The sequence below is a fragment of the Lytechinus variegatus genome, chromosome 12 (assembly GCF_018143015.1).
Source record: "Lytechinus variegatus isolate NC3 chromosome 12, Lvar_3.0, whole genome shotgun sequence".
Taxonomy (NCBI): Eukaryota; Metazoa; Echinodermata; class Echinoidea; order Temnopleuroida; family Toxopneustidae; genus Lytechinus; species Lytechinus variegatus.
In genome coordinates this window covers 31,209,443-31,281,531 of record NC_054751.1, presented here as the reverse complement: position 1 = coordinate 31,281,531, position 72,089 = coordinate 31,209,443, and the positions used below count along the sequence as shown (strand labels likewise).

Below are 72,089 nucleotides of genomic sequence, written 5' to 3'. Positions count from 1 at the left end.
GGCATATAGTTAACTAAAGTGGGAGAGCAGTTTATGAACCATTGCCATATGAAAAGTTAACTCGGAGTAAGAATTTCCTAAAAGTCCAAAGTATGGATATCGAAAATGTTCCTTAGGATATTTAAGGCTAAGAACCTTCTTTAAAGAATGATGACCTGGGCGAGTTACACGGAGCTTTGATTTTACCTAAATGTTGGATTTTACGGATTATTGTAAATAACAGCCATGATAATAGTGCAATGTATCATTGAAACCTTGAGTCTATAATGATTAAACATTTAACCTCGTTTTAGAGAGGCAATGTCAAATTAGTTCATATCTACTTGTGATTAGCCTTTAATCTCGGCTGAGGCTGCAGTTATTGTCTTTGCTGTTATGACGAACGCAAGCGATACATCTGATGTGGCAAAGACTAAGAATATTGGATGGTTTTCGCATCCACAATTCGTAGTCTTTGCCACATCAGACGCTTCGCATCCATAAATCGCAGTCTTTGCCACATCAGACGTATGGCTTGCGTTCACCATAACAGCAAAGACAATAAATGCAGCCTCCGCCTTGATTATAGGCTAACTTGTGATCGGCAATTAATGTTTCGTGCGGTCTCCATCGCAAAATTTTGTGCGGTTTATCTGTTCTAATTCAGAAAATCGCTATAAAAAATCCGCGATGATCCACTACCAGTGTAAATGGTCCTACTATCTCTGATGATTTCCAAAAGTATTGTAATAGACCAGGGCTCCGTTACACAAAGATTAGCGATTAATCGCTAAATTAATTGACCAATCAAGATCAATGTTACACGCGCATTTGTCGCAAAGTACTAACCAGGAACCAATCAGAAGTGTTTTTTTTTTATATTTGCTATTCATAGCAAGGAAGAAAGTTCGAAGAGTAAATGATAGAAGTACATTAAATGAAGTTATAATAGTAGCAGAAGAGAGTAGGAAGAGTAGGAGGAATAGAAGAAGAAAAGGGAAAAAGAAGACAAGAAGGAAGAAGAAGAAGACGAAAAAGAAGAAAAAAAGACGATGATGATGAAGAAGAAAAAAATTAATGAAGGGAAAAAAGAAGATGAAGACAATGTGTAGAAAAGAATAAGAAAAAGACAAAGAGAACAAGAAAGAAAAGAAGAAGAAGGAGAAGAAGAAAAAGAATATGAAGATGATGAAGAATAATAAAACAAGAAGTAGAAGAGAAGAAGCAGAAGAAAACATGCATGGAGAAGGGGAAGTGGAATAAGAATGAGAAGAACCGGGAGAATATAAGATCAGTGGATTATAGAATCTTATGAACAAATAATTGAAATGGAGGAAAATGTGATTTTATACCCCCACACTTAAGGCCTGGTCACACCACCCGAGCGTTGTTGGAGCGGAGAGAAAAAAAATCATCACCGCTCGCCACCGTTCACCATTTTCGAATTTGATTGTTTTCTTTTGTTTTCGATGTTTGTTTTCATTTTTTCCCCAAATTTTGTGAGCGAAATTCGACCCCCTCTCCCTACCGCTCCACGACCGCTCCAACAACGCTCGGGCGGTGTGACCAGGCCTTTAAATCTTTTAACTATTTTTACATCTTTTAACTATTAGAAGTATTTATTAGTCTACAAAATTTGTAATAAAGAATTTCTGAGATAAAATGGTTAGGCATTGTTTCACAATGCATGGCTATATTTGTCATCTATAATACAACTACTAATTCATCTTATTTACATGTGTGCCATTTCGAGTAATCTTGTCGATTACCATCCTAATATTTGATTATTTTGGGATCATATTGTGACAGATGTATTACCCCCACACTTAAGGCTTGGTCACACCACCCGAGCGTTGTTGGAGCGGAGAGAAAAAAAATCATCACCGCTCGCCACCGTTCACCATTTTCGATTTTGATTGTTTTCTTTTGTTTTCGATGTTTGTTTTCATTTTTTCCCCAAATTTTGTGAGCGAAATTCGACCCCCTCTCCCTACCGCTCCACGACCGCTCCAACAACGCTCGGGCGGTGTGACCAGGCCTTTAAATCTTTTAACTATTTTTACATCTTTTAACTATTAGAAGTATTTATTAGTCTACAAAATTTGTAATAAAGAATTTCTGAGATAAAATGGTTAGGCATTGTTTCACAATGCATGGCTATATTTGTCATCTATAATACAACTACTAATTCATCTTATTTACATGTGTGCCATTTCGAGTAATCTTGTCGATTACCATCCTAATATTTGATTATTTTGGGATCATATTGTGACAGATGTATTACTAAAGGATTAATAGAAGCCATTTAATTCATTACTATGAGGGCATGTAAAGATGAAGAGAAACGATAAAAGGTAGAGTGGCTTTGAATATTCATGACTGTAATAGCTTGCGGGAAGGATATTCCATAATCTCGAAAAAAGGTTGAATCCTTTATTTTTCTCCGATCTGTCGCGACCCACATGGAGCTTACAATTTAATCATACATCGATTGTAATCTACCCCAGGGTTCTGGGTCTCTCAATATCTCGAATATCTACTCGAAAAAGAATAAAAACGATACAATTACGTTTTTGAAAAGAATTCAGTACAAGTCACGTGATTGGTTGGAGGTGAAATTAACATGGAGGAGCCCCGATAGACGTCTTTGGTAACGTGGATAATGACATTTGGTATCACCCAGAACCTTTTATCTGACCCATTTTGAACATGATGTGAGTTGTTATAGAAAAAAAGGAATGGAATATGATATAAATCGTTACGAAATGGCTTGCTTAAAGATGGGTTTATACCCTCATCTATGTTTTTGTATCTCTCCTTTTTTCTCATCTTGTCCTTTGCCTGTATATTCGTTATTGTGGTCTCTCTCTCTCTCTCTTTCTGAGTCCATTTGTCAAAAAGTTTGAAAATTAGTCTTGTTGATTACCATTGGCAAGGCTATATCAATGTGTGTGTGGGTGTGAGTTGGGGAGCGGTAAATCATATTTGTCGTCTTCTTCCCCTCTCTGCATAGGGCTCCTTTAAACCCTCCTCCACCTGATCTTCCCACCTTTACGTTCATTGTTCTCTCTCCTTCCCTCCTCTTCTTTTTTCTTAATTATTCTTCATCATCTTCTTCATTATCTAATACTCCTTCTCTTTTCATATTCCTCCTTTTTCTCATTTTCCACTGTAACTTCTTCTTCTTTGATTTCTACTATTTTCTATCCCTCCCCTTACCTTCTATCTATCATATCAAGTCTCCACTCCTAGACTTCATGCTTGCAGGTGTAAAATGAGTGTGCTGGCGAGCCGAAACCACCTGCTACCCATGTCACAAACCGCCAAAGCTTTCCCGATGAGTTGCCGCCAAGGTTAGCTAACCATGACGGTACGTCATACCAGAAATCAGATGCACGCACGGTGAGCCCTTGTGAGACGGATCTATTTCATTTCATTAATGCTTCAGGAATTTTCCTCCAAGGCAAAGCTAAAGAACGTGGGTAGAAAATTAACAAAGGTCTATAACAGAGAATATGACATTGTATACTTTCAGAATTGTTCACATCGCATCAAAGGTGCTCTGACTTTGTTTGGTTGCCTGGCAGAAACGTTTTGTCATTAATTTTATCTTCCTTATATTGGCTGAAAGATTGATAAGGGTTTATTGGCATTTTGCAGCTTTTCCTGCAACATTTACTACAAAATTTCCTAGCTTTTATTCTTGCAATATCTTGCGTTAAAAATAATACCCGTGTATTTAAAGAGGAAAAAATCACATTCCATGTATAAAACACACTATTCGATATTCGAAATCGCCTAATTATCATTAATCAAGCTTGACTGTCAGGATTGTTTCCAATTGTCATACTTACTTTTATGTACATCCCATTTATTCTGATCCATATCGTGATTTCTTGTCCATTCTTACTTGCTGTTTTTATTCTTCCTTGCATGTACATTAATGTCTAAGTTCTTTTCACTCTTATTTTTTTGTTTTTGTTCAGATGCCCCCGCTCTTCATTCTTACTCATGTCATCAAATGTTGTTCTTATCACTTTTATTTTTATTTTGATACCACTTTCTTCTTTCTGTAAACATATCATTTTATTCTCTTTCACAAACACTTTTTTAAGGAATCCGATTTTAGTTTCGATTTCCATTTATTATTATTAAAATCGTCATACATTTTTCTCCCCCTTTCTATTCACGATTTGAAAATTTTAGGGGTGGACGGCGGCCCCTTTTCATCTGGAGCTCTATGTATAGCTTATATCTGTCCATGTTCATTGATTTCCATTCCATTCTAGATCCATACAACATGTTCCTTTTTAGAAGATCTTTACATGTCCTCATTCCTCGGTCCTATTTCATGACTGTTGGTAAGTAAATAAGACGACAGCTGTTTGGTCGGTCATCCATTGATCAAGAACAGAATTTGATTCCCGATTTGAAAGATAAATATGGAGTGACGGCAAAACTACAGGTGATGGCCGTAGGGGAGAAATATGTAACCCTTAATAGGAGACACAAACTCTAAGCATTCCATCTGAGTCTGAGTGCATCGCCATCCATTCAGGGGCGGAGCGTGCACCCTTCCCATAGTAGGAGGTAGTGGTATGGGGGGTATTCTGTTTTATTAATAACAAGCAATCAGATAAAAGTGGATTAAGGGAAAACATTCGATTTATGAATTCTTTTGTTTTAAAAATCTATCATTATTTACCCTGATATTAATTTTTTTGAACCAACAGTAGATTCATATCTTCCGAAGATAGCAGGACACAAGAAAGAGTATAGGGAACGCCGATTGGAAAAGCAAGAGAGAGAGATAGTGTAGAAAATGATAGCTAGAGCGAGAGAGAGAGTTAGATAGAGGTAGTTACATCGTAATGATAAAACAGACAGATATTGAATCATGGTAAAAAGAAAGAGAGAATGAATGAATGGGCAGGAGGGGAGGAGTCAGAATAGAGATACACACCCTCACTCTCCTCCTACCCCCTCTCTTACGCTCTCCCAATCTCTCTCACTCACTTACTCGCCCTATAATTAAATTTTCCTTGTAAACATTATGATATCCGAATTTCTTGACCTATATTATTGTCCCGTAAATTCTTTATGTTTCTACTAGTTTCACATCTAAGCAAGATAGCGAGATAAAACCATATAGAGGGAAAGAGAGAGAGGGGGGGGGGGGGGGGTTAGAAGGGTGGGACAGAGGGGTTGGGTGGGAGGGAAATAAAGGCAAATGAAAATGATAAAAGTGAAATGAACGAAACGAAAGATATCGGGGAGAGAGAGGGAGAGAAAGAGAGTATGTATCGAGTGTTTCGTATCGGTTGCAGAACGAGTTTAAACTAAAAATACTGCTCTGAAAAAAAAATCCCAGCATAGTTTTAAGTCAATCAGAATTTCGCAAATGGAACTTGAACTTAATTTGTTGAGATGTTATTTTTTGCAACTCTTTCTGTAACTTGGACCTCACTACCATGTTTTTATTCAACCGGTAGTTTAACATCTACTGAAGATAGTACAATTTTACAAGACGAAGGGGGGGGAGAGGAAAAGGACAGTCAAATAGATGGACAATGAGGCAAAGAAAGATAATTATGCAAACCGAGATATATAGATTCGGACGCGGAGGGGGAAGGGGGGGGGGGGGCTATAATCACAGTTTACTTGAGGGAAGGAGAAATATGTCTAGTAGTGTGTTACCATGACTTGTTTAGGGATTTTCATCACTAATCAAACTAAATATTAGTTAATTTTCGTTTGTTTTGTATGCGCATTTGCCTATATCATTTTAGTTTTATATTGATTTAGAATAAGATAATCTTTTTTCAGTTATATATACTGTTGCACATGCTGTTATTGGTGTTCTCATGTTTATTTTTGAGCAATGGTAGCTGAGGAGTCGTACCAATCTGATAAATCTATCGATTCGAAAAGATGTGGTAGAAATCTTGAATTTCGGTGTTTTATCACAAAGCATTTCCAGCTTTGCTTCGGCACTGTCCTTACCTCCTTTTATATCGTAATATCATCATTTTTGTATGTTTTCTCTTTTTGGTTAAATCAATAAAACTTTATTCATGGATTCTGAATCTTCTTGACAAAAAAAAATTTAACTAGCTCTTTTTAATGTTTCATCTATTTTTATTAATAGATTATCTGTATCTCCAACTCCCCCACCAATGACAGATAGAGGAATTCTGTTTGTGTCTGATCGCGCGCTCCTGTTTTTGTCTACTTCGTCTCGCTTCCCTGGTTTGATATACTCTTTATAAGTGAGGAATACAAAGGAAATGAGGGAAAACTGGGCAAGACGGGTTCCATTTCAAGAAATCGATGATAGAGGCTAAAAGAGGTCGATTCAAATGGAGTGGAGATGGAGATATAGGGCTAGTGAACAACTGTGAATGCAGGACTGAACATGATATGGCCGGATCAGTTCGGGTTGAAATCGGGATAATTGGTGGCGAAAGCACTGTTTGCCGAGTTCACGCAGGACAATGTCTAGGGTGATGGAGGTGGGGATGTGTGTGTGTGGGGGGGCTGGGGAGTGGGTTAGAAAATATCGCTGCTATATTAATTCACAAATCAGAATCGTCAAAAATTCGAGGAAAATACGAATGTAATAATTAATGACAATAAGTTATTTCAATTTGTATAATGACTTGTGTTTATTATGTGTTTGAAAAGGTGTTTTGATGTTTGGGATTCTTAGGTGTTTTATAGTGCAGTGCATTTGAAGTGTTCTGGTGTATGAGATAATTTTGTGTCTCTAGTACACTGTCAAAAATGTTTGGTAAAATTTTTACCACCACGAGGGTAATTATGAATCCAACCAATTTGGGGCAGTATTTTACCCGATGCGGGAAAGCAAAATGTCCAGTAAGGTTAAAAATAAGCAGCAATTACTTTAGAATGGGCAAAATTTTCATCAAGCTGGATAAATAAAAATGCCTAAAAGAGGTATGTTGGTTGGACTTATAATTACCCTCATGGAGCACTTTTACCCAATATTTTTTGGAGTGTAGTGACTGTGTGGGGTTTGTGTGTTTGGTCTTATTTTGTGTTTTGGGGTTGTTTTGAAACGATCCTTAAAACGTGGACTTCCAATCTGCTTCGTTATCCTATAGGGCTTTAATATCCCCTTCCTCCCCACCATTCAACTTCCCTCATTCCACCCCTCTAGGGGATTCTTACCTACTTATCTCTCCCTTTTCCCTTTCCTAGTGTTCTATTTTTTACTCAATCTTATTCACCTTTATCATCTGCCATCCTTATTCACTTTCCAAAGCCCTCCACAAAACCATTCAACAGTTCAGTGGATTTTCATACGTAATAATACACGAGCTTCAATATTCCTACCCTCATGACCCAAATGCCTCGTAGCACTGCAATACGATATTCCATTCATTCACAATAATGTAATATTAAACCTAACATTCCCGATCAAGAAGAAAACTTATTGTGCTTTATCTAGATAGTGGACTCGGGATCTTACATTAAACAAGATAAGATTTGATAAATAGAAAGAGAGAAATCAATGTCACCAAAGGCCGGTGGGGCCGATATGTCTTGTTTGTCATGCTTTGTTGGTTTAGCTGTGTTTGTTTTTGTCCTGTTTGATTATAGAAATTATTGATTCCCGCCTACCAGTCAGAGTGAGTGAAAATATTTTGACTGTGAGTGCAGAAGTTATTGACAGACGAGAGCTAAGCTAATAATGTACTGGACATGTTTTTCTTTTCTTTGAAGGTTTTTATTGTACGTAAAATCTGCCAGTATATTGTAATTTGACTTGATATTGGAGTAGATCCTCTAAAATAAACCTGAGAATGAAACACATGTTGTTTTATGTAACATGTCTAATCCACGCAATAACCCCCCCCCCATCCTTGATGCAAGATGGTGTTCATTGCACATATAAGTAACCATGGTAACATTTTAGACATAAGCAACTTTTACAAGCTAATATTGGCATAAGGAAAGAAATTTATTTTTATTTCTGGTACTAAAACTTCGGGTATTGACGCCCCCAACTCTTTTTGAAAAAAAGAAGAAAAAAAGTTCTTGATACGCCATTCACTGTCCGCCCACGCTTTTGGACAGTGGTTAAATGCCCACGTGTGTGGGCGACTGGCCAGGGGACAACAGACTTCAACCAACCCCTACCTTGTATCAAATATCTCTTTTAAATCAATGTTCAATCCCTAGCCTTTCACACCCCTCTCTCGTATCCTGAAACCCGATGTCTGAGTTGTACTTTAAGAAAGTGGACTGCAATAAACATTCGAGTTTTGTTCGGTTTTTAGCTCGAACTAGATTATCAAGTGGTAATTTAATAGACATCTAAATGTAAACGTGTGGTCGATGATAGTGAAAGAATCGTGAATGAAGGGCAATCGTTGTGGTTATGTTTATTTTTGGTATGGTTTTTGGTGTTGGCGGTGGTGGTGGTGAAGAATGATGGAGGAGAGGATGGTGATGGCTATACTAACAACAAAGAAAATAAAGCCAAGTGAAATTCATATTTCCGGTAAATGAACGTTTTTGTCAATTATACCAAATATAAATCGTTTTATTTAGGAACTATATCGTGGTCGATAGGAATTCTACGTCTAATAATCGAGGTTAAAATTACCCGAATAATGGATCCCGATAATCTCAGTATAAAGAAATACAGTCAAACCTGACCTTCGGCCACCTGTCTATAGTGAAATCTTGATTGCTGGCCACCTGCATGTCTCCAGTGGCCGCTTTTTCTGTTTTCATTAGGTGGCCTTAATAAGCAGATTTCACTTTACCGCATTAAAATGATATATTATTTTGGGAGAAGGTAATCTTCTAAAACATTCATGACGGGTTTTTACAGGAAATTGAGGTGTTACCTTTTTACTCACTCGGCATCGGACCCATTTCTATCACCTTGTCTTAATTTCCTTCCTCCATCTCTTTACCATTTTACCATTTTGTTTTCAATGACCAATCTCTCAGTCTCTCATCTTGCGCTCATCACTTCATCATTCTAATTTCCCCCGATCTGGCGACCACAATGATCCTGTTTTCATCCTCATCTCTCACCCCGCGACTGCCACTTCTCCCGCGTTTCATTATTCATGGTAACCCTAGACCCCTGCTAGAATCCGATGGCCACCATCATTACCACCACCACTACCAACGTCCGATCATAGATTCCTTGATCCTCTATCCTCCAGGAAGAATCCAGGACAAGCCTCAGGAGTTCGGAGCCTTGTATGCATAATGACATTTGGTTGGAACCTCAAGGGGTCATTCACGGTATCGAGTAACCAGTTCTTCTCCTCGCTGCCCGACCTCGTCAACCATTTCGTCCCAGGCCCACGAGATACAGACCTGGAGAACAGGAATTCATTATCCAGTTCATCATCGCTGTTAGGGTGTTGATATAATTGAAAACAGTGACCTGACTGCGTACTGTCAATTCTACATGCACGAGTTGGCGTTCCTGAATATAGTGATACTCAGTTTTACCTTTAAAAATTAGCACAATGTAGAGGAGGAGAAAGATAGACGGGTGGGGAAAGAGAGAGAGAAAAAAAAACGGGGAAAGGGAGATGGAGGGAAGGGGAGACTGAGCAAGGTCAATGACCACTTTTGATGTGACTTCCTGTTCCGACGATTTGCAAAAAGCTACTCCGATAAGTAAATTAAGCCATTAGTCTGGTTAAAATCCCTCTATATTAACACTTTCATGATCTCCATGACAATAAAACATTCAATATTAGAATGTTTGATATTATTAAAGAAAAACGATTATAGGACCATTTTTTAAGTTCGTCATTATTGTTAACATAACTCGTCGTAACTAGGAAGGTAGTGGCTAAGGCACGTCAGGAAATTGGTACTGTGATGTATTATTACCAAAAATGAACTATTACCATCACCACCACTACAAACACCACCACCATCATCACCACTAAGACCACGAGTATCACAACCACCAGTACAGCAGCGGATCCAGGATTGACTGGGGGTATGGACTTACAAGGGACCCCCCAGAATAATATGAAAAGAACGTGCCTGGAAGAATGTGTTTTTCCAATCACACTCTCATCCCTTGCCGCAAGAGAGCCAAAAAGATCTTTACCCAATGAAATGTGGGCGATCGGGTCCCTTGTCCACCCCCTGGATTTAACACTAACACGACTTTTACCAGCGAGGTCGCTATGGCCACCCGCCTCCATCATCATTAACATAACTATAATCACCAACTAAACCCATAACCGTCACTGTTAGTATCAACGCTAACATGATCGTCATCACTATCGCCATCAATATCATAAAAATTATCGCATGCAACAACTAACATTATCGTAACGCTTTCATCGTCGCCACAGTGGCAGCCACCACCAGCAAAAAATCGTCACCACCACCATCATCATCATCATCATGAGTGGCGGACCGCGACCCGGAGGAGACAATTGATTGGAGGGGCAATGTATTGTTTGTGAACAATGCTGTGCCCCTCCAATGCTTTGTCTCCTCCGGGTCACGGTCCGCCACTGATATTCCTCCTCCTCATCATCACCATCAACACCACCATCAACACCACCACCATCATCATCATCAACATCATCATCCTCATCATCCTCATCAACCTCATCATCAGCATCACCATCATCATCATTATCATCACTATTATCATCGTCACCACCACCATCATCATCATCAACAACAACTACAAAAACATCATCCTCATCCTCCTCTTCCTCATCATCATCATCATCATTTCCCATCATTTTTACTATCCTTTCCATCGTCATCTTCATCATCATCAATCATCGTCACCATCATCGCCCGCAGGGACCGGTATAACGTTCATTATCTTTCTATGACTATATACTCGTAACACATTCGCAGATATCTTAGCTTTATCCGTGTTTCCTATAAATAGTCTTCATACTCGGTGATACCGATTTATCTATTCAATAGTCTGCTCATAACGCTTCCTTCCTCTTCTTCTTTCATTGATTTTTCTCGACCCAATGGCTTCCGCGGCCGGAATACGTTCACGTATCCACAAGCCGCTGCCGGCTAGGCGTCAAAACATCAAAAACCTGCAGCACTTCGGCATGTTGTGTGCTTCGGAATAAATGACTGGCCGGTGATTTGCAGATGTCCCCTATTCCAACTTTTAGACTTTTCTTTCCCAAGTAAAAATAACCAAAATACATGAATATGATCATTTCGCTGGATATGATTAGTTCAAAGAAGTTTAAGCTTAAGGAACAACATTTTTGTAAGATTAAAATCGTTATCAACCATCGCCATGGTGATAATACAAAGCTAGTTGGCCAATATCATGAAAATGATTTTGAGGTTTGTGGATAAGCTACGTGACACAGAAAAATTGCCGCTTTTCTAACTTGTGTTTTATTTTAGGACAGTGATAAAGTTTCTTGCAAACGGAACCCTTTCTTTACAAATTTCATTTCCAGGCAAATAGACGTTTTGAGGACCTCCATGTCACAATTCATGAAATCCTTGAAGCGACCCTTCGTTGACTTAAAGGTCACTGTAACTTTCTGCTTTTACTAATCTCACCTTTATTTCTTTAATTTTCCACTTTGTGTATTTTACACTGTAAAAACTGCGGTGTTAAAACTGACACCAATTGGTGTTAATAGAGGACCACACCCTGAGGTGTTAAAATTACACCCTAGAGATTAAACATAACACCTAAGAGTGTAAATGTAACAACAAAAGGTGTTGTAATAACACCTATAGGTGTAAAACTAACACAACCAATTTAACACCAGTGTAAAATAACTGGTGTGGTCCTCTATGTACACCGGTTAACACCACAGTTTTTGCTGTGTATTAAATACCTTCATCGTCCTTTTCGTCAAATATTCATATCAATTATATCGCCTCTCCTTTCTAATAACAAACATATTAGCGATTAAAATTAATCATACAGAATTGTAAAATAGATTTTCGTTAAAAAAACAAGCAATCAAACATGACAAGGCAAAGACGGAAATATTACAGAATGTTTTAAACGTGATATAATGATAATAAATAAGGGCGGGGGCTCGACCGAAACAAAAATCATATTGGCTTAGTTGGATAAAAAATTAAAATGAGAGAGTTACCTTTTATTTCATATCTTAATGTTCTCACTCTCTCTCTCTCTTTCTTAATTCTTTTCCCTTTTTTTCTCTTTTTTTTATAGATGGGGGAATTATACTGGTAAATGTGAGCTTATTTCAATAATTCATTTTCTACTTGACCCTGTCTTCAGCACTGCGAGAGATGAAACCAAAATCGAATCCCAGCAAAGAATCGTATGCTCCATTTCAATTTTCGTTTGAAAACACTTCCAATTTCGATGATATTTGATGAAAAAATACTCATTGACTCATCGACAGAAGATGGAAAGTAAGCCTGACATTGGAGAGTTGATCGTGCAAGCACTCGAATTGATCATTGTCGTGCCAAATTAAAATCTATGGATGATATAATTGGTCATCGATCTACCACTTGAAACCTCTCTGGATGTACTAGCCTGACAGATCATGCTGTCATAATACTAGGTAAGTTTCATTCCTCCAACGACGGAGAAGATAATAGATATCGAAAAGGGAGGACTTTGTTTAACTATTCCAGAATAGCATTGTAGTTCCAATATTATTAACGGATGGTGGCGCTATATCATTTTTGTGGTCTGGAACCTCGGATCACACAGTGAAGTTCCAGGGACGAAAGATGATTTTAATGAATGCAAATGCCTGTACTAGTATAGTATACTGGATGGAAGCTATAAATTCAGAATAAAGGAGAATTTAAAGTTCACATTTTTGCGAAGTGCAAGGCGCCGTCTCAGTTATTTAATATTCATAAAGATAGATATCCGAAAGAATTCACTTTTGTACACGCGTGACCCTTTTATACATCAACTGCATAAACAGCATTGCAATAATCTGTAGTACCATCCGAAAAACCGATGAATTTTCAACTTTTTACCCTTTCTTCGGAATCTCCACCCGATCCACCTTCTCAACCATACCTATCTTGATACCTTCAAGCCAGAACTTTGAATATATCATTTCCAGAATCATTGTCATTGTGATAACAATTGGAATGAAATGGGCAATCGCTGATCAGACTCTTGGCCCCAAAAGAGCATGAAGATCGGGGAGTTAGTGGTTTAAACCCCGGAACTTGTAGATACCCAGTTCAGGGACTTAGTCCTAGGTCCATAGTCATATGATGTCTCGCTTTGGGGGCATTCATTTTGTCTTTTGACTGAGGTTTTTTTTTAAACAGTGGACATGTCCTGCTTCCTTACGGATATCAGCCATTTTACAAGGGATTGTTTTGTGAGGTATAGGGGTATTGAGTTGTTCTGTCACTCTTGGTTTCGACGGACGAGAACATTAGAACTGATGTGACCCGGGGGCGTTGGAACATTTAATTAAATTAGGTCAATAAAAGGATGGAACACTTTGCATGCAATTCCCATAGCAGTCCTAACGTTTCCTGATGCGGGATTCCTGTTGATTGAGCCCCACATAAACAGACACACCCGGGACCGAGGATGTCGGCTAGTCGGAAATACACTAGGGATGATAGAGCTCAATTCATGCACACACACATTCAATATAAAGACATGAATAACACTATAAATTCTGCTTGGAAAGTTTTGCTCAAGGGGACATGTTCTGACCAAGATGACAAGGAGACAAAAAACGCCAGGTAAATCCATCCTAAGGCAACATCTCAATGTTAGAGAGTGAGAACCAGTCGCTCTCGCTTGCAAACTGACTAATCACATAGCGAAAAAAGCAAAAACAACGCACCCTTCGCCCTTCCGAACAAATTATGCAAAAATTAGTTGTTTTTCCCCAAAGATTTCGTTAGTCGACGAGGCTATGGTTGGTCTAGAATCATAAATTATCTTACATTCTTTAGGAGTGTAAAAGCTCATTACAATCTGTGATGGAATTGGAACGAAATGTCAAATCGACTTTAGGGAGGAGGTTCACAAAAGTATAGTTGCTTATATTTATGTAAGAGAAGGGCATAGATGTGCGTTTTCAAAGTTCTTGGGAGCAACTTCCCCACCCCCTTTACCTTCGGAAATACATGGAATACATTCAGGGGCACCGGCCTGGTGGTTTTACCATTCACCAATAAGGTGAAAATAAACTGTTTGGTCACCAGTCCCGTTACTTTGCAGTTTTTTTTTTTTGGGGGGGGGGAGGAGGGGGTTGGATTATTGTTTTTTTGCACCCAACTACCCCGATTGCTTTCTGTACCAATCTCACCCCCTAATGATACACCTGCCTTCTTCCCACACCCTTATCCTCTTGGCCCTGTCCGTATTCTGTCCCCCATCCGCCTATCTTTCCTCATCACATACTCCGGCACATACTGTCCCCTCTAGAACAGCATCTCGTTCAACAGGTATCCTCACATTGCTATCGATTGGGATCACGTGACCTACATCCTTAGATTAATGTTTGGCTGTTCCAGAATCATACATTCATGTCACGATCTTTATTTAATCCTATATCCTACCATACCCACTATAATGTATAAATGCGAAGTTGTGATTGGAAAGAACAAAGGGGGTTACAATTAAACATGTATTTCGATTTGTCTATGTAACAATAAAATGACTATACTGTCTTTTAGAATAAGGTGCATGAATTTAATGAATAGTTTCTACATGTCCTTCCCAGTTTGATAAAATAATAATAAAAAATTACAACAAAATTATTCGACATGGTCTATTTCCTGAGCTAACTGATCACATAATTCAGTTCCTTCTCTTTTCGAGAACTATCCTTTACAGAGAATTTGATCCCATCGGCAGTGAAATAACATGAATAAAGGATCAAAATATATGAGGGGCACAAAATGGCGTATGTTATCAAATTCTCTATATCTCGAGCGAGGAAAGCAAGCGAGCAAGTATTTTCACCTTTTAGAAATGAAAAAAAGGAAGTGAGATTTTGACATAACATTCAAAATATAACATCACTTCTCACCCTTTTCCTTTACATTTGGTGTATGTATCAAAGCTTGGAGAAAGGGGTGAAAATATAAAAAAAAATAAAAGTATGAAGGAACGAAGAGGTGAGAGGGGGGGGGGGGGCTATACAGACGCTGGAATAAAAGAAACTCTCTAAGGCTTGGGCCATGGTCCCAATCCTTCCTCATCAACACTATATCATTGAATAGTGTTGATGATGGTTAGTCGCACTGTCATAGCTGTATGCAGGCTATTGTATCCATTCAGAATGCCCTGGATATATCTATTTCATGTATTATAACAGATTGGGAAAAAGCATCAATGACAGAGTCATATAAGTCGTCCCTGGGGCAAGCGGGTATGGGCCTGCCTCTACCGAATGAATGGCTTTATTCACTATTAATATGAATTCAATAAATAATTCCTCGATAAGAGTTGTATCCAAGAAAGATATGGGGGTGGCGCCAGGGTATTTTGATTGGGGTGCAAGAAGACCCATTTTGTTTACTTCTCAATAAATTACAGGATAATAGCACGACAAATACGTCTCTTATGATAGAGTTTCTTTCATTCCAGGGTCTTCATATCCCCCTCCCCTCACCTCCTCGCTCTCTCATATTTTGATTTTCTCATATTTTCACCCCTTTCTCCAAGCTTAAATATATACACCAAATCAACATGTCAAATATTTGTTTGTACAATCATATGGATGGGAAAACTACAAGAGAATGTAAAAATTATACACATCGCTTCTTTTTAAGTGTATTACATAAAGGTCCGGCATGAGGAATCATTATGCAAAGTTGGTAATTTATTCGGACTTGCTTTATTTAATCCCTCTTCGCCTTTCATGAACAACCCCCACCCCCCAAAAAAAATTTACTTCATAGGCCTAATTATGTAACAAACTAATTCCCCGCTTTAGTCTTTTGGACGTTTGTTCGTTATCTTGATTGGTTGATAAAACCCCTATCAAAAAAAAAATGTTCTACCCTTATACCTGCACGTTCTGAGGTGAAGAATGCGTAATCCAAAGAATAAGCCAGAAAGAGAGAAATATGGGAAGAAAGAAAGAATCAAAGAAAGAAAGAAAGAAATCTTTCTGCTTTATGTTTTCTTGTCGTCCTTTGTAAAAACGAAACCATCTACCCTGGCTGTCACCCCCCCCCCCCCTCTTCATCCCTCGACGAATAATATTCGATCCCCCATTCAACAGATAAAAAGAAGACAAACGACACCGATGCACTTGACTAGATTAAAATGCCCTAAAATCTGTTTTACGTGGCATGAAACAGATTCTTTACGATTGTTAGGTTTAAATGTCATCAATTGTCGGGCTACATTCAAACTTTCTGGCCAGAAGGAAGAACGTACTGGATTACAATCACCTACCGGATTTCTTACAAATTATCGAGATTTCACAGGACATCTACCCTATTTGTAATCGTTACTTTATTTTGTTTTTCTTCAAACGCACATGTATCATTGTCATCGCGTTTGCTGTTTTACTTCCATTATTCGCTTCTGTTAAAGTGTATTGCATAAAAGTCCTGGGGAGCTGTATAAAAAGTTAGTAAGTTATTAGGACTTGCTTTATATAAATCCCTCTTCTTCTATCATAAGCAATCCCACCCGCAACCCCCCCCCACATATTCTTTTAAACTCTTACTTTATAGGCCTAATTTATAATATACGTTTGTTCATGATCATAATTTGGTTGAACAGTGGAAAGTTATTTAAAAGGATTGATTGTTATTATTTTCCCCACTTGTCTGTGTAAGCTGTAAACTCTTCATGCCAATATGTCTAAAAAATTCATAAATCATCAGGAAGTTATTGATTTTCAAACGATGTCAAGGTCTTGATCAAAACAAAGTAAACAAATCAGAGGTTTTATTCCGCATTGATCTTATATTAATCATCCATGAATATATATTACTTGTCTGGACTGCGGAAACCGGTCATACCATTAAGCAACCCAGTGACACTGAGTTTCGACGAGTACCTCCCCGACAGCCCCAGTTTTTTCCCTGAAATCCTCTGCATTTAATACTGAGGTAATTGGGCAATACTGTCCTTCCATTGCTCAAGGTCAGCTACATTATACTGAAATAGGCATATAGGTGCCAAGTGGATCCTTGATGAGAGCAAGTATGATTGGTCTATCAGGCTTGCTAAACTTGTGGACCAGGATTTGGGCGCACATCACCAGCATGCAAGAGTTAAGCGGGAACCATGCAAGTGTTAGCATTAGATGGAGTTCTTTTCAGGAAGCAAATCCTGTTGTAGATTGTCATTGACCAACAATAGTCAATAAAATGTTCACACAATAAGCCACCATTCACATAGAAATACAATGACAATGACACATTCTTCTTCTTCTTCTTGATTTCCTCCAGTCTGGAGAACTGTACGCAGTGTACAGGTAGTTAGTTTGAAGTTAATATACGTGTACATGCAAGTAGTGGAGGTAAACGTAAGGTAGGTACAAAGTGCAGACACAGGGACCAAAGATACAAGGTCAAGGGTTTAGAACCTCTAGTCGTTTGTGATGTATTTCAGTCAAGAATCGGAAAGTGAAATAATGAAAATCTGGGATGTCTAGCTTGATCTGTCCTAGGACTCCCAGCAAGAGGAGTCTAGTAATAGATACAGACTTTACTGAAGGAGGAAGTCTATCCAGATCATCTCTTACTTCCGCTGGAAAGTGGGAGAGAGCTTTACTCCTTTCCTCGGAGTACATGTCACACTCTCCAATTATATGTTCCACGGTTTCATCAGCAGATTTGCAAGCTGTGCAGAGAGCATCCTGATGATCCTTTGTGATTTTACAGAGTCTGCTTCTGGTGAGGTAGGTGTGGGTCAGAAGTTGTGCCTTGAGGGTTATTGCTTGTCTCAGCCGGGGAGGATCGATCATGGATGGGTAGAGGTTCTGGATGTGGGCTGGGCTTACACCAACAAACAGGGAGAGAGAAGACCGTTCTTGGATTTGCAGACTGGTGGAGGTAGCTACAAATTGATTTGCTGCTAGTGATATCCTCCTCTTCCACGATGAGTAAGTGGATGCCTCACTGCAGGACTCTGTCAAGTCTGGTAGGTTGTATTTTTCTAGTAAGGCTCTATATTTCATCAGAGTTGGAGCATTGGGATTGTGGCACAAGGTGTGGAAGAAGATTCTTGACTCCACTCTGGAAGGAGGCAGGGCAAGCAGTTTACCAAGGAGACGTAGATGAGAGAGGTCAACCGAGGTGGAAAGAGGAGCTAAGCCTGTGAGGAGGTAGATTGCTGCAGAGCTAGTTGTCTTGGGAAGTCCAAGCAAGGTTTTGAATACTTGACTCTGGTATTTGTCGAGGGTGGCCTTTTCTCCCTCAAGAAGGTTGATGATTTCAACACCATACAGCATGCGGGGAACACAAAAGACATCCCATAAAACGGCAAGAATAGGCGGGGAGAGACCTCTTCTCTTAGCTCCAGAGCCAGTCAAGCTATATAGGGTCTTGCTTCCAAGCTGCATAATGTTGTGGCATCTGTTGTTGATCCGCTTGGATGCCCTTTGGACACCAAGATGTGGATGACTTTCTTTCTCAGGGATACTGTCTTCCCCAAACTTCCAGACGTGTGTTTCCTGTGTGGTCTTACAGTTGTAGACTACGACAGCACTCTTCGTTGGATTTATGGAATAGTGCCACTGACTGGAGTAGGAATGCACTATCGCTAGCATCTCATTCAGCTCTTGTTGAGAGTTTGCCAGGAGAACCACATCGTCTGCCAGCACGAGAGTGCCCATAAAACGACCTAGGGTGCAGCATCCCGCTCCACTTTTCCTGAGTCTCTTAATGAGTCCATCTATAAAGACAAGGTAGAGGAGGGGAGAAAGTATACCTCCTTGTCTTACTCCTTGCTCAACAGGGAACCACTGGCTGATTTGGTTGCTCCAGTATACCGTGCTTTTCAACCCATTGTACAGTTTGAAGATGATGTACCAGGTGGTTCCAGTAACACCCAGGTGATAAAGTTTGTACATTAATCCTGTGTGCCATACCGTATCGAAGGCTTTCGCCGCATCCAGAAAGGCAGCAAAAGTAGGTCTTTTGCACTTGATGTTATTTTCCACGATGAAGTTGAGGGATATTGCTGTGAGAGAGCATGAGTGATCTTCTTGGAATCCGTGTTGCAGTTCGTCGGGAACATCAAAATCTTCAAGGCATTGAGTAATTGTAGGCTTGAGGAGCACTTCTACCAATTTGCAGAAAGTGGTGGAGAGGGTAATACCTCTGTAGTTTCCTGGATCGCATACAGATTTTCCTTTGCCTTTGTGAATAGGTATGATAATCCCTCTGAGGAATGACTCAGGTATATGCCCATGGGAGAGTAGCGAGTTGAGTAGAAACAAGAGCAGCTTTCTTAGATTGTGTCCAGAGAATATGACATGCTCTGCTGATATGTTGTCAATACCCGGAGCCTTATTTCTCTTGAGCTTTTTGATTGCTGTATTAAGTTCTTCCATGGTAAACTCCACTTTAGTTGGGGTGATTGAGTTGGCAATGTCCTCAACACTATCTACAATGCTCTGTTGGTAACATCCTTGGCTTGGAACCGCAAGATCGGAGAAGAACGCATTGAACCCCTGTATTACAGCGTTACCAGCATACTTCTTGTCTCTATATATAAGGTTGTCAGTTTCTGATACTTTCTGGCTTCGAGACTGCTTGATGAGCGTGTAAAACAGCTTAGTATCAGATTTCCTAGCTCTTTCGATTTTTCTGATGAGTGAAAGCTCACAGCTCCTTCGAGATCGTCTAAGTGCTACCCGGAAAGCGTGTTTAGATACTTTGTACTCCTTCCATAGCGTATTGGAGGGATCTCTCTTTCTTCCATTACATTTCCATCTCTTCCAAGTCCTCTTCATATCAGTGTATATAGCATCAACCTTTGAGTCCCATTCATGCTTCTGATGTTTCCTCTTGGGACATGATGAGGTGGATTCCAGGTTTGAAGTGCTGGTGTTGCACATCTCCGTAGCTAGCTGATCTAGTACTTTCTCTAGTTGGTTGGGATGCAGAGAGTCATGTTGAAGGTTCTTGAGTACTCTTTCACAGGTTTCCTCAAGAGGCTTAGTGTACATTTCCTCGATGTCTCTTTGTGAGTGGTTATTCCATTTGACCTGGATGCGTTTAAGTGACCGTCCATTAGGTCTACTAGCAGGTGGCACTTCCTTGGTGTTTTTACATTCTCCTTCCTCCAGTATCCATTCAACAAACACTTGAATAGGCAGATGATCAGAAGTGTTCATGGGATCTTCATTGAGAATGCAGAACCTTTGCACTTTGTTCATCTGACATGCGCGAGTAATGAACATGTCAATTTGGGATTTGTTTACTCCATTATCACTGCAGTAAGTATACATGTGGCTTGATGCTATTCCGTGACAGCTGCTGACATTTCCAAGATCTAGCTTTTTCGTGAATGAGTGCAATAGGCTCGTCTTAGCTTTCCACAAATTAGTTGGAAGAGATAGGTCTGCATTGAAGTCGCCACATAGTATTACAATGTTGTGATACAATGAACCAGACACGCGAATAGAAGCCATCATTGTATTACATAATAGAACACAATCACAGTCAATGCAGTCAGGCGATAACAATACATGGTTAAGGCGACTTACAGGACAGTAAAGTAATGGCTTTAGTGTCAAAAAGCAGCAAAACTTTAAAAAAACGGTTTATTTTGGACAAGTTCACCCCAACTAAAAGTTGATGTTAATAAACAGAAAAATCCAAGAAGCATAACACTGAAAATTTCATCGAAATCAGATGACATTTCAAAACTTCGCTCAATGCATATCCTGTTAGGTGTGCTAATGAACGGACTAATGTCGTCTTCCACACACTTCTTCTTTTGTATTTTATATACGAAATATTCTGATTTTCTCCTCATTGTCCTGTGAAAGAAAGTTTAATTCCTCCCTGACCATGTGGAATTATTCAGTGGTTCAGGCAAAATTTTCAGCTCGCGCTACGCGCTCGCATCATTTGGTAAGTGAACTACGTATGGTCTCCATGAATTCCTACAAACAAGCCTTAAAAATGCCCCTCTTCAGGTCTGAATTTCCTAAATTTTCAGCTTGCGCTTCGCGCTCGCAAGATTTGACTAGTGTGATAGGTATGTTAATCATGATTACAAGTGCTTTATGAGCATGTTTAAAAGTTATTCTAATAAAATCAGCTAGTGCTTATTGACACTCGCATTAGATGACTATGGTGAAATGTGCATACTCTTAATGGATTCCTAAAATGTAGTCCTTAAATCTTCCTGTTTGGAGGGTCAATATTTTCAAAAATTTCAGCTCGCGCTTTGCGCTCGCATTATTTAGCGAAACAGATACATATCATGATTACAAAAGATTGATCATAATGTCCCTTTTTAGGTCTGAATATCAAAAATTTTAAGCTCGCGCTTCGCGCTCGCATTATTTGATCAGTGAGATAATATCCGTTTAATGGCACTGTCCGTAAAATGTCTCTACTAGGTCAGTATACCTGGTAACTGGGCGCGCTTCGCGCGCTCACTTAAGTGACTCAAATTTTTTGCTGGTGCCCCCCAATGCCGTGACCCACGGTACGCCACTGCCTGTATCATCAGAAGTTAAAAACACAACAAAACAATAATGCATACAGTATTCAACAAAATGAACATAATATCAATGAGAAAAAAGTACAACAACAAAAAGAAATCAAAATCACTAATAGACTAATAACAACATAAAGTATTCATGGAAATCTTAAAACCTTATCGAATTGAGGGAAATCAATCTCCAGTGTTTTTTTTTAAATGAATCAAGTGAGTTTACTTATCGGAAAAAAAATGCATTCCAAATGACAGAGCCTCGATAGCAAAATTATCTTTTATAGTATTCGGTTCGAGGTTGATCAATGTAAAGGGGACGGTTAGTTAAATTTTATCTAGTTTGGAAATTTATTGTTCCTCAGCGCACAATATCCTTAATACATTTTGGGTTTTTAATATTAATCACTTTGTACATCCAACTTATTATATGCGACGGATTGCCATTCTAAAGAGAACAATTACTACGCTGATAATGTTACATTATGGGTAATATTCAAGCCTGGCCAAATATGATTAGTTAAAGACTTATAACGTATTGTTGGTTCATATGCCCTTAAAAAAGAGTATTTCGCAGACGACACTTGTGTGATCGATAGATATCGGGACATTTTCTGCACAGGATTTGGCGCGCATCGACTTAAGTGGCGACGCGATTCGTAGATGCCGAAGGCGCCGGGTTTAGGTAATCTGCATTTCATTTTGTTCATACACTCCCAAGTATTGATCACATTTTCATTCTTTCACTTGGATTCCCCAATCCCTTGCATTTTTTTGTCTTCTTTGAGAATTACTGCAAAATATCTGTCCAATATAATATTGTGTCACTTATTTGTTTGTTTATTTGTTTGTTTTAGTGCATTCAAAATAATACAATACGTAATAATCAAGTGTGTTTACACATACAATGTACAAAATAAATATAGTCATAATACATAATGAAAAATAATAATGTGAGCATAAACTTTACTTTTTAATAACAATAACATTATGAACGCAGGAGACCGCCATCGTGGGCGGTTAAGCTTAAAATTGATGGCGGCTTCTTTGATTTTATTAGTGTGTTCTTCTCTTTCCACATATTTTAAACACTTTTATTTACATTACAATGTGTAATGCCCTTTGTAGGCCTTAAAAAATCTTCATATATTGAATATCGGTGAATAAATGAATAAACATCAGGGTCCCGTGACACAAATGTTAGCGATTGATCGTAAGCTTGAATTTCACGATGTATTGTACATTGTGATCCATGCAATCAATCTTTAAAGAAATTCTACGATAATTACTATGTAAGCTTTGTGTAACGAGCCCCTGATACAGCAGCGTGGAGCTATCATATGCAAAAAATACAAGGGAGCAAGCATTAAAGTACCATTCAGAAAGCCAAATTTTGTAAAACCACATGACAGGTAACAAAGAAAAAAAGTTCTTCTTGTTTCAAAATATAAATGTTCGAAAAATAAAATCATGGGAAGTTATTCGCGGATTACAGAATTTTAAACAATTTACTGAAATCATTTAAGACTGTAAACAGTGGTGAGTATATTATGGTCGGTTACACTTCGTAATTCCGAAGGTTCTTTATTCCGAAGGTTCGTAATTCCGAAACACGTAAATTGCCTATACCTCGATGTTCGTTAATCCGAAAATGTAAAAGGGTTCGTTAATCCGAACATTTGTGGCGTTATTCCGAAGGTTCGATAATCCGAAAACGAATTAAGGTTCGATGTTCCGAAGGTTCGTTAATCCGAAAACGCAATAAAGTTCGTTAATCCGAAAACGAAATAAGGTTCGTTAATCATTTCGTTTTCGGACTAACGAACCTTCGGAATTACGAACCTCATTTTGTTTTCGGATTAACGAACCTTCGAAATTACGAACCTCACTTCGTTTTCGGACTAACGAACCGTCGGAATTACGAACCTCATTTCGTTTTCGGAATAACGAACCTTCGGAATTACGAACCTTCGGAAATACGAACCTTCGGAATAACGGACCTTCGGAATATCCGAAGCTTCGGAATTACGAATGTATGCGATTATGGTCAACCAGGCGATCTTTCTTAAAAGGCATTTTTCGGGGGGGGGGGGGGGGTGAAAGAGTAATGGAATAAAGATAGAATGTTATAGAAAATATATAGTACACTATATATACACACGTATATAAAAGATTTTTTATAAAGAAAAAAGAATTTCCCATTCTTGAAAACTATAATTTCAAGGATTAGATGATATTTTCTCTTTAAAAGAAAAGGCAGTAACTTAGCAGTAGCCAATATATGCCATGGCGTGCTCAAACAACTATTAGAAACCAGTCCAACCCCTATGCTCACATCCCACAGGCAATATTAATATCCGGCATTAATATTCTGACATCTTAAGAGGGATTCAAAAGAGTAGTAAATAGGAAGGGTATTTACTCCTAAGAGGAGATAATGCATCACCCTCGGGAAATACTTCCGGGGTACAACGTCAAGGAGTCAGGAGGAGTGTTCATTTAAATCAGAAAAGATTTACAGTTTTCCATATTTTCAGCGGATTGGGATTATACACTCCATAAGTAGCAGGAATTTTTGGCTGCTTAATTATGGAGAGTCGCAGAAAACAGGAATGACAGAAGAGAGAACTAAAACGGAACAAAAATAAGGGATGACAGACTTTAAGACTCACAGTAGTAGAAATCAAGAAAAAAGGATGACTTACAAAAGATGAAGAAAGGAACGAGAGATGTGACATGTAGATAGATAGATAGATAGATGGATAGATAGATAGATAGAAAGATAGATAGATGGATGGATGGATGGATGGATGGATGGATGGATGGATGGATGGATGGATGGATGGATGGATGGATAGATAGATAGATATATAGATGGATGGATAGATAGATGGATGGATGGACGGATTATAGATAGATAGATAGGTATAGATAGATAGGTAGACATATTGAGAGAGAACGATAGAAAGAATTTTGGAGAAAGCGAGACAGACAGACCGAGAAGGGGGGGGTGAAAATAAAGAGAGGGACAGTCATTGTCTAGTGCCAACCTGCTTCATTTTGCTGACCCTGTGACTTTGAACCAGCTCATCCACCTTTTGATAAATAAGGAGAAGGAAACATAAGGGCTGCATGGAGGGTGATGGGGCGATTGATCGATGACGGTCTGCTGCAAATAAATTGTTGTAAGAAAAAAATGAAGTAAAAGACTAAACCTAGCAATTCAAAAAAGTCTCAGAAAACCAATGAACAAACTCTAATATCAAAATAGCCCCTACATATATTTCCCTCTGCTCCCACCTCGTAGGGGAGGGGCGAAAGGGAGGGGGTGGGTGAGTTTGAATTGAAACATTGTATATCCATCATGTCTATGGAGCTATATCTCCATGGTTAATCAATCCCTTCATCTATATTGCTTGCAAACTCCCTCTGTTGGTAAATGTCAGGAACCTATAAATTTTGAGATTAGACGGAGAATATGAACGATATAGTCTGCTGCCCCAGGGTGGTCAAATGTGTTGATCTTTCTCTCCTTCCCCTTATCTTATCATCAAACCGTTGTTGCTACCAGGGTGGCGCTAAGGGGGGGGGGGGTGGGAGGCGACCATTCACTCTGTTTTTTAAGTAGAGGAATATAAAAAAAGAAGAAAAAGCATGAGGCCGGAGAACATAGATAGACTTTCGAATTGATATGTATACCTATGCCATAATACGTGACCTAACAGTTTTTTTTTTGTTTAAACAAAAATGACTGCCTAAAACTTTGCTTTTTAGACATTTTTAATTGCCATATAATGTTTATTGATCTATTTCATGAAATATGGACATAAGGGCAATCAAGTATCACTAATCGTCTTGCACAAGTCTTTTGGTCACACGATTAAGGTCAAGTTTCATATAGGGTCAGTGAATAGTATTTCATCATCATATGAATGGTGTTTTTTGTGAATGATTATTCAATAGTCGTTTTTCAAAGTCAGCACTGCTGCTACATTGAATCGCGTATAATGCAGGCGAGACTGCCAGAGGCGCTCCACTTAATAAAACCAACATGAAATTTTAATGCTTCCAAATAATAAACCTACATAATAATGAAACAAACCAAATCTGCATAATATATATATAGGCCTATATTATAACATATGGACTTAAAAGTATATGATCATGTTTCAAATTTGTCGAATTATTATTATTTATTTGACCAAATCATGATACAAACATAGATGACATTATACATGGTAAAAACAAACAATACAGAATGGAGCAGGGGGCCGTTTCATAAAGCTGTTCGTAAGTTAAGAGCGACTTTAAGAACGACTGATGAACCTTTCTTACGTGCTAAATAATCACCAATGAACATTAATGGTGAATATAATTTACCATGAGAAAGGATCACCAGTCGTTCTTAAAGTCGCTCTTAACTTACGAACAGCTTTATGAAACACCCACCCGGGGTGATAAAAGCATAATAAATAGCTGTTGCTCGGAAGCATATCACCCCCAGTAGCACTGCGTACAAATATCAACTTAGAAAACAAATTGCACAAAATATAATCTAGTCCAATGTTTGGCGAAATTTCTATAAAATAATAATGAAATTAAATAATAGATTTTTTCGAATTGGTAAAAAGGTTGTCGCCAATGATGAAATAAAAAATATATATGTATTGCCATGATGGCACTCGGGGTCTGCCTCGTCAAGACCTTTCGGTCTTTTGCAGTCTCCCAAATTTCATTTTATATTTATGTATGTTTAATTGTTTTGTTATTTCTCTGATATTGTATCTTGTAGTTTTATTGAATGGGATTCGAATAAATTGAATAAAAAAGGTGGGGAAGTAAAATCCCTTTTTAAGAGGAAGGGTGTTTGATATAAAGAAAATAGCCATGTGTAGCTGATGATAATTATTCTTTAAAGAACGTACATGGGACAGTGGCGTAGCTAGGATTTTTTTCCCGGGGGGGGGGGGCACCGGCCATTTTTCCGGTGTGTGTGTATGTGTCACAAGGGCGGATCCGACTTTCGCCAATAGGGGACGGGGCCCGAAATATCTATATTTTCCCCGATCAGTCACTTCTTAGTTTTATTCTTATAAAACAACCTAAACATAAAATAATCTCATAAGCCTTATATGATTTCTTTGTTTTCATGTATTTTTTCCTGAAAACTTAATTTTCTGGGAAATGTTATGTGTGATCCTGAACAAGATTCGTATTTAACTAAATGGTTCCTTGCGAACGCCAATATATTTCAATAATGCGAGCGCGAAGTGCGAGCAAATATTTTTGTCATTCCGACCTAAAAATTGGTAATTCTAATTTTTGTATTAATAAGTGGGATAGGTATGTAACTAAACAATTGATGCGAGCGCGAAGCGCGAGAGGAAGAAAATTGAGATTTTAGACCTAAAAGCGGGACACTCTGTTCATATCATGTAAATCATAAATAGGATATAGTCAATTGGCGTGAAGCGTGAGCAGACAATGATATTCTGATGTGAAACTGGATAATTTAAGTACATTTTAAATAAAGAACACGCAGGCTATCGCGTATAGATTTAGACCTAGAATCTGGGCATTCTGAATACATTTGTTTAATGGAACATAATGAAATACACGTAGACAATATGAACTTGTCAAATCAAACAATGTGAGCACGCAGCGTGAGCTTCAAATGCTGTTATGTAGACCATAAAACGGACATTTCACAGAGAACTTAAATTTGTAAATGAAAGCTCGATGTCCGATCGAGCTAAAATATGTTTTGTATATTGACTTCAAAACTTGCTCCATATCAGCCTATGATATGAATTTCATCGAACAGCCAATTCTGGCGCGAAGCGCAAGCAAACATTTTATAAAGTAACATGAAAGATCTGTTTTTTAATTGCAAGTCTTCCCCTCACATTATTTCATTCACTCTTCTTCCTCCTCTTATTTTCCTCTTTTTTTTCTTCTTTTCCTTTTTTCTTTTCTTCTTTCTCTCCCCTTTTTTTTGCTCTGCCAATTTTTTTCTTGGGGGCACCTGGGGGTAGGGGGCACACCAAATCTCAGGGGGGGGGGGCACGAGCCCCCCAGCCCCCCCCCCCGTAGCTACGCCACTGACTTGGGATGTCATTCATATCGGCCTACTATATGTAGATATGCCGATTTTGTGACGAGAGAGAGAAAAAACATGACCCTCCCATTGGTCGCTAGCTGTTTGCTTTAAAGAAATTAGAAAAAATTATAGGGGCTTGGGGGCACCAGGGTCCTGCATGAGAAATGCCCCTCTCAAAATAAAAATAAACAAATAACAGATCCAATATCTTAAATTATTTTATCTCACTTAATATCAGTGTTTTAAATACACATGCAGGCGATAGGGCCTATTTCGACTGACGCCAGGGACGGGAGGAATTAAGGTTATTTGGATTCAAGATTCTTATATTAGTCAATGTGAGCACACAAAGATATGGGAAAAAATCACTTTTATCATTATTAAAAAAATGCACATAAAAACAAACTATTGGGATTCTGTTCGGACGTGCTGCTGAAACTTTGAACTTGCATACCCATTATGGATTTACTTTAAAGAGGGGGGGGGGGGGGGGGGGGCTATAAGGATTTTCTTCCTGTCATTCAGGCATATAGGCCTACATATGACTTTACGAACAGAAAAAAAAAATCAAAAAGTGAAAATCTAGAGGCACATCCCTTGCGATCGAGTATTATCCCCCGCCCCCCCCCCCCCCTATCCACCGGTCGCACCCCCAACGGTGATTTATACTTGACCAATGACAGCCCATGGTCCATCCTATTGACCACCATGTCCGAAAATGATCCCGGATTTGACAAAGCACTGATCCATGTTAAAAGCATTAAAAAAATACGAGTTTTCTATTGTTTACTGCGCACGCACTGTTTGCTAGTATCTGCTACTACTATAGTGAGTGATTGTATTACCGACCGGCCTTGTATTACCGAACGCGCGCATCATATGCGTCAGAAAATAATCAAATACGCTCAAACCAACGAACGTAGAGGGCAGCAACACACAAGCGTGTTGCTCTAAGGAAGGTCAACTCCGCTCGAATTTTGTGACCACACTAAAAAATAAGGGGGACTTTTCGGAAATTTGTCGAGTTGATTTTTTTTCATTTGTTAATTTCAAATATTTTTTAATGAACAATTATTAGATCGGTTATTCTGGGTAGAAATATTAAAAATATTAATTTTAATTTTAAAGAAATTATTTAGCTTAAATAATCATGATTTTGACATTTTTTCTCATTTTGGAATATTAAGTCTATGACGAGGATCCCTCTTATCTCTTATTTTCCTCTGCTGAATTTCGCTGCACCACTAATAAATGCATAGACAACCACCGTAATAATCGAGGTCATTTTTCTGGCCTGGGTGCGCCGAGTCTGGGCCGGTCGCGTAGCTAACTAGTGACGTTGATGATGCGCTGGGGCTTCAGTCGACTCGTCATAGATCTTCTAGCAACATAGACAATGACATCTAATTTGCCTGGTCTGATTTGAAGTGCAATTGCTTCAGGGCTGATGTTTATCAACGATGATTGTTCAAGGTCAGATTTCAAATTTTAAATTGCATTTGACTTTTAAGTCTATAAATCTTAATAGAAGAAGCTTCATCCCCGAAATCCGGGTCTAATTTCAACTTCGAGTCCGAGACTATGGACGGCGAAAAAAAACCCATGCATCGGATGCATTGCATTGGCTGCGCGCTGAGCTGCACAGCCATGCATGCAGGCGCTGCGTCGCGTCGAAGGTCGATAATCATTGAGCAACCAAACTTCCAAAGCCAAATTAAAGCTTGAATAAACGGCCACCTATTCACATTTTCCCCGGTTTTCTTCAATAATTTCTAAGAAAATCAGCCAATTGAGGGAAATTGATTGCAATAAAAGTTACATCGTTTGCAGAGTGCCATCATCGACATTCATTTTGCGTTAGAAACCTTAGTTATACTTATAGATCTAGGCCTAGACTAAAAATGGGGGCTAGATAGATTAGACCATCTTAATTTCTGATTTTGGGTAGAAAGTAGACTTGATAGACAGCATCCATATCTTAATTTGACCATTGATTCTGTGCAATCAATGTTTAAATACTTTTACATAATTTGTTTGCCATATTGCAATTGGTAAATTTTCATGGGCCTGCATGGCCTGGGCTTGGCTGGCAGAACGCGTTTTTTTTTGGATAAATTTCGAAAGTGAAAGAGCAAAGTGACTGAGCTCGTCGTGATTTTATTTTTATGCATTTTCTGACTGAATTTTAAAGATTTCATGCCTAACGCTAATGCCTAACGGTAACTTGTCAACCATATAATCTTCTAGTTCTAGATCTAGACTTTACCCTGTATTGTAGGCATTTAACGGACTAAAAAATCATAACCTCCTAGCGGCTAGCCCATGCAGACTGGCCTTAATTGAACCAAACTTAGCTTGCATGGACCAACCCTCAAATGGTCTATATTTAGGCGTCCTATACTATAAAGACAATGTGGAATTCGTCTGTTTTGAGTTGATTATTATTTTAGTATTTTTTTATTGTTGCATATAGACTCATACCAACTCATACCAACAAGACGTGCTAGATCTATATATATTCTAGATCTACTTAGATATCCAGTGTGGAACAACATCTTCAACAAACAGATCGAGACTGGTCAAAGCATTTGTCTACAGTCTAGTTAGACAAATAAAGTTTTCTAGATCTCTAGACTTGGGTCTATCGATCAACTAGACAGGAATAACCATCGTTTCTGGGGATTTATTCAACAATTTCTGACATTTTACTTTAATCTCCATCGGTGAGTGAGCCAGCGCAGTTTAGCAGAGCAACCAAAATACAGAGACTGAACAAGCTTTTGGTCTATCGATCAACATGATCAAGATCTATGTTAGATGTAGACTTCACTTATTACTGATTGGAATGTATTTCTAAATTTATAAGTTTTGGGGAAAATGTTGAAAAGAAATGATAACATACTACTGATAGATACGTTAATTATTTTTTTTAATACCCATTGGCATTGCTGCCTGCTCTAATAAATAAATAAATAAATGAGTCACGGCCTATATGGACTGCAGCGCAGATAAATGCTGATCGACGCCTAGCAGAACAAGTACGTACCAGTGCTAGACTAGGGGGTTGAAATCTAAGCAGACGACGGAGCATAATGTAGCTTAAGCATAGAATGATGATGGGTTCAGCGAAGAGCCCAGAGAAAATAAGGGGGACATATTCAATCCCGAAATGCTTTGCGAGTGGTCACAAAATCGTCTCGGCGCAAATCACCTATTCAGCCGTCTGGTGAAATCGCTGATAACAACAATCACCGATTTGGTAATTATTTTAGTTTCCTGAAACTTGCATTTGTAAAGTTTTAAATATCAAAGTATGTTTTCATATTTATGTATATCCCTCAACATATTTTTTAATGTTATCTTTGATATCGTTGTAGTCATATTCTTTCATATTCGTTTCTTGATCACTACTAATTTGTTGTTGTATTGGATCGGCATTTGATTTCGTTGTCATGAACAATAAAATATGCGCGCAGCTCAGTTGCATGCGCGTATCGAGTTGACCTTCCTTAGAGCAACACGCTTGTGTGTTGCTGCCCTCTACGTTCGTTGGCTCAAACCTTTGCAACTTCCTTCCAAAGGGAACTTAAATAGAAAAATGATGAAAAATTATCAAAAACACAATTTCGAAGTCTTTATATCCTCAAAACAATAAAATATGGTCAAAATAGCTCATCAGTGACTTTGTTGTTTTCCCAACTTTTCCCATAGAAAACACACGTTCGGTAATACGATACCTTTTCAAGTGACCAAAATATTTCACTTGCGAAGAGGGGTCCGATTGGAAGCTGATGTCGTAAAAATGAAAAACAATTTCGGCACAATTTCTGCATGTTTATATTTTGTAGGTATTTGTGTATTTATGGTGAAAGTTTGGTGAATTTTAATGGAATAATGTGTTTGATATGATCAAATTCATGAAAAGTGTTCGGTAATACGATCCACTACCATACTAGTATCCGAAAATTAACGATCCGAAGATCTCGCGTACTGCGTTTCAAAACAATAACAACCACATTTGCGCATGTGACTCAAAAATTTTCAGAAGATCAGACAAACAGACAATTCCAAACTTTATCTCAATCATGTCACGGAGGGCAATTCAAGGATTTGAAGCTTTACGGAACGATAATGGAAGTGGATGGAAACAAGGAGCTAAAGGGAACGAGAAAATGATGGTAAGAAAGAATGAATAAAATAGTTCTGTTAAAGTAGTGACAGTGACACTGACCTTGTTGGTGAAACGCTGACTGGTGAGTGGTGGGGCCAGTCCCGGGTGGTAGCAATGATGGGCCCGCCTGTCTGAGGATCGTGGGGGGAGGGTCGTTTCAGTTTGCAATTGTGAAACGTTTGAGTTAGTTATTATTTTATGTATCGAAACATTGTGAGTCCAATCTGGTTATGGTCAGAGCTATTGACTTAAACTAAAGTCCACCTCAACAATAAATTTGATTTTTTGAATAAAAAGAGAAAAATCCAACAAGTGTAACACCAAAAATTTCATCAAAATGAGATGTAATGTAAAATAAGAAATCATGACATTTCAAAGTTTCGCTTAATTTCACAAAACAGTTATATGCACATCCTGGTCGGTATGCAAATGGGGAGACTGTTGATGTCATTCACTCACCGTCTATTTCTATGTATTTTATCGTTTGAAATATTCAAATTTTCCTCTCATTGTCAAGTGAAACAATGATTAATTCCTCCCTGAACATGTGGAATATTACTGTATGGTTCAGTCAAGTTAGTCCATATTGTCAATTCTGTAAAAAATGAAATATTGTATAATTCAAACAATAATAAACAAAAGAAATAGTGAGTGGTGGACATCATTGACCGACTCATCTGCATGTCACTACATGTAAGTGTCCGGACACTTAATTAAAATGGTAAAACCTTTTTTTTTGTCTTTGGAATTTAATTGCACTGGAAAACCTAGATCTAATGTTAGATCTAATTTCAATAGGGTCTATATTTTAAAATGTTTTGAAATGGCTGTTCAAAATTTATTATCTAGACACACAAACTGTCCAGAGAAACAACAACTGGGTAGTAGTCTATTCAGCCCCTGATCTAAATCATGAACCCTTCCCCCCCCCCTAATCTCAACTGTATTAGATCTTCTTTCAGATCATGCACTTTTTACTGAAGTTTTAGTGTTGACTCATTTCTTCATATCTTTTCTTATTTCAATTTTTCTCCTGCTTTTTTTCTGCTCTAACTTTCATCACCAAGTTTAGAATAATTCTATTTTTCAAAATTATGTCTGAATTCTCACTCGTTAAAAATTGAAAATTCCATAAAATTTTAAGTCCTCTAAATATTCTTTGTGAAAAAATTTGCTTGAATACATTAAAGTATTCGGTTTAATACTTGCTTTATCCAGCCCAAATGTAATTTTAAAATCAAACTGAAAATTGAATTTTGCTTTAACAAGGTACATGTACAGTACCGATCAATCTAAAGAGTGTTGTAATCCCCTTTTGAAATAAAAATTGTTTTGTTATGCTAGATTTTACAATTTTTGCAAATGGACAATTTGTGGAGATTTGCCTTGAGTTAACTCCAACTATAAAAACAATCATTAGAATAATGGCCTCAATTCCTAAACATTGATGACTGCATGAATATGACTCAAAGAAAAATGTGATACTGAACTATTAACAAGTATATAAAAGATGTATTGTACTATGATTCAATTTTATTATTATTTTTTTTTTTTTGGGGGGGGGAAGGGCACAGAGTTCCTTGGCAAATTTGTTCTCTTGTTCAAAATGAACTTTTATTTCTCATTTCACATTTTTTTAAGGAAGGCAGAAATATCCTTGTTATTAAAAAAGTTACTTCTAGAATATTGTTTCATCTATGCTCTAGATCAATTGATGCTAAAACCTTGTATTTGTGATATGTTATTATTTTTCTTTTGTACTTTACAGTTTTTACAGATTTTTCACAGTGTTCTGTCTGGAAAAGAATAATTTCAAAGGCAGATAACAGTTCCCTTTCTTCAGGACTCACAAATGACTGATTCAATTCTAATCCAATCATAATTCCACTGCTTTGGACAGAAAAGGCAGAGGTTTAATTATAAACCCAAATCGCCAGGTTCTTGTAATCTTCAAAACATCTTTGGATTTGTGATTAGGCCTATAAGGGCACCCCAATTTTGGATATAAGGAAACACTTCTTCAGCCAAAGGGTTGTTGATCAATGGAATTGACTGCCACAGTTGAGGCAAGAACTCTCCTGCAATTTAAGATAAAATGATCAAAACTGGGTTTTTAAATGGGCTCTAGGAGCCTCCTTAACCCTGCCACACTCATCTGTACATCCTCGCTGTGAAGACAGTGAGATGTGGCCCTCAAGGTAACTTCAAGAAATTAGACTTCCAATACCATTAGTACATGTAAGTCTGTTCACTTGGTGCTCTCAGGCAAAGTGTGTGATCTTTGTTGACCTTTTTTAGATAAACGTAATTAATAGCTTCGATTTCTACTGTGTTTACACATTGACTCGGCTCGGGTGTTGAATCCGCGAGCCGGGTTGAACACTGCGAAGAAGGGATCAGAGATCGCGTTTATACGTACATATAAAAAGGCGAGTTCAACACGGCTTGCGGATCTCGAACGGAAGAAGAATTATGACGTCACAAATTAAACGCGGGAAATTCACCGCCGGAATCGAATCTTGTCCGTGCGAACAACAACAATGCCAAAAGTGAAAGCACGCGCAGTGACCTGGTCAAGAGAGTTCGACACGGCTTTCTGTTTACACACGAAAAAATTGCCGAGTCTGACTCGGCTCGCGGGTTGAAACCTACGATTTTGGCGGATCAAAAAAGCCGTGTTCGACACGGCTCGCGGATCACACTGATCGCGTTTACACAGCATAAAATTGCCGTGTTGAGCACGGCTCGCATGTCGAACCCCCGAGCCGTGTCACTGTGTAAACATGGTATTCATTTCAATGGTTGAGGTATTGTTGATAAACCACTCATTCTGTCAGAAGCAATCTTTTTACTTTCAATAAAGTAAATCCATCCCTCAACAAATTCAATTTGCTTTTGTTGGTCGTTTTTATCTAGACACTGTTTAGAAATGAAAGCAAATCTTACAATGGATGATAATTTGCTTGCAGCTAAGGCATTGTTACTTTTGGTCTTATCACTTTCATTTGATTGAGATGATTTATAAATTTATTAGGTTTTTGTAAAACTTCTTTTAAAGGGTATTTGATAACTCTAACACGCTTCATTCATTCACCTAGTGAAAATCAATAACAGGATGTTGAATAGACTTGCCTCTTGGAACTTTGCTTTGAACCCAGCTTAAACCTTGCATCTAAATCTAAATAACAATAGAAGGATTAACCAGCATCCATAGAAGATGGTCCATTGTTGCTTTATGAAGTCTTGAGCAAAATCACCTGTTCTGGACAGTTGACTGATAGTTACTGTAATAGGATGTGTGGAGACAAAACTATAGTATTCACACAATAGGCCTACTTCTTTTGATTAAAAACTTAAAGCATTGCATCATTTGCATGCATGCATATCCTACCACTGCCTATAAAGTGTGTTTGCATAAAACATGAATACATAATATTTACAACCCAACTGGATTCACCTACAGAATCAAAGCCAAATGGAAAATAAAGAATAAGTTGATGAAATCACTGCTCAGAGTTTTCAATATATTACAGTAATGACTTTACATACTTCCTGTTCAGAACATATCTAGTTTTTCTTTTGTGAACTGAAATGGCTCTTTGTAATCCTTCAACTAAACTAAAAGGCCCAAAATTCACAAAGGTGGTTTTGAAAATCCATGGTTGAGTCCATGGTTTATGAAGATTTCCTGTTATAAATTACGCTTAATTTAGCACATATCGGCGCTTGTGTAAAACATTCCAATGCTGATGCGCGCTTTTGTCACAGTGCGCCAAATTGACGCCTGTTACCATGGTTATCCACATTATTTTATTCATGAGTCCACTGTTTGAAGAGTGGACTCATGAATAAAATAGCGTGGATAACCACGGCAACAGGCGTCAATTATAAGATAAAAAAAATTACAATACAGAAAAAAATATATATAATATATCTAGAATGTTGGGGAGCAACAAAGGACAAATACATGTACCTATCGAGGTTGCTCCCAGGGTCATAAAGTTAAAAAGATAGATATAAAAAAAAATAACATGAATCAAAACAATCACAGATAAGTACCTAAAAAGAAGGTCCCCCTGGCATCTGGGAAAATCACAGTAAATAAGAGAAATCAAATATTCAAGTACAGGTGTATTTCTTTTTTTAAGCAGATACAGCCACCATAATTATTTCACCACAGAATTATACCTGCTTTAGTTGAAGTGGACTTAATAATAAAGGCATTTATCTGACTGTTAAAGTGGCAGAATAAACTTCCTATATGTCCTAATATATGACTGTTATCTCTTCCTCTGTTAATAGGTGACCAACAACAACATACCCGACTACCACAGAGCCAGGAAACCAACATCAAGAGGAACCCAGACAGGCCCGACAGAATCCTACACATGGTCATCATCACCACAACGGAAGACCACCTCAGATGCCCTTCAGACACTACGTTCTCGAAGCACGTCTCCCAAGGAGATCGCAATGGATACCACCCCATCCGTGCCAGGCTGTATCTGCAACCGGGAGCATACCAGCGTGGCCTGCTGTTCGTGTGGTCTGATGCTAGCAGGAAGGGTCAGGATTCAGTGCCCGTCTCATCCCAACACCATTCATCTCATGGACGTTGAGAGGTGTCCAGAATGTTGCAGCACTACCCTCACCGAGCTGAGAACCACTTGAGAGGAGCCATGGAATACTCTGGACAGTCTGAGGATGAGCCTTCACTGGACAATGGAGGGTTTAACAAAGATTTTATTTATCATCTGAGTTACATGTAGTACCTTACTAGTATTTCTTTCTTATGTTGCTTGAATAACATAGTTAAACACTCATAAACTCCACCATTTAGTTTTGGCATCTTGAGATTGTGAAAAGGCTACAGTATGCATCTAAAACCAAGGAGATGCATAATTTGTTTTTGAAAAAAGAAGAATTTGCACAAGAAAAGTTTTTGTTCCATTTCTTTGACTGGTGTATTAGCTCATCATATTATAAAGCTCACAAAGGATTATATTATGAGATATAAATTCAGATGAAGAGTAAATTGAAAGTACAGGGTTCCCAGCCAATGAGGGAAATCAGGGAATTCGATTTAAAAAAAACCCTCAAATCAGGGGAAAATTCCTTAAATTTAGGGAAAAATCCCTTAAATTAGAGAAAAATCAATGAACTCTGATTGGCCCAAAAGTTGAAAGCACGGTAGTCAGTCAGACTTGTTATATTTTGTTGCATATCAAAGCAAAATCCATTGAATGACTGGATATTGTGGGGTTTTATACATATATTTTACTGCAAAAATTGGAAAGATGCGAAACTGTGAATGGGTTTAAATAATTATCTGGGAATTTTTAAACTTCATCAGGGAATTTCTCTTTCTTGATAAGCTGGGAACCCTGAAGTAATTCACAAAAGAAAAGTCAGTTTACCTGGCACCATTCACCATATCATACACCATACATTTAGTTCCCTGCCAAGGCACAGATAAGTTCGGTGGTAGTATGAAATCAGCGGTAGATGTGAACATACTTAGTACATCAATTAAATGCAACAGGATGGTCTCATTTCAAGGCTTGCTTAGATGTCTCCTTCCATCATAGATAATGCTGGAACTATCAGCTTTAGTTCATGAAAAAGGTTTAAAACTAGGAGGGGGTACAAAACGATGGACTATGCAGATTTTGTATATGATTCCATGCATATGCTTAGGAAGGTCCAATAATGTTTTCTTTTTGCAAAGGGCGCTGAATACGAGCTAATTATTCCACAATAATAGACCTGCATAGTCCATGGTTTTGTACTTCCTCCTACATGTAGTTGAATCCTCTTTTGCCATCTTGGGCCTGTACATATATTTTTATGGGTCACCATCCATACACATGTAGATCTTGTTCTTGTGATAACCAAAGATGTACGAACTGCATGAAGTCAAAGGTCACAAAGGTTTTTCCTGAAAACAAAATTATCGCGGTAACCAGAGAACATTTTAAATGACCAACGTAAAACGTGGCCCACAATTGCTTAACATGAAAACAATGATCCAATTAGATTTTTGGTCACAGGGTCAAAGGTCATAGGTGACAAAAATCTCTATACATGTAGATCACAAAAATAACTGTTTCAGGGATCCACTTAAATTGGCCTGTTTATGGAAAGAACAATGATTGGGGGACCTATAAAAAGAGTTACAATCATTGCAACTTTGCCATTTTAGCAACTGGTCACTATACTAACCTCAATTGTGATTGGTTGTGAAGCCATGTTACGATGGTGGTTGCCATAGTGGCAAATATGAAATAAGACCCGTATTACTGTATGTAGATTTTGGAGTCAAGGTCAAAGGTCACAGAAGTAATAATTTTAAAATATTAAGGGTAGTGTTGTATAATTCTGATTTTGCATTGGCAGATCCATAGATGATATTTATAGAATGGCAACTATGCATAAGTAATTACGGACGCGTGGCCCACTATACATTTGGTGAATGTGTCATGCGTCGGTAATTACTATTAAAAATGACAGTTATTTTCCGTTTTACCAGTGTATAAAACTGAAAGTCTGTTTAGTTCTTATACTTTTCATGTAAAACTTCATGGAATTAAACTTTGCAAAACAGAATCGCGGTTTTTACTGTGTACATTTTCAGTGACAAAATGGAATTTCATTTTTAGATCGAGTTGAAATGGAATTGCAGATTTTCAGAAACGGAAAAAGACCGTTTTTTCTAAACGGAAAATCAGTCTCTAATTTATTACATGTAGGCATGGCAAATTTACCAGTTGCATGGATAGCCATGCGTCAGTAATTACTTATGCATGGTTACAAAAAAAAAAGATTTTCGCCAAAAAATTCCACCATTACAAAAATATGATATAACGGTTTGTTCATAAATTGGTAGGTTTTTTGAGCATGTGCTAAAGTCTAAACTTTTCCATAGTTACCTTATGCTCACGAAACCTACCAATGCCTTCACATCTGTGCCTTATTTGTGTATTGATATTTCTATTTTCTTGAGCCCCGGCCCCCACAAATTTTGCGACCATGCTGCTCGCTAACTTTTTACTTAGAAGTCTTGCGCATCTTTTAAAACCAAATTTGCAATGCCGGGATCACGCTTCCAAAATGATGGAACATTTGGTAGGTGCAAGTCAGACCCAAAGTTTGCTCAAAAATGTTATTTTGTGTACAAAGTCAATTCAAATTGTGTTTTCAATCAAAAACCATGTAAGATTATTTCTAATTTTGCTGGTTTAAATGGATTTATTTTTTTACACATGTATGCTGCTTATGATAGCAAAATAGTCCCAATAAAAATCATCAAAAAATAAAAAATGAAGTCAAATGAAGGAATTCACAAAATATAAAAATTCATATAAACTTAATTCTGTTTTTGCAATTTTTCTTTAGATAACTTTTAAATTTCATACCTAATTTCAAATACCTGTTTGCGTGATTAAATACTTAAGAACAGTAATAAAAAAACATTAAAAAAATGTTTTTGTACAGTCTTGTATTTTAAATCTGGTTCTATGCGCTTGCAAATTTTCGCGGCAGTCACATGATTGTTGGCTGGGGCCTGAAGGGGGGGGGGGGGCAAATTGTAAAAAAAAGGTCTAAAATAGCAAAGTTGTTTTGACATGGAAAGTCCAAAGCATCCTAACTGCCGGAGAGGATTTTCTTTACATTTAGTACATTAATGAGTCTTGCCCTACTCATAATTTTCTTTAATTAGCTTATGAGTTTACAAGTTGTGTGTATTGTATATGGGAAGAAAAATATATTCAGAGAAAGTTTTGTTCTAAGTTATAGTATTTTAAGTCAGAGGTACATTAATAAAGTCACCTTGATTATCAATTTTGCTTTGATAATAACTGTACATGCTGTATTATGTCTGTGTATAATGAAAGACAGAAAGTGTATGAAAAAAGTAATGCTTTTCTTTTGAACAATTTCAACCATTTGACTAAACATGTGCTTACTAGTTGCATATATGTTTTAAAATGCACTTTGCAAAAACATTTTTTATACTATTCTTTATATCCATAATAACGTTAGGAAAGGAAAATTAATGTAAAGCCAAATTAATTTTGAACAAAATGAATAAAGAAAGAAAGGCACATTGATAAAAGGTCCATTTTCAGGCAAAAAGGGTTATGTGTAAATGTTATGCTGTCACATTCACACAAAAAGTCTGTGAAATGTACATGTAGTATGGCAAAAATGGGTCATGTATAGTTTCATGTAGTTGTTCTTGGAGTCTATTGATTTCCACAAAATTGTACAAATTTGTTAACTCTTTCAAGTATTTACATGCACATGTATTAGGGCAACGACATTGTGAAGACAGATGTACTGTACGTCCAAAGAAAACGCTAAATGAAAACGGTTGTGCCAAATTACATGCGTACCTCATTTTAGGTATAATCAAGTTTTTGTAAAATAAAGGTATTATACACTATTTAAATATTCATTTTGTGTTGGTATTTATTTCATGTATTGTATGAAGAGAAGATTCATGGTAGAAAGTCAAGAAGATGAAATGATCAATGAGAGAGAGCATTCAGGCATTATTTGCAATGATTTGAAGGGTAACTCCATGCTGAAAATAATCGTAAAGAGTAAAATTAAATGAGGAAAACACTGAAAATTATAGCCAAATCTGATAGCATTATTGAATTAAAGTTAAGCAATATTTGCGAGAAAAGGGTTTTGATTGTCATGAACATGCATTAGGTGAGATGATGTCATGTTCTGATTTTCCCCTTTTCTTATATTGTTACATGATATCATAATTATCTCAATTTTTCATATGTCGTATGATAATGTCTGCCGTTGTAACAAAATAGGTTGCAGCAGTGGTTTTCCTATACATTAAATCAGAAGTCGATACAATTTGTTTCATTCTTGGAGGACAAAATTTGATTGAAAAGAATAAGTGGAGAAATGACATCAGCTTGCTCTTGCATATTCATGAAGCCATGCGTAGGATTGTTTCTTTGAAATATGCAAATATTTTCAAAAAGCCAAAACTTTGCTATTCCTTGGCCAATTTCGATTAAATTTCAGTGTCACATTTGCTCTGATTTTTCTTAATCTGTTGAAATCGGATTATTTTCAGCTGGAAGTACCCCTTAATTTGTTAATTCACTACTTGAAAAAAGTAAAATAAAAGAAAATGAAAGAATAAAAGGGCTATACAACAACATTTTTAGAGAGAGAGAGGGGGTGCAAAGTGAAGACAGGAGAGTTGTGTGGTAATGGGAAAGGACAATGATTACATTGAATGCTTCATATTCACTTGGTTTACAGTCTATTTCTCAGAGGGTGGTATTCTGATAGCAATGGTTTTGTTAAACCTGGGTTAACTTAGACCAGACTTTTCTGAAATGCCAGTGGTCAACATCTTTACCAATTAAAAAATTATCCTCGTACCACTGCAAAAAATTGTTGAAAAGTTATTTTAGTGATATTAGAGGAAAATGAAAATAAAGAAATATAATGACTTACCCAGTAGTTAAAATTAATCTGTTCATTTTAATTGCCATTATTATGAAAGAAATATTATAAAGCCAGCATTCCATAGACATATGGTAGTTTAAAACAAGGGTTAAACCAAGGTTTATCAGAATACCACAGAAAGAGTCTAGTACCATATTTGTAATCACATACATGTATATTAGATAGAGCTGTAGACCAAGTGGATATGAGAAAAAAAAATGGATATAGCCTAAATGGTGAAACCAAATGGTTTGTAGACAAATTGGTTCTATTACTCGACTTATCCGGTCCTACTAACAAAACTTTAACATTTCCTGATGTGAATATGGTGATTTTGGCCATGGAATGTTTGCGTTTTGTCATTCCATGTCTAAATATGCTTTGTCCTTATCAGATTAAAATCAGTACCAAAATCACCAGTTTCACATCAGAATATCTTAATGTTCACAACCAAAATTAAATACTTCTGACTGAAAAAACCCCTCAATATCATAACAAATAATGAACTACACATATATTATCAGGCACACACAGAGATTTAATACATCACAATGAACATAAATTACTTCAATGATTTGTAATAAACAGGATCAAATAACAATTTACACATGAAACAATTTTACATTACAATGATGCAAAAACATATCTTGGTAAGAAAACCGCTGAGAAGTACACATCACATATTTGCTGCAATTCGATTTATAAATGATGGCCAGTGGCAGGGTATTTTGATATGAAGGGTGGGCCAGGGGGGGGGGGGGGGGTTGCAGGGCGACCAACAAGTGACATAATTTTTGTTCTCAAATTACAAAGTGCAAATTTATGCCTTGATTTTATTTTGTGCATGATAAAAAAAGTTGAATATCAATTAAACCTTTATTCTGTTTTCTCTACAACCTTGTGGCCCGTATTCTGAAGTCAGGTTTAATTTAAACTCTGGTTTTAAGTTGTGGTTTAACTATGGAATGCCAGTTGTTATATAAATCTACACCAGTAGAGGTTCAATGTATCAGCTCATTTGACTCCCAAAACATTAACTGCCTGGGAAGGAGAAGCAGTTGTCTTCACCATGAAAGAATTAGTAAAGAGCACAGTAAACATGAAGCATTCAATGTAAACAAAATTTTGAAACATTTGGCTTCCCATAATTTTAGCACAGAGTTAGACCATGGATTAAGTTAAATCTGACTTCAGAATACCTATGAGTCTATCTCTCATTCCCTGCTGAATCTTTAGACCAGCCATTCTCAATTAATTTTGTTGAAGCGCCAATTTTCTTGTTGAGAATCTGAACTGCTCCACTATCCAACACCCGAAGAGCGAAATATTGTGGTATGGGGGGATACAGGACCACCTGAAGAGCAGAAAGCCTTTTAAATGACCGAGAGGGGTTCTCAATCAACAGAAGATATAAAAATACCAACATACTACCCAATTTATTTAAAAATGATAAGTGACTTGCTCAAACTAGTGTTCATTATTATGTTTCGGTATTACATTTTGTTCTTGATGAGGGTCTTGTTTAAAAAGCAACCGGGTATGTTGATCAGTGTTAGAGCGTCAACCTCATGAACGGGAGGCCATGGGTTCGATCCCCAACAGAGTCATACAAAAATAGAAATGGAACCTTCTGCATTCTTGCTTGGCGCTCAGCATTTAGATTGGAGAAGGGTAGTAATAACATACATGGAAATGCAGGGCCCACTGCAGTTCCCTGACCCAAATGGCTACCCTGAGTAAATAAAACGTAATTATGATTATTATTGTTATTATTAAAAGCACTGTTCACAAATCTATGTTCACATATTATGTACATAGTCTTTGTACCAATCGTAAATGAATAAATTAAATAGATCCTCCATAAGAGGGGTTATCGAATGCTAGATTACACAAAATCAGAGGAAGTCAAACAGCATTTAGATTTCAAAAAGAGCTGAGTTTTTATTTTCCCTTTGTAATTAAATGATCAAACCTCAATTCCAGATTAACAGTAGATCAACCTTTTATTTTCTAATGTTTTTTCTTTTTCTTTACCGGCTCCCACGCGCCACTCCGGAAGGCTCGGTGCACCACAAGTGGCGCGCGTGCCACCATTTGAGAATCCCTGCTTTAGACTGTTCTGAAAGTCCTCAGTGGATTCCACATCATGCCTGTCCATGGTCATGAGTACATGAAGACTTTACAGAACTTTGATTCCATGAAGGCTCTTTAACTTGACGGTGCCATAGTCCTCAGAGGATTCCGATCCCTGGCCTTTACTACCTTATGGTGCTATACATAGCACAATCCACTCCTGAAAACGTTGGCAGCCTGTTGTTCATAGTCGTGTTCTGCATCGGGGCATACACCCTTATCTGTCTCATGTGCGTGTCCCTGCCATTCTGATGGTTTGACAATGCAGCGATCTGTATCATGAAAGTCCTGATGGGTTTTCCCTCCGAGTCTGCCAGGCGTATCGAGATCCAACCGCTCGGCTCACCGAGCTCAAGCAACTCTACCTCTTGAAGGTCATGGAAGTTGTTCCCTGCGCGAACGGAGATCTTGTTCGGTGTGTAACTCTCGTCCGATTTGAAGTCGGCGTAGAGAGCAACGCTGTGGACGGTCGTCTTACGACGGAACTGGATGTTGACGAGATGCGGCTGTATTCCATCTGATTGCCAGTACGTATCTGAAAAAAAGAAAAGAAACAATATATTAGCTCTCAACATACAGGTGTAATGAGGGATCTTTTTTCAAATGGCTAAATTTCGAAATGAACAGACATGGAGTTCTAGGCCTACAAAAACATTTTCTTATAAATGTACGAGATCTGTGTACTAAACATTTCGACTGTTTACAGATAAAAGATATCAACTGCATCTGCAGTATTTCATTTCTTTCCTTCTAGAAAACAAAAAATGTCGCTGAGCTTTGTTTCTAAGATTTGTCACATTTAAGTAGACCAGGGGCTCGTTGCAGAAAGAGTTGCAATCAAACGCAACTAAAAAATCATGCGCAACTTGATTTTCAACCCATCAACAGCACTCATTTGGGACTTACGATTGATTTTTTTACTTGCGTTTAAACGCAACTCTTTCTGCAACGGGCCCCTGTACTTCTAAACAAGCGTTTAATTAAAAAGAAAACACCTCTGGGGTATTTCATTTTTTTCATGATTCATGTTGAGTTATATCAAATCAAGGAACGTCAAATAGCATGCAGCCCCAATTGCCATTGGTATGAAGTCCATGTACATGCATCTTTACCTGTTGAGTTGTCTCTGAGTTGATCTACTCCAAACCCTGGTTTGCATGATGAGAGGGACCAAACAGCCTGAGATCCTATCTCTCTTAATCCTGTTGTATTCAGATCAATATCATCAATCTTATTCCCAAGACTTGACATTATTACTCTTGGCTTTCCTGTGTGATTTGAATCAGAAGAAGTGAGAAGTTAAAATAAATGTGGTCATTTAACATAGGCCTATTCCTTGGAATAGATGTATATCAAATTCACTGACTATTGGAACGAAAAATTGTTACTGCCATAATCTGAATATTTGGTAAAGCTGGCAATTACATGAAATTCCCCAGATTGCCAACTACCATGAACATGTAGATCCAGGACTGCGGCCAGGCTTTACTTTTATTAGCATTAGCTGCGCATCTTAATTCATGTACACATAAGTCTGTCCTATCCAATGGGGTTGTCATAATGATGTGAATGTGATACAGTAATTGCAAAAGAGCTAAATCCTTAAAGGACAAGTCCACCCCAACAAAAACTTGATTTGAATAAAAAGAGAAAAAGTCAACAAGCATAACACTGAAAATTTCATCAAAATCGGATGTAAAATAAGAAAGTTATGGCATTTTAAAGTTTCGCTTATTTTCAACAAAATAGTTATATGAACGAGCCAGTTACATCCAAATGAGAGAGTTGATGACGTCACTCACTCACAATTTCTTTTGTTTTTATTGTATGAAATATGAAATATTTTTATTTTCTCGTCATTGTCATGTGAAATGAAGTTTCATTCCTCCCTGAACACATGGAATTCCATTATTTTAACATTTTGTGCTTCAGGCAAGGAGGTCCTAATCACCAAATTCGTAAAAATTGAAATATTGTATAATTCAAACAATAACAAACAAAAGAAATAGTGAGTGAGTGACATCTTCGACTCTCTCATTTGGATGTAACTGGCTCGTTCATATAATTATTTTGTTGAAAATAAGCGAAACTTTGAAATGTCATAACTTTCTTATTTTACATCCGATTTTGATGAAATTTTCAGCATTGTGCTTGTCTGATTTTTCTCTATTGATTCAAATCAACATTTTTCTGGGGTGGACTTGACCTTTAAATCACTAGTACATTCGCATAACTGGTTGAGTGTCAAAGCTTTGTTCCTTGCCAAACTTCCTGAGGCCCAATTCTCAACACCGGGAAAATAAGTCATTACCTTTATCCACCAGGCAGCCACGGAGTTAGCTCCAATCTTACTAAACCTGTTTCATGAAAGGCTTCCTAAATAGAGTCCCTTGATATCAATACAATCGGCAGAAAGGGGGGGGGGGGGTCTGTTTCTTTTATTGGGCAACAAGTCAATTTGACTATTTTCGCCATCATAAATATTTTTCAAGTTTGCTTTCTTTGAAAAAAATATATACATATCATTATATCAAGCAAAATTCAAATATTGATTTCTCTTCTTTCTTTCTTCTTTAAAAAAAAAAAATCCTTTTCTCTTTTTTTTCCTTTTTTTTTATAAATATTGAATTAAGGTACTTGGATTCAAAGTCCAGTATGTGTGTCCCAAAAATTAAAAACCAGGGCTTTTACTGAAAATATTCTTAGATATATACATGTATCTAGGAGGGAGATGACAGAGAAAGAAATGAGGAAAATCACAGCTCAAATCCTACGCTCGCACCAGAGTATGGAGATACATAGATGTAGCCTTAGTCACAAAAATTGCACAATTTTCATAAAGCAAAATTATGAAAAAATGCAATTATTGTGCAAACTTGGAAAATACACTGTACATCTAATGAAAATAATAGTAGAGGCAAAATATGCATCATACATACTTAAAGGTCAAGTCCACCCCAGAGAAAAGTTGATTTGAATAAATAGAGAAAAATCAAACTAGCAAAATGCTATAATTAATCAAAATCGGATGTACAGGTAATATAAGAAAGTTCTGACACTTTAAAGTTTTGCTTATTTTCACAAAACAGTGATATGCACAACTCAAATGAGAAAGTCGTTGATGTTCCCTCACTCACTATTTCTTTAGTTTTTTATTGAATTATACAATATTTCATTTTTTATAGATTTGACAATGAGGAGTCAGGACCAACTTGACTGAATCATATAGTATTAAACAATGCTCACTCCACATGTTTCTAACCGTTGTTGCACTTGACAATGAGGAGAAAAATAGAATACTAGTATTCTCTATTTCATATAATGAAATACAAAAGAAATAGTGAGTGGATGAAGTCATCAGTCTCCTCATTTGCATACCGACCAGGATGTGCATATAACTGTTTTGTGAAATTAAGCAAAACTTTAAAATTTCATAACTTATGTCTCATTTTACATCCGATTTTGATGAAATTTTCAGTGTTATGCTTGTTGGATTTTTCTCTTTTTATTCAAATCAATTTTTTCTTGGGGTGGACTTGTCCTTTAAACCATGAAGACTGGAGCATTCAATTGCTGAGAGAATGAAATTATGAATAATTCATTTCACACATGAATGTTGAGATGGGTATCCTGGGAAATCAAATTTTATCAGTTTACGTAAGTAAACCCATAAAGTTTTCCTTTGTGAAATGACAAAATATGCTTTTTAATGATTCCAAACGTCATCAAAATATAGTGTTTAACAAAAATTGTTTTAATCATTAGATGTACCAAATCATAGGATTTAACAATCATGCAGAGAATTTGTCAAATCATGGTTTGGTATCTAAACCCTTTCAAAATGTTGATAAGGTTCTGAACAAAAAGAGTATCAGTCCAGTTATGGATGGCCTCATGTGGCAGAATCTTCATTGAATCAATTATTTTTCTAAATTTCAAAATGAATGGATTTGTGGCATTTAACCAAGTTTTTATAATTTCTGTGCATTACAATTATTATTGAATGATCTCTCCCACTTCTTTTGCAAGGTAATTTTAACTTCTATGATTAATTACGTAACTTTCAATTTTAGAGATATGTTCGCTCATCATAGTCTACACAGTGATGCCTCTCATCATGGCAGGTCAAAGTAGGTCAAGGGGTTTCGCCGGTATCGCGATCTCAAAATTCTATTCTGATCGGTGAATGCGGGCTGTGCAGGAAAACCTTTCAGAAAAAGTGTGACCTAACGTCGCGCACCAAAGCTTTTGTGGAGGTTACTTTAAACAAGAATTCAAGCTCAAAAAGTGAGATATTTACATCAGATTGATGGCAAAATGCTGCCTATAGAATCAAATAGTACCACATTTAATTCACATTTTAAATGATTTCTGCTAGCAAAAGGGTGATATCGTGATGCATGTTGATTTCTTCAAAACGGACGCTAGCGCGGACAAATTTGCCAATCTTTTGCCATTATTTTCATAAATACTGAACTCACCCTAAAGAAACTTTCACCAAAGGGTAATTTTAGGTCACTTTTCACGTTGATGATGTAAGATTTTAAGGATATTGGATAGTTTTTTTATAATGACCGTCCGCGAAGTAAGGACATGCGCGCAGTTTGGACTCACTGCCAATGCCATACTGTCTCTGTCATGTCTGTGATCACAACACCAATTATAACTAGTGGGACCACACAATCGAATTTGTAATTATGCATCAATTTTTGTATTCTTTGTGGGAATTTTAGGCACTAAAATTGACAAATTACAATAGCTAACAATCTCATGATATAATTCATATATGTTAATACAATACATTTCAATTTGAAACATGCTTATTTACCTTTGGCTTGCCCTTGTCTTTACTGAAATTCGTAAATTCGCAACGACGACGTCATCACAAATAGTCTTTACTCAATGCATCGACAACCAGTCTAAAAAAAGTATATCTATGCTTTGGGCAGATAGAACAAAAATAGACAGAAAAAAAAACACTGAAAATTTTCATCAAAAGCAGATGAGAACTAACAAAGTTATGACATCTAAATATTTGCATTAAATATTGCAGAAAAAAAGTTCCTTCCATGTCGTCATGAAAAGGGGATTAAGCATATTCAGCATGAAACATATAGGGGAACATCCGGGGAAACAGAATTCATATTCAGAATTTGTACTGCAATATTATTTAAGAAATAGGATTGACCACTGATAATCTTTGCTGAAACTATTTTTTTCACGAAGAGACATGCTATACACCCTGACATGGGCGGATCCAGGATTTTTCGGAAGGGGGGGGGTCACATTTTCGACAAAAAGTTTCAACCCCGAGGGGATTTCGTCCAAGAAAAAAAATTGACAAAAAAAAGAAGGAAAAATGAAGGGGGGGGCACTCAGTTTTGACGGCGATTTTACATCACAAATATTAACTGTGCCTCTGGAAAGGGGAAGCCAGTGCACCCTGAAACAAACAGTAAAACAATTCTTGCATGCAGAAATTGAAGTAATAGTTCATGATTTCAGTAAGGAAAGGGAACGGGATAGATGGATCACACCGAACATGCTTATAAAGCAATATATGCCTGTCAAGTTCACAAAATGATAATTAATGCAATACTATAACTTCTCATCCGATTTCGAAAATTACATCTTTTTCTTTTGAGGCTCCTACATGTACAGGTATGTGAGAAAAAGCAATGGACTGGGCAATGCCTTGCTCTATAAACCTGAGCATAAAATGCCAGACAGGCCGGGAATCGAAGTAATGCAGCATATCTGATTCAGACTCCGTCCGAGACTCCCGATTATACTTGTATAGTGGGAAAGCTGCCCAAGTTCTTCCACTCACACTCTTTCCCTGCCCCCCATTATTATAGTCTACTTGGGGATTTTTTTTCATTTTTTTGTTGTTGTTGTACGTGGGGGGGGGGGCTGCCAACTTAGCGCCTATGCGCCTGCATAAAGTTTACAAACAAAGGAGCTCTGCATCAGGTCTGCATGACAGTACGCCGGACAAGCTCTCATTCTGATCTCAGGTTAAAAAATCCGGGTCTGAGTTGAGGCCCAGAGATATGGTAAATGGATGAATTTTTACAGGTATCTCTATTTAATTTTCAATTCGTCATTGATTCATTCATAACTGACTGGGAATAATTACTGAAATTGTTCTCTAAATCATTCAAACATGAGGAAAGAGAATGATAGGAAACATTTAATGTGAATGCAATCGGGATGAATTGCTGTGATTGAATATTTGATGACAAAAAATGAGAACATTTTCTGCCGGGCTATTTTGCCAAAGAAGACAAGGAAACTTTAATTAAATACTTCAGACTGAAACTTACTCTAAGGGGATTTCCCCTAGATTCTCAATCGCGCGTAATGTGAATTCGATGAGATCGAGAGACGAGCTCCCGGATATCGAGCCGGAGTCCCGAGTACGAGTCGAGATTATGCAGGTCGCAGGACATACAAAAGTAAAGTCAAGATTTATGTCATTTATCAGATTTTAAGGCGTATCTAATTGATTTAATTCTGTGTTTTTCCCTGACGTATAACATCGATGTCAAGTTTGACTTGATCAAAGATGAAGGTAAGAAGAAATCTAGTTTGGGTGTTCATTCTGCTGAACACGAGCTTGATCCATTTGAATAGTCTCGAAGTTGTTCCGGCCACCAAGGTAGAGGCACGGCTAGGGGCGCGGGCCCTCGTTCCGGGCCGCGACTGGGGTATACTAACTTGCGAAGTTGCGACTGCAACTGGAAGCAACTGTGAGTCTGTGACGTTTTCGATTAAGCAGTGAACAAGTGAATAGGCACGGGTATTAATTTATTGATTTTTTAGTCTGATAGTGTCGACCTACATGACCATGATGACCTAGTGGGACTGATACTTAGTACTTTGATAGTGAGATACTATTTTTTAAATTTATCTTTCACTTGGAAATAATTTGAAAAAAGAAGTTTGCCCTGGCCTACCTCAAGTGATGTTCGTGCAGGCTCCACTCCACTTCACTAATGCTACACTACACTACACCTACCCAAACATCAAAGGCCAAAACTCGCTCTGATACTCTGCTCTGAGTGGTGGGAAAGGTGGGAAAAAATGCATATTTATTGTACTAAAAATCCTACAACGAAACTAGCTTAAGAAGAACAAGAAGCTTAATTTCTTACTTATCATCCTAATTTTACCCATATCTATCCTCCGATAATTTTCAAAATTGGTGATTTAGAGCCAACATCAAATTCCTCACATGTATAAATAATTCGCTGCCGATTTAAAAACATAGCATACGCGAGGGTCCGAGCTCAGACCCTCGAGCATGCGAAGTCAGGTTAAATTAAATTGTTTCCCTTACATGTAGTGCCCAAATCTCACTTGTTTTTCTTTCTTTCCTTTTTTGTCATAGATTTCCTCAGACAAAATGCACATTTAAGCTGGATCACATTCAAAGTCAAAAGATGGACATCGAAATGAACCAAAACGAGGAAGGAGAAGAATTTGCACTGAACAAGTTGCAGAGATGTACTTTTCGTCTGAATTCTACAGAATCAAAAGCATCAGACAAGGCTGAAGCACTCAGGGGCATACTCAATCAACTCAACTTTGCTTCTGTTACCAAATGGTAATATCCTATTGAAATTGCAAAAGAAAATCTGTCTTACATTTATAACAATGTTAGTCTCTTTTAGTCTTTGCATAGGAGCAGCAGCTCTTGTAAATGAAAGTGGAAAGAGGCAAATGAAAATGAGAATATTTTGTTTGACTTAAAATATGTGCAACTGGCTAGTTGAAATCAGTAGGGTCTAAAAGGTCTTTTTAATGAGGTCTTTACTCTTCAGATAGCCATGAATGTCTTCCTAATTTGGTCACCCAGATTCTGTGTTTATTTTTGTTCGAAGCAAGTAATCAACCATTGGCCAATGGTGACATAACCAATGAAAGAAAATGGCTTGAATTCACAAATAGTTTGATTTAGGAGAGGAAGTACAAAACAGTGGACTTTGCAGATATTTCAACTCAGATAGCACTTTGAAATGTCCAATGATAAATGCATGTTTTTTTGTGAAAGGGTACAAGATACTTGCTAAAATATATAATATGCGAAAGAAATCTGCATTACTATGTGCCTACTGACAAAAATTTGCTTACGATTTCAAGAAATGTTAAATGTACATGTATTAACAGCAGTTTGTTACCTTTGACCGTAGAATAACACCATGTTGGCCCTCCACAGATAAAGTGTCTTTCCTATTTATCTTAGTATATCTGATGACGTTGCAGCCAGATTAAAAACACATTACACCAGCATGTACTCAGCCATCATTGATTGTAGCAATCCAGAGACCGGTATGTATCTATTTCTTTATTTTTTATGATATCCAATTACTTTTGGAGTTCATAGAGACATTTATATTGCCTAATTCATGTGAAAGCATATACTGAAAATATAGTAAGAATTTGATGTTTCATTTTATTCTAGACCAATACTATGACAAACCAAATTTTTTGCTGAGTCGATAAGGAAATTTGGAACTCAAGAGTCAAGAATGAGTTTGTGAAACTGTTTCTTGATACAGATGTGTTTAATGGAGACAAGATGCTAACTATAACATGAAGTACCTGATCAAGTATTATTCATTAGCTTTGGGATGATTTGTTTTCTTGTTTTTAAATGCAGGACTCAATAATTTTGCTGAGGGAGCTCTGGCCTTGTCATCAAACTATCCAAATGGTAAGTCTGATTTGGAAACATTCTATGAACTATTACGTCATTGATTTTTCAGTGACTGGTGTACTTCCAGTATTTGTCCAATTAGATGCAAGAAAGCTAGTGTCGGTGAAAGCATTCACAAATTGCTTTGTGAAAATATTTCCGGATTATTTGATTAGACTTTAATCTTTTAAGATCCAGTATGTAGTAGTAACTTGTAAACTTTCAAAATTTTCCAGGTTTCAAGAGAATCCATTTACTATTTTTATAGCTCTCATATATGAGTCTAAATGATGTTATGATCCCGTTTTTGTTCTAGTATCATTTGTTGTGGGTAATAACAATTTAGTCACATGTGGTTAATATACTTGTAGTCAATTTGGTTTAGTGAAAAGTCTTGACAAAGCATACTTTTGTATTGAATTTTAGGTTCTTTATATATTATGTAATTTGCTTGATTTGGTAATGTTTGGACTTGTTATAATAAATATAGTGATGTTGATATTCAGCTATTAAAGCATTTAACAATCAGATTTCTTTCAGTTTTTTTATTTATTGATTTTTTCTTTCAATTTACAGAAAGCAGTGAATGGAGATCGTCATTAACCCAAGATAGCATTAGGAATATGGATTGTGTTAAAAATCTTCTTACTGCATCAAAGGTATGTTGTTATTATATCTGTATCATTTGTTTCATTTCACTTTCTCTATATCAGTGGTTTTTCCTGAATATTGCCTTTGAATTAATTGTTTAAATTGAATTTGAAATGAAATAAAAAATGATAGAGAAGAAACTAGAAGAAAGACATCTATGTCAATCAGAGATTGGTTACTGGAGATAAATTAAATCTAATCATATTTATACCATCTCTCATCATTTGGGATAAAAATGATTTATATGAAAATATCAATATTCTTTTGATGTTCCGACCATAATGCATTTCTTCTTTAAAGACTGAATTTTATTAAGTGAAGGACCTACTCTAGACTCAACAATTTAGATCATTTTGAAAACATGCAGATGATTAATTATATTTTTCTTTTACAACATTTGTCACAACACTTGTGAAAGGGCAGTAAATGTGGAATCCAATCTAAATTTAAACTAAAGACTGCTTTGACATAAGGAAAATACATTATCTTTTAAAATTATGCAATTTTATTTTTATCTCAAATAGTTCAATAGTTGATATCAGGTTGAAATATGTAAAATGATTGAGTAAACATTCTTGTCTGTACATTATTTCTAGAATCATGTGATTGACTCTACATACCTTTTTTCATGTATTTGTATATTTGATTAATATTAGTTTGGCATGCATCAATTTAAGTGATTGGTGAAATATATTTGATTGTACCAACCTAGAAATATAACGAGATGGCAAGGACCGATTTGAGGGCAGATGCTGAGAGTCTTGTAAAGGCAACACACCAACCTGCTCCACCAACTACCTCAAAATGGCAACAGAAAGCACCGTCTTCCAGCCATCTTGCATCATCTACCAGCAACATAAGGGGCATTCAGACGTCAGGGACTGCATCACTTCCTCCGAGTCACACTCAAACATCCTGTGGACTTTCATCCAATCCCGTTGTCAACTCAGCGCCCCCATCAAGGAATCCTACACCCCTTTTTGCTCCATCAAGAGACACCCTTCAGGGTAACCCTCGTCCTCCGATGCAGCAGATGTCCAGCTTCCCGCGTCCATCTGCGTTGGTTGGAAACCGCCCCCCTCCTCATCACAGCCTTGCCCCTTCGGTACCCCCTCCTCAGGCTCAGAGGGGTTACACCCCTATGGGGTCAAACAGGGCGGGGTCAATGGGGTATGACCCAACCTCGCACATGGTAAACCTTGGTGTTCTTGGTATGGGGGATGGTCCATCAAGCGGTGGGCAGCCGTCACTGAAGAGGAAATTAGGAGCTTCAGGTATGTAACATAATTATGATACAAGATTGTAGAGAAAAGAAAGAATTTTTAGTTATCATCCTATTATTTTGAAAATTGGGTGTCAAAGATACTGCAAAATGCTAAATCTAAACGACATGCAACTTGAAGTGTTTATGGACAAAGAAATATGATTAATATATAATTTTAAACTACGTGTGCAGGGTATTGGCAGGGGAGGGGTGATAATTAATCTGGTCTCCTTAGCTAAGTAGTCTATGAGCAATTTCAATATCTTTATAAGGTGAACTATGGAAATAAATACAATTTGTAATGGAAATTCTAATCTCTAACATAATTTTGAATATACAAGTATATTTAGTTTCTATGTCTCTGAGACATACTTACCCAGTATGTATGTCCAATATCTTATGTCTTTGGTAGAGAGTCGTCAAGGATGCTTTAACTCATACAGCAGAGGCCCAAAGCAATCAGATGATGAGGAGAATGAAGGAGGAGGAGCAGGGCAGCTTGGAGGAGGAGCTTTCAAGAGTGCCAGAGAACAACTGGTAATTTGAAAAGTTTCCTCTCTTCTTCATAATACAGTTCGGATTTCAAGGGCTATCCATCCCAAATGAAGAAATTGTTTTAAAAGAAAACTATGAGAAGCAGAAATGGTAAAGAAAATCTTACAGACAACAAAAAAGTACTATGAATTTGTAAAAGTCACTAATGGGGATTTCAATTTCATATTTGCCACATTGTTCACAAAATGACTAAAATGTGATCTTTTTCAAAAAGATCTATATTACAATATTATTTTTGACAACATGTAACAATGTGCTATCTATGACTGATCGCTGCCCGAGACAGATTTAATGCAGAAAACATAAATATCAGGTAATATATATAGGTGATAAATCAGCAGTTACATCATGGTGAATGCAACATGCATAGAGTAAAACATGTAGACGTCAGGATGCACACAAACATAACCGCTGAACATCCTCAAGGTGTACTTCCACAACTGAACAACAGCTATAGTCCTCAAGGGGTACTTCTGCAACAACAACAAACAACAACAACAAAACAACTATATTTTACTTTTTAGGGGAAACCACTGTAAGTCTGTGTTATTTTCCATTTACACCACCTTTTTTTTATAGAATATTAACAATCAGAAGAAGTTTGGTAACCGTGGAAACCCCAGTTCCGGCCCATCTTCGTCTGGGTATGGCACCAATAGGAAAGTCTTAGGAGTAACAAGGTTGGTTTGAATTTGTATACCATTCTACAGTACAGCTTGCATTATTGGGAAATGAAGTAGTTATATCATATTTGATGGCTCAGAATGGAATACTGGAAATATTCCAAGAGTTTGGGCAAATATTTCATAAATCGTAGATGAGTGGAATATTGGCCCTAATGAGTGGAATATTCTTGTTTTCCATGAAATAAAGCCATCCAATATCTATGTCACCCCCAAAAAAGTAAAATAAGGGAGGAATTTGATCAAACAAGTCATGTCACATCCCACATATGGTATTATCACTTTATAAGATCAAATTTGGGGGTTGACATGCACCTTACATGTATTTCATTATGACATCATCGATGTTTGTGTTCTTTGCTGTGCATTGCATTGCTTTCATTGTTATACGCTTTGTATAGTTCATGCATTCGTGCATGGGCACTAGACTGTTGAATACAGTCTGATATCGAACAGCAGTTTTGTACAGGAGCCTTTGGGATATTCGCTTGATTTTAGTCCTTTCATGGATACATTCTGGTATTGAATGGGCAATTGATGCAGACCAAAATATGTGTTTTTAATGTATTTATGCCACAATGCCAAGTGTGTTCTGAGCTATTTGTTTGTAGAGAATCCAATAGCTTCTATATAATAATGCACTTGGGTCAAAAGATATTTCCTAGGATGAGGAAAGGACCCAGTTTCTTCTTACTTCCTCAGAGAATGCTACGTAGTAGGGGGAAAATCTTAGATTTTTCAAATATACTACAGTTTTCATAAAGTCAAAGTTATCAAGTGTTTGTTGGTGTGATCATAGTATTCTTGACAAGTTTACTTATTCAGAACTGTCAGGAGTGAGATCATCAGGACTGTCCTCAATGGCTATTTAAAGATATACCCCACTTGAATACTGTGGTACCAATAAGGCACATAACAATACATTTGAATTTCATCAGTATACAGAAAGATAAAATATGATGTATTGCTTGAGTGTTGTGGCAGGGATCGAAGTCTGTGTAGTTATGTAGGCACATAAAAAAAAACACTCAGCAATGGCACCTTTATGGGTAAAGGCATGGTGAAAGTGGGAATTTAGTCTTAACTCTGTCCTTTATCTTAAAATTGAATTTCATAATAAAGGTCTTGTATTGTCATTAATTTTTTTAAAGTTAATCAGCAATCAATTTTTATTGATGTAGAATAATATTTTGCTAAAAATTATTTATTTATAAAATTTTGATAATGTGTATATCTGATTCCCATATGCATGACATATGTTAAATGATTTGTCTCCATTTCATATTTCACATGAATAGGTGTGGTTCTGTCATATTATTATGACCTTAAAACTTTTTTGAGAAAATTATAAAGTGTTCAGTTGATATTTGGTTTTTTTTTCTGTAGGAGAGGGCCAAACAGCAAGTTTGTGCCTCCCGTACTCAATAAAGAAGAAGCTGATAATAATATTGGGTAAGTTTAATTCATTTCAAATCATTCTAAATGTATTCTGAAACACCAAATGGAATATCAGATGAAATGATGAACAGTTGAATTATAATCATTAATTGATCATGAAGAGTAGGATTACAGAAAGTTTATGTTCAAATCAGCAATTTTCTGCAATCAATTTTAGTGATTTAATCCTAAAAATAGAAAAGCCAATGTGAGTTGAGAATTGACTGGCTCAGATGTTTTCGTACAGATAATGATTAGATCATATTGCCTAAATGGTAAATTACAATATTCATCTACATTGGATGGCTCAGAATGGAATACCAGATATGTTCCAAGAGTTAGGGCCAATATCCCATGAATCGCAGATGAGTAGAATATTGGCCCTAATGAATGGAATCTCTCTGGTATTGCATGAAATTAAAGCCATCCAATATGATTATTATTTTCTATCCCACCCCTCCCCCTCTCAAAAAAGGAAAATTTGATTTAGCAAGTCATTTCACTTACCATATTCAGTTAATATGGCCTCACTACATAAGATCAGTTTGGTAGTTACGACTTACATGGAGCTCATTATGACATTGCGCTTTGTGCTGCGGATAGCATGGCATTGATTATTGTATACCTTATATTTTTTTGCAGATGCACATTAGACTTCTGAATTTGGTCTCATATTGAACATCAAGTTCTGTACAGTAGCCCATGTGATACTCGTCAGATTTCAGTACATTGTTCAGTACGCTCTTTTTGATGCATCACTATAACACTCTATATAGAAAATAACTGCATGTATTCCCCAAAATGTGGTCATCTAATATAATTTCCTACATGTAGATATTCTTGGACAAAATGATCTCATTTACACAATTTATCCCATCTTTCAAAGCCAGGTCAGATTTGATGTGGATTCAAACAAACATACTGAAGCTTTTCAATATGGTCATCAGAGAAGTGCTAGACAATATAATGATCTGTTTGTTTTATTTAAGTGGGTATAAAGCTCCATCTAGAAGTGGTGGTCATCAGCCTAGCAACATGAGTAATAACAACAACCTTCAAGAACCAGCAGATGAGAGACTCAAGAATATTGATCCAAAGATGGTGGAATTAGTCATGAGCGAGGTGAGATATTTCAACAGGAAACTTTCAAAACTACCACATTTAGAAACGTTAAAGTTTTAGCCAAATGTGGCAGGTCATGTCATCGTACTGATTTTATACCCTAACAAGGCATTACTCTAATCTGGTAGCATCATATGGATGAATCTGTGACCCGGGTTTTAATTTGCAACAATGTTGTCTCCCTCTTAATGCACAATATTTTTAAAGGTACGGTAAGGCAATAAATCATGGCACTTTCTCGTGTGCCTCTTTATAGTGACATGAAGAACCGACTTCTCTGCCGATATTAGACTGCTTTTCTCCATAACATCTCAAATGAGTGGCTGTTTAAATGATTGTGCTATTGCCACTACCCACCACTTCAGATCAAGGTATTTAGATGGTAAAAGGGTAATTATCTGTAATATATCTGTAAAGCACTTAGAGACATTCCGATGTATTAAGCGATATATAATAGCGGATTAATATTAATATTTGAGTGTGAATGTCACTACATTTTTTTTTCAGATTATGGATCATGGACCACCGATTCATTGGGATGACATCGCTGGTTTGGAGTTTGCAAAGAGTACCATCAAAGAAATTGTTGTTTGGCCCATGCTTAGACCGTAAGTTTAAGAATTATGAACATGTACTAGTTCTCTCTATGTGACATGTTTAAGAGTTTAAACATTTTAGATGTGTACATTTTTTTTGTTTTGTATTTGCTACTGATTTCCATTACTTCTCTTTTATCAGGTTATTAAAAGGGAATGAAACCTTTGGAATAAGTAGGCTTCTGTCAAAACAGAAAAATCAAAGAATAAGAACAAAGAAAGTTTGAGAAAAATCAGACAAATAATGAGAAAGTTATGACCATTTGAATATTGCAAATAATAATGCTATGGAGATCCTTGCATCGGCAATGGGACAAGGATGTGTGATGTCACATGTGAACAACTTTCACTTTGATGGACTATAAAATACTCTCAAAATGTCTCTTTCTGCTTTTTCTTGAAGTGATACAAACTCTATATCCATGATGTATTCTTAAAAATCTGTATTACATGCCCTCCTATAGAAAGAATACATGATCTACTGATAGATGTGAGAAAAGAGGCAATTTAAGTAATTATAATTGCTTATAAAGCGCTTAATACTTACTTTGTCAGAAGTCTCTAAGCGCTCTACAGTATATGCAGCATAATTACCCTGGCTTTAGCAGTGCAGCTGTTACGCGCGCTGCGTTTCAAGGAATAAATTCCTGCCAGGTACCCATTTACCTCACCTGGGTTGAGTGCTGCACATTGTGGATCAATTTCTTGCTGAAAGAAATTACGCCATGGTTGGGATTCGAATCCACGACCCTCTGTTTCAGAGTCCGGAGACTAATCCACTGGGCCACAACGCTCCAAGTAATGGGGAGAGTTGTTCACAAGGGACATCACACATCTTTGTCGCATTGGCAATTTGAGGATCTCCATAGCATTAGTGATCGCAATATTCAGATGCTTATAACCTTCTCATTATTTGTCTGATTTTTCTCAAACTTTCGTTATCTGTTTCTTCGATTTTTCTGTTTTCACACAAGCTATTTTGTTCCAAAGGTTTCATTCTCATTTAACTTTGGCTCTAAGTAATATATTAATATATTGATATTTAGGTAATGGTAATCCCTGTTAGTTCTTTTTTTGCAATTTATTACATTGTGATTTAGAGTCATTGTTTATTATCCAGTTTCTGTACATTGTTTTTAAAAGTCCTATGTTTATGTCTTTCATGTGTTGCACATAAATTACACAAAAGCTGTACATGTATATGTGCTGTATATTTATTTTGTTTGTGTTTTTTCAGGGACATCTTCACTGGTCTTCGAGGTCCTCCAAAAGGCCTCCTTCTCTTTGGCCCTCCTGGTACTGGAAAAACCCTTATTGGTAAGAATCACTATTTTATTTTCACTTCTTTTTTATTCATAAAGATTCAGAGAGAGATCCGTAGAATTTTGGTAATTTTGTTTTGCTGGGGAGTACTGCTCAGCATCAATGAGCTCCAAATAGTTTTAGCCTCAAAAATATAGTGAAAATTTATATTTTGTCGCATGAACATCAACTAATAATTATAATAACATTCCATTTTGATTAGATGCTCAAGGTGCTTCATAGCAGAACAACAAAAACTATTTGCATATAATACATGTCTGAACAATAAATCAATGTCTATCAAAAAGCACTCTTATACAGGTATGTTTTCAGGTTGCCCTTGAAGGTGGTCATTAAACTCTGTTTTCAAACTGACCAATTATTTATTCAGAAAAATCATGAATATTCATAGCATTGATTTAATAACATCCATCTAGTTTAATGAAGCAGTACATTACCTTCCATAATCCTATTTACTTTTTACCATCCTATCTTTCAAAAAATATGCTATTGGAGATTCAATGAAGAGACTTCAAATTGAAATGGTTTACAGTACATGAATTTGATATTTGTTAGGAAAGTGTATTGCGTGCCAGTCGGGAGCAACATTCTTCAGTATAAGTGCATCATCTCTTACATCAAAATGGGTGAGTACAATAAAAAATATGTGAGAATGAAATCCTTGATTAAGGAGGATCAGCACTTTGTCATGTACAGTCAAACCCGTCCTTGTTGCCACATGTCTTCATTATAGTGAAAATCCATCCTTTCTGCCACCTTTCTATAGTGAGGACCTGTTTACAAGGACCGCCAATATGAAGTTGCATGAATTTTTTTCTGTTTTCCATTAACAGCCTTTAATAATAGATGAGCTGAAGAGTGTTTTGATGGCCCTCTATTGATCAAACCTTGATTCATATGTGAACAGACTTTCTCACAGTACCAACAAATGCAATTTTCCACTACTACTATTGCAGTCTGCTTGTTTTCAATTCATAGACTAGCTTCAATTCTATCATGGGGGTGTTTCACAAAGATTGAAGTATGACTTAAGTCGCACTTAAATGCCGACGCGTACATGGTATGCAATGCACAATCTTATTGATAGATTTGCGGTGGTGCGGTCAAGCCTTTTATACTGTACACAACTCGGTATTTAAGTGAGACTCTAAGTCATACTTAAATCTTTGTGAAACACCGCCCCTGATTGCATTAGAAAAGGGATCACATATCAATGCTGCTGGTTATTGATTCCAAAGCAGTTTGGAAGTTCTCACAACAATAGTAATTTTGACCCCTTTTTTTTCAAAATTGAATATACTTGATTTATGGAATATCATCAAAGAAACTGTTTAAAAATAGTGAATAAAGTGAGGGATATTGTAATCCAAAGAAGGTAGATAACTATCTATATCATTGTTTTACACATGTGCAACAAATAGTCTACAAAACCCTTCTGTAGCTCTTTATCCATGTGTGAAATGTACACCTTTCTCCCATTTTCTTGGTTTAGAGTATAGTAATATCATGGTATGCCCTTTACAATGACCACTACAGATTTTAAAGGTGTTCATCTTTAAAGGCTTTGATTGTTATGTCTTCGTTTGTTGACCCATAACCCCCCCCCCCACCCACCCCCTGTGTGTTGCATTATTGTAGCAGCTCACAGTGAACCCTTCTATGTGGTCATAACTTTTTATCTGAACATTTTGAAAGGATATGATTTTCAGGAAACTTGTGGAAGGGGGGGGGGCTTTCTTGTTATGAATAACTTTATTGGATTACTGATGTACTAAAGCATAGTAAATTAGTTTTTGTGAATTTTTTCTCCTTCCATTCCAACAAAACTTTAGCCCTTTTTATTTTGGTTCTTGTGTGAGTGGCATGATTTGTTTATAATCATCTATAGGTGTGCATAGATGCGAACGAAGGGTAAATTGGTAAGAGTACCTGTAAGCTGACTTTGTTATGATGTGTTTTCAGGTTGGTGAAGGTGAAAAGATGGTAAGGGCTCTGTTTGCCGTTGCTAGGTGTTACCAGCCTGCCGTCATCTTCATAGATGAGATTGATTCCTTACTCTCACAACGATCCAATGATGAACATGAGTCTTCCAGACGAATCAAGACTGAATTCTTAGTGCAACTGGTAAGAATACAATCTTTGCTCAATGGTCTGATCACTTTGACCCACATTGATATGGCATGATGTTACACTCAAGCCTTATATACAACCTCTTGTATGTCAAAAATGGTATGATGATAATAGACAGTGGAGCATTTTGGCCCAGTGGATTAGTCTCCAGACTTTAAAACAGAGGGTTGTGGGTTCAAATCCCAGCCATGGCGGGTTTTCCTTCTGCAAGAAATTTATCCACATTGTGCTGTGCTCAACCCAGGGAAGGTGATTGGGTACCTGGCAGGAATATATTCCTTGAAATGCACTGTGCGCTGGAAGGCTGCTCGAGCTACAGCTGTGGTAATAATATCCAAGTCCTTTGGAAGTGCCTAGAGACATTATTTATAATGTGATATGTACTATACAAGAAAATCACTAATGCTCCTCCTTCAGCGGCCCTGAAACTTTCTGCTCTGAAAAAGGGGGATGAGCGAGCCTTTGTTAACACATTAGGGCCGTCTGCACCATCCTGAGTTTTCAAATTAGCGTGCTATTTCTGATCCAGCAAATTATCCCGATCTGAACTATATCGAGATTATTTGCAGTGGAGACACAATTATAGCGCTAGTTCGTAGGATTAATCTCGAGATTGCAATCCCAAGCAACTTGGGATTATTTGCAAAATAGCACGCGCTATTTTACGAATTATCACGCTAATTCGTCGGTGCAGACGCACTCGGGTTTATTTATTCACGGCGTCAGACCATAATGCATCGATGCCTCACTCGAGCACGAATCGCTCTTGCGATGGTGGAGACGGGGTTTCTTGAATCTCTAGATTAATCCCGAAGAGGGCCAATAAGGCTAAAATCTCGAGATTGAGCAAACTCGGGATGGTGCAGCACCGCCTTTAATGCTTGCCTCTCCTAACCTTTGATCACAATGTTCCAGAGTCACTGCAAGTAGTATCCTTTATTAAAGTAGACTTTTTATGCTTCAATTATATGGATTAATGGATATAATTATTCATTTTCTGCACCCTGTTTTGATAATCGAAAGCTCGATGCTTCATTTAGTATACAAATAATGCCCATAAGCGTTTGCATGCAGGGCCAAATAATGAACGATGTGCGAGAAGAGCCAACGGATATACCGCACCGAGGTCCGCAGGACCGAGTGCGGTATATCCATTTGGCAAGTCGAGCACAGAGTTCATTATTTAGGTCCTCTATGCACAAGAATGCGTGCATTGTTTGTTTTATACAACCCCCATGTTACTGAGTTGCCCCAAATGCTATATTTTATCTAAATTCTAGATAATTCCAGACATCGCACTATCCTGCACTCTGACGTCAGAGTGCTGGATAGTACTTTTGGGATGACGTCAGAGTGCAGGATAGTGCAATTCGCTGAATATCATGTGATCCGATTTGGACCAATCAGATTACAGAACATTCTTGGGAGTTGTATAATATTGGATACTGCATGTATTTAGTTAACTGTGACAGATTTTTTATATAGCTTGCTACAAGTAAGCATGCCATCTCCATGGTCATTTTATTTCTTAGTCTTCGTTCCTCATAAACATGATATGCATGTATGGAAACAAATAAAGGAGAGACAATTCAATTTTATTCTTTGACTTTGAAATTGTGGGACAATAAGATTCCTACCTTCTTTTAGTTGAAGCAAATTTGAATAGGTTGCATTTTTGTTGTTCTTAAAGGTCAAGTCCACCCCAGAAAATTGTTGATTTGAATAAATAGAGAAAAGTCAAACAAGTATTATGCTGAAAATGTCATCAAAATCAGATGTAAAATGTAGAAAGTTATGACATTTTAAAGTTTTGCTTATTTTTCACAAAACAGTGATATGCACAATTCAGTGACATGCAAATGAGACAGTCGATAATGTCCCTCACTATTTCTTTTTTATTGTTTGAATTATACAATATTTCATTTTTAAGGATTTGACAATAAGGACCAACTTGATTGAACCATATAGTATCAAACAATGCTGATTGCACATGTTCAGGAAGGAATTAATCATTGTTTCACATGACAACAGGAAGAAAATGGTAATATTTCATTTTTCACATAATAAAATAAACGAAATAGTGAGTGATGTTATCAGTCTCCTCATTTGCATACCGACAAAGATGTGAATATAACTGGTTTTTTGTGAAATTAAGCAAAACTTTAAAATGTTGCAGGAAACAAGCCATATTTTACATCCAATTTTGATGAAATTTTCAGTGTTATGCTTTTTGTCTTTTTACTTGAATCAACTTTTTGTTGGGATGGACTTGTCCTTTAATAATAACACCATGACAAAAAGGATATAAGTGCATGATGATACATGTATCTTTTCATAAAAGCTCTAAAGAGATTTGTAATATGTTTGTCAGGATGGAGCAACAACCAGCTCAGATGAACGGCTCCTGATCGTTGGTGCTACAAACCGCCCTCAGGAGATTGATGAAGCTGCCCGTAGACGTCTTGTAAAACGTCTCTACATCCCTTTACCAGACTCTAACGCTAGGAAGCAGATCGTCTGTAGTCTCCTTTCCCAGCAGAGCAATTCACTAAATGACGATGACTTGGAAAGGATTTGTCAGAATACAGAAGGTAATTTCATGTACAGGAGAGTGGGTCTTTTCTATCGTTATTGTTCTGAAAATTAGTTTTTTTAAGTTGATGTCAGTTATGGTGATAATAAGGATGATGATGATGACAATGACGACAAGGACAGTGATTATGGCAGTGACGTTGTTGATGGTAATTTATTTTTATTTTCCTTTGCATTTTAAAATGCATTTTATCTGAAAATGATTTATATCTACACAAACCACAAACACATCTAGAGCAAGCTTAGGTTCTTTAAAAAAATGCATCACATAAAATTGGTAATTGTCCATAAAAGCCTGTCAAGGGAATAACTCAAAATCTCTTTACTTTATCTGTGAATGTGTAAAATTTTATGCCATCAGGATTTTTGTCTTTTCTGACAGTGACAGCGTCAACATCAAAATCTTAACCTAAGGTTAAGTTTTTGAAATGACATCATAACTTTGAAAGTATAAAGACCTAGTTCATGGAACTGGACATAAGGGTAATCAAGTATTACTCAACATCTTGCTTTAGTTGCAGGTCACATGACCATGGTCAAAGGTCATTTAGAGTCAATGAACTTTGGCCATGTTGAGGGTATTTGTTGCATTTCCATTGTAACTTTGAATGCTTATAGAGCTAGTTCATAAACTCGGATGTTAAAGTAATCAGGTATCATTTAACATCCTGTGAAAGTTCCAGGTCACATGACCAAGGCCAAAGGTCATTTAAGGTCAATAAACTTTGTACATGTTGGGGATAATTGTTGTATTGACATCATGATTTTAAAAGTATATGGATATACCGTAGTTATTGAAATGTTGACATTGGGGTAATCAAGTATCATTGCTTATCTTGCACAAGTCTTAGGTCAGTTGATTAAGGTCCAATGTCATTTATTAGGGTCAATGAACGTAGTATCATGTGAACAGTGTTTTTTGTGAACAATTATTTAATCAAAGTCAGCACTACTATATTATTGAATCATGTGATGCAGGCTTGACTGCCAGAGGTGCTCCACTTGTTAGGAAAAGGGTGGGGGGCTGCTTCCTAAATATCGTCTCTCTCTCTCTCTTTGTACCGAGTCCAAACAAAAAATATTGACTTTATATTGATGAGTAATGCAACCAAGGAAAACATTGTGACATATTTACAGTTGACTAGTCTTTCTGTCGTGCTGTGATTTATTTGTATGTTCAGGTTATTCTGGTGCTGACATGGCCAACCTCTGCAGAGAAGCAGCATTAGGGCCTATACGATCCATACAGGGAATGGATATACAACACATCAGTGCAGACCAGGTAGGTCTACACTGCAAAAACTCCGGTGTTGATTTAACACCAGCACGGAATCTATATCTGTCCACACCAGAGTAGTGAAATAACACCACTTTGGAATCAAACCGATGCTGTTTTAATTCTAATTGGTGTTGTATAAACACATATCTGGTGTTAGACCAAAACCAAACTGGTGTTGTTTAACACTTCTCTGGTGTGGACATATATAGATTCCGGGCTGGTGTTAAATCAACACCAGAGTTTTTGCAGTGTATACTGTGGAATCCTATTCAGGATGCTGTAACACAAACATTCACAATTGATCTTGCAATTGATATTTATGATTTATCATGATCAGTGTAATCTAAATTTAATGAAAATTGTTCCAAGTCAACAAACATTTTATTCTCAGGGAATTAATTATAAAAATATACTGATTTTACATGTATATGGCACTCCATATAATTGGAAAAAATGTCTAGAAGCAAATTACTACCTCAGACACATCTTTTCCTCTTGTTAGGTACTTTATTTCATAAAATCAAATGACAATATGATACGTATATAAAAATTAGTCAAGAGGTGTAGAAAAAGGGTAAATAAAGATATTTGTTGAGTTAATTATGAAAGAAATCTAGTCTTTAAAAAGAATCCCCATGAAAAGCTAGTATACTTCTGATTGCTTGTCCACAGTGGTAATCCAACTGTTGATTCCTGCACTATGTTGTTTGTGTTTTTATCAGGTGAGACCAATCCTGCATGGGGATTTCCAGGATGCTATTCAAAATGTGAGACCTAGTGTAGCTCAGTCAGACCTGGACAGCTATCTAGAATGGAATGCTAAGTTTGGTTGTGGAAGTGCAAAATGAGCTACCCGACTTGCAACTAGCGTGAAAAGATGGATTGCTATTCATAATGTGAAGATCAGTCATCGGGTTTGGATAGCTATCTATAATGGAATGCTAAGTTTGTTTGCAGGAGAGCAAAATGAGCTTCCTGACCTTCTTTGGTAAGATGGGATGTAAGTCAGAATATTGCTCAATCAGATTGGAACACAAAGATTGGTTGCAGGAGTGCAAAATGAATAAACAAGTCGTGATGAAATTGTTTTGCAAGTCCTTATCAGTTTGTAAGCGAAAGCAGAGATCTGTGAGTCTTGATTCAGTTCACTTTTCGCCTCCCAAGCACAGGTGACGCCAAACAAATAATGACTCTGGCTTCAAGGAAATGTGCTGAGTTTCTTGCATATATCCAAATTGAAAAGGCTGGGCTCAGATGGAGCAGCAATCGATTTGATATCTGAAAGTGAAATATTTTGAAAAAAATCACACTTTTTGTCTCACCTGCGAAGCAAAGTGAGACTATAGGTGCCGCTTTTCCGACGGCGGCGGCGGCGTCAACATCAAATCTTAACCTGAGGTTAAGTTTTTGAAATGATGTCATAACTTAGAAAATATATGGACCTAGTTCATGAAACTTGGACATAAGGTTAATCAAGTATCACTGAACATCCTGCATGAGTTTCACGTCACATGACCAAGGTCAAAGGTCATTTAGGGTCAATGAACTTTGGCCGAATTGGGGATATCTGTTGAATTCCCATCATAACTTTGAAAGTTTATGGATCTGATTCATGAAACTTGGACATAATAGTAATCAAGCATCACTGAAAATTTTGTGCAAGTTTCAGGTCTCATGATTAAGGTCAAAGGTCATTTAGGGTCAATGAACTTTGGCCGAATCGGGGTATCTGTTGAATTACCATCATAACTTTGAAAGTTTATTGGTCTAGTTCATTAAACTTGGACATTAGAGTAATCAAGTACCACTGAACATCCTGTGCGCGTTTCAGGTCACATGACCAAGGTCAAAGGTCAATGAACTTTGGCCGAATTGGGTGTATCTGTTGAATTACCATCATAACTTTGAAAGTTTATGGATCTGATTCATGAAACTTGTACATAAGAGTAATCAAGTATCACTGAACATCCTGTTCGAGTTTCAGGTCACATGAACAAGGTCAAAGGTCATGTAAGGTCAATGAACTTTGGCCATGTTGGGTTTTTTGTTGAATAACCATCATATCTCTGTAAGTTTATTGGTCTAGTTCATAAAAAAGGGAAATAAGAGTAACCATGTATCACTGAACATCTTGTGCGAGTTAGAGTAGTATTCAAAGTGAGCACTGCTGTTATATTGAACCGCGTGATGCAGGTGAGACGGCCAGAGGCATTCCACTTGTTACTTTCAAGTCTCGCGCAACTTTTGAGACCAAAATTGTGACCCCTTGGTACGCGTTTCCGAAATTACGCAACATTTCGTAAGTGCATGCAGACCCAAAATTACTAAAAAAACAATGCAAATAGTGTTTTTAGCCAAAATTCCTAAAATGTATCATTTTTCTTTTTTCCTGCTTAAAATCAATTTTATCTTGTTTATGGTCAAAATAAAGACGACGATTTCCTGACGATTTCCATTGAAAAAGCAATAAAAAACAGATCGAAAAACAAAGAAATACATAAGAAGTTTAGAAAACAATAGAATGCATAAGAGAATAAATGTGATGTTGAAATTAAAAAAAAATTAATTTGATCAGATGCCTATCTAGATGATGTGAAACAAAAATTAGCATTCTAGGGGCATTATTATTGATCAGAGCAATCTTATGATTTCATGCATAAATTAACATAATTAATGAGCAGTGAGACTTTTCGCAGAATTTGATATTATGATTTTGTAGATAATGCCATGGGTAACGCGCATGCCGATTTTTTTCATCGCGATCGACGGCCCAGATCATAAGGGCCCCCTGTCTTTTTAGGTGTTGAAGTAGCCCAGTCTCTTTAGGGTTAAGCAAGCATAGAACCATAGTGGTTAATTTGGAAAGCAGTACTTGTGGTACTACATAGTTTGAGAAGGGTTGCTATATGTTTGTGAGATCAGACAGGCAGATATTATACATTTCTGAGATGGAAAGTAGATTGTAATTCTAAATGAAAGTAGAATGATTTTTTTTGTTAAGCTGAACAAAGCATTATTAGAGAGAGAGAGAGGGAAGAAGGGGGGGGGTAGAAAGAGATAAGGAAAGAAGGGGCAGTAGGGAGGGGAGGGGCGCTTAAGAACAGTTTAAAATTATCATATGTACCTTTTCTTCCTTTACTTTAATCAACCCCTACCCCTTCCTAATAACATCACCCACTCACCTAACACACCTGGTGGGTGTTTCATAAAGCTGTTCGTAAGTTAGGAGCGACTTTAAGAACGACTGGTGATCCTTTTTTGTGGTAAATGGTATATCCATTGGCAATGGTTTAGTTCGTAAGAAAGGATCACCAGTCATTCTTAAAGTTGCTCTTAACTTACGAACAGCTTTATGAAAAGGCCCCCTGCACCTTGCACATCAGCATTATTGGCATTATATCCTTAGGTTAGTTTCAGGGAACCATTATCTACCTGTCGATATTCATATTAAATAATGATATAATTTGTAGGACGTTTATGTAAATTTTAGCCAAAGAGTAAAGAGATGTTTTTAGATATATTGCAATTATTTTCTGATGGGCTTTAATCATCATTACCATTCATTAGACAGAATTTTATAACCAGTTTAGACAGAAAAAATAAATCCATTACACTAAAATCACCATCAGGCCTATCCCTTATTTGAAACTGTCTATTCAGTGAGTTATCTGTAGCCTCAAGACTACTTTTTAAAAATTCTATTTTGGTTATTAGCATTAATTTTAAAATCAAGGTCATTCAAAATAATATTCGACATGTTAAGAACCATCCATTAAAATTACAATTAACAAGTCCATTAATATTAATCCGAATGTATGAGACATAGTGAATATGAGAATATATTCATGTGGATATCATAACGAATGCTGTATCTTTTAATTTATGCCAGAATTGATTGATGGTATCAGACCTAAAAGGATGTGATAACATGATGAAAACTGTCGTTTAAATAGCAATGGTTGAATGGCCAGACCAGGATCTAATGGATTATCCCTATAGATTATTGTCAGTCACTTCATTATGTAAAGTGCATCTAAATATGTTCAATTGATATTATATCCCTTAGTGGTTTTAATAGTAATTTTCTGACACATTGTTATGTACGGTACATTTAACTTAATCGATAAAGTTACTAGCCAACCTCATCTACCGTAATGGTTAAATATCATTATTGCTACATGAGATTAATTGCTATTCCTAAAATGAAATTATGTATCAAACTACATGTAATTGCATTTATTATGTGGTCTCTTTGCATTTGTATTCCAAGATTCTCTATCAATTTCTTGCATACGTTCAAATTGAAGAGGCTGGGCTCATATTTATCCACCCAAGAATGCCCGAAAGTGAAATATTTTGAGAAAATCAGACTTAAAACATTACAACAAATGTCAAGTTTGATTGCAGACAAGTAGAATGAAACATTTGAAATGAACACCTTTTAAGCAAGCATAGAACAAGAGGCATTTAAGTCTAAAAGTGGTTAATTTGGAAAGTAGTACTTGTGGTACTTCATAATTAAATATGGACTCAGTTTGAGAAGGGTTGCTATATATGTTTGTGAGCTCAGATGGGCAGATATTAAACATAAATCATTTCTGAGATGGAAAGTAGATTGTGATTCTAAATGGAATAATTTATTTTTTGTCACTTATCACCATTATCTTATGCAGTGTACCCTATTATTTTTGTTATTGATATTACCTAAACCAGGCCCAGTAACATAAACATTTTTAATCCTGCAATTAAGCATAGTTGTATGTCTATGGTAAATTATGTTGAAAACAAAACAATTGTGTATTTATTTATCATTACCCTTGTCTGGTTAGAGCCATAGTTTGCATTGAGTCAGTCAGGCTTGTAAACTTATAAAACTTATCAAAAAAATAGATTAACATTAACTTCTAAATCCCAAAGTTATAGAGTTGGAAAAGTTTTATGAAAAAAATAAAGAAAAATTAGAATACTGACTTTTTGCTCCTGAAATGAGCCACAAATTACAAGATCATTGTGAGTACCAGGTAGGCAGACATGAAATGCTTTCTTCAGTGGAATGCCAAGTATGGAAGTGGAAAAGGCAAAATAAAAATTAAAGTCAGATTTGATTCTTTTGCGGCCAAGGAAATGAAATAAAAAGTATCTCGTGAAATAGATGATGATGATGGAATGAGTTTTGCTATTGCTGCAATTTTGCTAAATTTATTTAATAAAGTGAATGCTAGAACTACTTCGTGTTTGAGATTCATTTTTTTGACTGGATTTGAAATTAAATGCTACTAGATGGTGATACTAGTATGTCAGTTAAAGTTTGAAAAATAGCCTGAAATTAACCCCCCAAAAAATTGTTCAATATATATTTTTAAAATTATAGATGATGTTATAAAACGTACATATTGATTTTATTTGCACAATAGCGATTTTAGCTAAATTTCATTAATATTTTTCTGAAACTGTTGGAAAGTAGAATGAAATTTTTTTTGGTTAAGCATAATGAGAGAGAGAGAGAAGAATGGGGGAGGGTAGAAAGAGATAAAGAAAGAATGGGTGGTGGGGAGGATAGGGGGACTTATGAACCTTTTATAATTATGTACCTTTTCTTCCTACACTGTAATCAACCCCAACCCCTACCACTTCTTAATCGCATCACCCACTCACCTAACACACCTGCACCTTGATGTCACCCTCACCCCTGTCCATCTCATCACTCACCCTACACATAAACGCACCAACCCTCTCCTCACACTAATGATACCCTTACCCCCTGTCAATCTCATCCTTTACCCTGCCCACATACACACCCATTCCACACATCAATGCCATATTGAGCCCATATCAAACAGCATCACCTACTCAACCTACACACCCATCCCCACCTCATGCATCAATGTCACCATCCCCCCCCTGTCAATCTCATCACCCACTAGACCTATACACACACCCACCCCCACTCCACACATCAATGCCATATTGAGCCCATATCAAACAGCATCACCTACTCACCCTACACACCCATCCCCACCTCACGCATCAATGTCACCACCCCCCCCTGTCAATCTCATCACCCACTAGACCTATACACACACACACCCACTCCACACATCAATGCCATATTGAGCCCATATCAAACAGCATCACCTACTCACCCATCCCCATATCATGCATCATTGTCACCATTCCCCCCCCTGTCAATCTCATCACCCACTAGACCTATACACACACCCACCCCACTCCACACATCAATGCCATATTGAGC

The 72,089-nt window shown here is 37.0% G+C and overlaps 3 protein-coding genes across 4 annotated transcripts; 2 read left to right on the top strand and 1 right to left on the bottom strand.

Annotated features, from left to right (window-relative positions):
- The first annotated feature begins 31,718 nt into the window (after positions 1-31,718).
- LOC121425667 lies at positions 31,719-37,235 on the top strand. The gene is made up of 2 exons (XM_041621819.1): positions 31,719-31,891; positions 36,187-37,235. Exons 1-2 carry the CDS (start codon positions 31,799-31,801, stop codon positions 36,553-36,555), a joined length of 462 nt encoding a protein of 153 aa, XP_041477753.1. The 5' UTR covers positions 31,719-31,798; the 3' UTR covers positions 36,556-37,235.
- Positions 37,236-42,498: 5,263 nt separating this feature from the next.
- On the bottom strand, positions 42,499-48,411 carry LOC121425186 (anaphase-promoting complex subunit 10-like). The gene is made up of 3 exons (XM_041621190.1): positions 48,332-48,411; positions 44,616-44,771; positions 42,499-44,038 (listed from the first exon to the last, which is right to left on the bottom strand). Exons 2-3 carry the CDS (start codon positions 44,752-44,754, stop codon positions 43,629-43,631), a joined length of 549 nt encoding a protein of 182 aa, XP_041477124.1. The 5' UTR covers positions 44,755-44,771; positions 48,332-48,411; the 3' UTR covers positions 42,499-43,628.
- Positions 48,412-49,895: 1,484 nt separating this feature from the next.
- Positions 49,896-67,163, top strand: LOC121425451 (fidgetin-like protein 1). 2 transcript variants are annotated; one of them, XM_041621510.1, is made up of 17 exons: positions 49,896-49,961; positions 50,897-51,112; positions 51,752-51,837; positions 52,169-52,222; positions 52,781-52,863; positions 53,568-54,129; positions 54,532-54,656; positions 55,254-55,354; positions 56,744-56,809; positions 57,784-57,916; positions 58,424-58,524; positions 59,750-59,829; positions 60,391-60,461; positions 61,798-61,959; positions 64,337-64,556; positions 65,739-65,839; positions 66,559-67,163. In XM_041621510.1, exons 2-17 carry the CDS (start codon positions 50,949-50,951, stop codon positions 66,682-66,684), a joined length of 2,235 nt encoding a protein of 744 aa, XP_041477444.1. In that variant the 5' UTR covers positions 49,896-49,961; positions 50,897-50,948; the 3' UTR covers positions 66,685-67,163. The 2 variants fall into 2 exon arrangements, with proteins under 2 accessions (XP_041477444.1, XP_041477442.1); XM_041621508.1 differs by having other exon boundaries at positions 49,906-50,077.
- The last annotated feature ends 4,926 nt before the right edge of the window (positions 67,164-72,089 follow it).

Bases quoted from the DNA above. Each gene is read 5' to 3' on its own strand.
- LOC121425451 (XM_041621510.1), top strand. From the start codon at position 50,949: ATGGACATCGAAATGAACCAAAACGAGGAAGGAGAAGAATTTGCACTG. The intron at 52,223-52,780 runs GTAAGTCTGATT...TTCAATTTACAG, and splicing joins GTCATCAAACTATCCAAATG to AAAGCAGTGAATGGAGATCG. The intron at 60,462-61,797 runs GTGAGTACAATA...ATGTGTTTTCAG, and splicing joins CATCTCTTACATCAAAATGG to GTTGGTGAAGGTGAAAAGAT.
- LOC121425667 (XM_041621819.1), top strand. From the start codon at position 31,799: ATGTCACGGAGGGCAATTCAAGGATTTGAAGCTTTACGGAACGATAAT. The intron at 31,892-36,186 runs GTAAGAAAGAAT...CTCTGTTAATAG, and splicing joins AAGGGAACGAGAAAATGATG to GTGACCAACAACAACATACC.
- LOC121425186 (XM_041621190.1), bottom strand. From the start codon at position 44,754: ATGTCAAGTCTTGGGAATAAGATTGATGATATTGATCTGAATACAACA. The intron at 44,039-44,615 runs GTAAAGATGCAT...TCTTTTTTTCAG, and splicing joins ACTCAGAGACAACTCAACAG to ATACGTACTGGCAATCAGAT.